Source organism: Dendrobates tinctorius, unplaced genomic scaffold, assembly GCF_039654945.1.
Source record: "Dendrobates tinctorius isolate UK_male_01 unplaced genomic scaffold, ASM3965494v1 ptg000160l, whole genome shotgun sequence".
In the NCBI taxonomy this organism is placed as follows: Eukaryota; Metazoa; Chordata; class Amphibia; order Anura; family Dendrobatidae; genus Dendrobates; species Dendrobates tinctorius.
This window is the reverse complement of record NW_027361827.1, coordinates 29,301,885-29,373,973: the sequence shown is the minus strand read 5'-3', so window position 1 is coordinate 29,373,973 and position 72,089 is coordinate 29,301,885.

Genomic DNA, 72,089 nt, shown 5'->3' with positions numbered 1-72,089 from the left:
CCCGGATAACATGTATGGATAGCATAGTGTACACATTCAAAATATATGTCTATAGATCAGGAGGCAGGCTCAAACGGTGTCAGGCCCAGTATGGATTACACGCGATTGCACAAAGGTGAGAAAGGGTACCGTATCCCCGGATAACATGTATGGATAGCATAGTGTACACATTGAAAATATATGTCTATAGATCAGGAGGGCTCAGACGGTGTCAGGCCCAGTATGGATTTGATGGCCCAGACTACACAGCGGAGGAGCAGGGAGAGGTAAAGATTGCAAATGCTGGGGCCCTGCTCAAGCAAGGGGGGCCCACTCGTGGGCGTCGGTACTGGCACTGGGCCCCTCATAGTACGGCGGTGTGTCTGACGGCAGGTGTGCACCACCACCGTCAGAGACACTTGATTGCACTATGAGGGACCCTGTGCCAGTGCCCGCGCCCAAGAGTCGTCTTACCCACCTGTCCAGGGCAACGGCACTTGCACGGATTCGTGCGCTAGGTGATGACCCTGGCCATGGGGGGGAGGCAGCACAGTTAGGGAGTTTTAGAAAGTGGCATATGTTGATGTTGGACATTCAGCTGATGCAAAAGGCGAAATTGTTCAAGTCCCAGGAAGAGGAGGACCAAAGCAAGCCATTTTTCTGTCACCCTATGTGTCATCAGGGGAAGGTGGGACAAAATCCTTGGAAACCCATGCATGGATCATTTTAATGAAGGTTAGATCATCCACATTTTGGGTTGACAGACGGGTCCATTTTTCTGTCAGGATTGATCCAGCTGCACTGAAGACTCTTTCCGATAGCACACTTGCAGCTGGGCAAGCGAGCTCCTGTAAGGCATATTGTGCCAATTCAGGCCAGGTGTCCAGTTTAGCGGCCCAATAGTCAAAGGGGAATGACCTGTGCGGGAGAACATCGATATGGGAGGAAAAGTAGTTTGTAACCATAGTTGACAACTGCTGTCTCCCGTCACTTTCCATCGATGCAGTATTACCAGTTGTGTGAGCGGTACTTGAAAAATCAGTCCACAACATTGTCATGAAACCCCTGTCTCCAACACCACTTCTGCTGTGTGCACCACGAACACCTCTGCCAAGCTGCCCCCGGCCCGTATGGCTCGTGTGAGAACCATCACCGCTGCTGTGTGCTGGGAATGCCTCAACCAACCGGTTTACCAGAGTTGCTTGTTTATTAGCCAATATTAGGTCAAGGTTCTCGTGTGGCATGATGTTTTGTAATTTGCCTTTATAGCGTGGATCCAGGATACTGGCCAACCAGTAGTCGTCATCGTTCATCATTTTGGCAATGCGGGGGTCCCTTTTTAGGATCTGCAAGGCATAATCTGACATGTGGGCCAATGTTCCCGGTGTCAATGATGCACTGCGAGTGCTGGTTGGAAGAGCACTTTCTGGCAAATCCACATACCTCCAGTCATGCACAAACCCTGTACCAGACCTTGCCACGCCAACATTTTCACTTGCCCCACGAGATGCATCCTCCTCCCCTAAGTAATCATCCCCATCATCATCCTCCTCCTCTTCTTCCTCCACCTCGTCCAGAAGAGGTCCCTGAGCAGACAATGGCTGAATGTCATCAAGGAATCCCTCCTCCTCTTCCTCCTCGTCAACATTGGCTGCAGACGCCTGCTCCTTAAGGTGCGTCAAAGTTTGCATGAGCAGACGCATAAGTGGGATGCTCATGCTTAGGATGGGGTCGTCTGCGCTTACCAGCCGTGTGCATTCCTCAAAACACTGAAGGACTTTACAGAGGTCTTTCAGCTTCGACCACTGCACACCTGTCAACTCCATATCTGCTTTCAAAGTGCCTGGCCGTGTATCCTCCCACAAATGCATTATGGCCTGCCTCTGTTCGCACAGCCGCTCAACCATGTGCAGGGTGGAGTTCCACCTTGTTGCAATGTCCATAATGAGGCGGTGGTTGGGAAGGTGGAGCAATCGCTGCAGCTTCTGCATATGAATGGAGTGTACAGGCGACCGGCGGATGTGCGCGCACATTCTTCGCACCTTCTGGAGCAGGGCTGTTAACTCCGGATAATTGTTGAGGAAGCACTGCACCACTAGATTCAAGGTGTGAGCCAAGCAAGGTATGTGGCTGAGTTTTGAAAGGGCTATGGCTGCCACAAAATTATGGCCGTTATCACTAACTACCTTGCCTGCCTCAAGATTTATACTGCCCAGCCATGACTCAGTTTGTCGCTGAAAGTACTCGGCCAGCACCTCCGCGGTGTGTCTGTCGCCCAAACACATCATCTGCAACACAGCCTGCTGACGCTTTCCACTAGCTGCTCGATAGGGGGACACCTCGTGTGCAACAGTGGCAGCTGCAGATGGAGTGCTCGTACGACTGCGCTCTGTGGACAAGCTTTCACTTCTGGAGGAGGAGGAGGGTCGAACGCCTACAGCCAACTGTTAACTATACCGTGGGCTAGGCAGCACTGTGCCATCACAGCTGTCCCCTGTGGACCCTGCATCCACCACATTGACCCAGTGCGCAGTGATGGACACGTAACGGCCCTGGCCATGCCGACTGGACCATGCATCTGTTGTGAGGTGCACCTTTCCTCTCACTGACTGCTTGAGTGCATGGACAATGCAGTCTTTCACATGATGGTGGAGGGCTGGGATGGCTTTGCGAGAGAAGAAGTGGCGACTGGGTAGGTCATAGCGTGGTACTGCACAGGCCATGAGTTCGCGGAAAGCTGCGCTTTCCACCAACCGATAGGGCATCATCTCTAACGAGATTAGTTTGGCAATGTGGGCGTTCAAACCCAGTGTACGCGGATGAGATACTGAGTACTTTCTTGACCTACTCACAGTGTCTGGGAGGGTGAGCTGGCCTTGAGAGCTGCATATGGTGGAAGTAGCGGTGGACAGGGCGGACTGAGAGAGGGTTGATGATGGTGATGGAGTTGGTGTTCTTTCTGATGGCCTAGATTCAGTCTTTCGTTGATATAACAGTGGGATTCCCTGACTGCTTTGGCCTTGCAATGACACCTCACCATTTGCTGCTGTGATAACCGGTGGGCTCACAGGGGGGGAAACAATGTAGCGTTGCTGACTACCTTCTTTGTGATCAGTTGTACATGTGGTACTTGAGGTTTGGTGTTGTGTCCACGCTTGCAAGTGCATGCTGGTTAAATGTCTAAGCTTGCAACTGGTATTCAAATTTTTCAGATTTTTCCCTCGGCTAAAGGTCTTTGCGCACTTCTTACAGATAACCTTGGCCTGATCATGAGGATTTTGTTCAAAAAAGTGCCACACTGCACTCTTCCTACTTTGGAAGACATTTTGCGGCCTAGCACGCTGTGCTATTTTGACCGTCTGGACAAGCTGTCCAGCAACTCTTTTGATTTTTGGAACCTGTTTTTGGAGTGCTCCGGGCCTGCCAGATAACAGCTGTTGCGATGTCGATGTCGGCTGTGGATGCTCCTCCTCCTCATCTGAGCTATTGGAAGCAGCACCCTCCTCCCCCAATGGATCCCAATCTGGGTCAACAACTGGGTCATCCATCACCTCCTCTTCAATGTCATGTGCACCTTCCTCTGTGTCACCATGTATGGTGGTATAGTATGCGGGAAGGGGCACCTGAGTCTCATCAGGGTCAGAATCTGGCTCATTACACTGCGAGGACAATGTAGTGCTCTGAGTGAATGTACCAGCAGAATCATCTATCAGTGGCTGTGCATCAGTGCACTCCATGTCAGATTCATCTTGGCCTGGGTAATTCACCATTTCACTTGATAACCCAGGCATGGTATGTGAAAACAGCTCCATGGAGTAATCAGTTATATGGCCTGCGTCATCCTTCAAACTTGGTTGGGGTGAAGGACACAAGGAAAGGTGTGGTTCATGAACATGAGCCTCCAATGACGACTCAGTGCTTTTATTTTTTACAACTTCAGAAGAGGAGGCGATCGAGCTGGAGGCTGAGTCAGCAATGTAAGCCAAAACTTTTTCCTGAAGCTCTGGCTTTAAAAGCGGTTTGCCAACTCCTAGAAAACTAAGCCTTCGAGGCCTTGTGGAGCCAGACGATGACGCAGGCTCAACACCTCCTGCATTCGGTCCTATTTTGCTTTTGCCACTACCATCAGATCCACCACCAACGCCATCATTACCAGCTGGCAATCCCAGACCAATTCCATGGCCTCTTCCACCAGCCTTCCTCATTTTTGGTAAAAATGTACACAAAATCACACAAACTATATAGTAATGTAAAACAAGGTACAAGGTATATATAGGAAAGGGAAGACGTAGAATTTCTGAAAACACTTGTGGACACTGTTGGATTGTGAGGCCCAGTGAATATCACACCGCTATGTCACAGGCTCAATGTCGCAGGTGTGAAAAATGTCACTCTAGGACAGGGGAGACGTAGAATTTCTGAACACACTTGTGGACACTGTTGGATTGTGTGAGGCCCAGTGAATATCACACCGCTATGTCACAGGCTCAATGTCGTAGGTGTGAAAAATGTCACTATAGGACAGGGGAGATGTAGAATTTCTGAGCACACTTGTGGACACTGTTGTGTGAGTCCCAGTTAATATCACACCGCTATGTCACAGGCAGAAATTGTCTAGTGTATGACAAACTACAAGGTGTATATAGAATTGGGCAGAATAGGAATCTCCCTAGAGTGTAGGTCTGTAAGAACGGAACATGTCCTCGACTTATTCTTACAGAGTCACACACAGATAGCTTCACTGTGGCCGTGATAACAGCCGTTACACGGTACTGTGTGAGGAGCGTACACCGCTGTATGGTGTGAAAAAATGCATGCTCAGTACCTCACCAGGACAAAAAAAAAAATTTGGATTGCTTTTAAAAAAGCAGTTTGCAGAGCAGTGGGAAAACAGCAATGCAGCTATCAGGAAGCCTTATAAGGCAGCCTAACAACCAACACAGCTGATCCAGCAAAATATAGCCTCCACTTGCACTGCACAAACAGTGACTGGTGTGCTGTACAGGCAAAATTGCTAGCAGCAGAAGCAGTTTTTGGTGTCTTCTTCCCTGCCTAACGCTCTCCCTACAGAATCAGCAGCAGCAGCAGCTCTCCCTATTCTGAGATCAGCATGAGTAACATGGCGGTCGGCGTACACGCCCTTTTATACCCCCTGTGACGCCCCCCAAACCAAGCCAATCACTTGCATGCCCTTCTCAAAGATGGTGGTGACTCCTGCCTATGTCATCACGTTGCCCACAGTGTCCGTGGATCCTGAATGGCTGAAAAAGGGCGGAAAAGAAACTTTTGAAACGCGACTTTGGCGCTAAAGTCGCCGAGCTCGTGGCTGACCTCACCCTAGGATCGGGTTTCGTTTCATGAAACCCAACTTTACCAAAAGTCAGCGACTTTTGAAATTTTTCGACCCGTTTCGCTCATCTCTAGTGCACAGTATGGACAAAGGTTAGCATAGCAGGGGACAGTATGGAGATATAGAGAGTGCAAGGGAAAGCAGTGGACAGGGGGCAACCATGGTATAGGCCGTGGTTCTTAATGATGGACATTGTGGCAGTTATAAAAAACAACAAGATGCCTAGACCTGTGGCAACCTCCAAATATCAAATTATCATATAAGAAAAATCAGGAAGTCATATTGCCATAAAAATATAAATTTTTATTAGGTAGTATTAAAATTATACAATGAACCTACTAAAAAGTTAAAAAAATGGGGACAAACAATGCAAAAAAGAACGGCTATTGGAGGAATGAAAAAGCCGGATGGTATGCACTAATAAGCAAATAATAGGTTGTATGAATTAGTCTCACAATGCGAGTAATACACATATATATACATATCAAGCAGCCAGAGGGCCTGCTAGCAAAGTGCACAGTGCTTAAAAAAACAGTAACCAACTTTATAATGCTCATTATGTAGAGAGGGCACATACTATATACAATAGTAGTGGCGAAAATATATTATCCATATGTGAACCATATTAGGAGCAATCAGCTCTATTGCCTAAAAACCAATTGCTTCAATATCCGAGTGTCCCAAAATAGACTCAAGTGATGCGGTAAGGAAAAAGCACAGAGAGCAGGCTGAGAGATAAGTAAAAATTGGCAGCTGAATGCAATACGTCATACCTCCAATGAGCCATGACATCCCCGACGTGCGTTTCGCGTGATGCTTCTTCCAAGGGAGCGTGCGCACACAAACACAGCAGCACCTCTCTCGCCTGCCTGCCACCCGCTCTTCCTATCCACGCTCTGGCACAGCAGCGGCCGCTGAATGATGACGTCATTCAGCGGCGCTCCTCTGTGTCAGGAAGCGCGGGCAGGAAGCAGGACGGATCCTTGCAGCTCCGCTGCTATTTTCTTTTGAAGGCAGCAGAGTTACTTTGATCGCTCCCTGCCCGCTGCCCTGCAGGGTCCCCCATGGCAGTACCGGATCGCAGCTCTGAATCTCCCCGGTTCGGGGAACCGGCTGCTTTTTTAACAAGCGGTTCCATCGAACCAGGGAGAATCGGCCAAATCCCACCCCTGGGTGTATGTATAGAAAAAAATATTCCGGCACTCTCTTTGCAGGAGAAAAGTTATTTCTTTATTCACAAGATAGGAATCCAGAAAGGTTTATAATAATGTAACGTTTCGGTCTCAATTAGGACCTTCTTCAGACTTAATAAACAGAAAAAAAAAACAAAGTACATAGTCAGTCAATGTGAACTGGTTTACATACACATAATGCATCAAAGACTATAGTACATAGAAGCAGAAAAGATGGCTGCTAAACCCAAAAAGAGAGGTATCTCTATGTCATAAAGAAAAAAGCACGAATATATCACAAGAAAAAATATATAATAAATGATAAGCCTTTCATACATAGTACATATTAAGGAAAAATGATGAATCTGAGATATAGCACTACATAATTTAAATATAAACACTATGTACAATCTGACTTAAAATTTAATAGAGTAATACTAATAGAGGGGTATGGAAAAATTAAATATAGCATCAGCATATATCAGAATCACAAAGATATGTAGTATTGTATGGCTGATGAAAAGAAAAAGAAAAAGTGAGGTGTTTCTAGCCAGAAAAAAATAAATAAAAAAATAAAAATAAAAATGGGGAAAATAAGACAAAAAATTCTAATGCCTCTTACCCTTATAAACCTCCAGAGATGCCCCGTGTGTTCCCTTGTATAATTAGTAGGTGAAATCGCCTATCATGGCACTGATAAGAGGTAATGACATGCTTAATACTAACATAGGCAAAAGGAGCCCAGCATGGTGTGCCCGTTAAAAAACATATTCAGCTTACCACAGAAGTGCAGGAAACGGGGTGTCTGTGATAACGGCGCGTGTCAGAAATGCGGGTGTCCGCTGCAGGTGGAGAGGTCGCTAAAGTGAAAGTGCCAGTGTTCGGACTTATATATCGGTCGTGTGTCAGGGATAGAGTGTGCGCCCAGGCGCACATGTCTCGGCTTCCCAGAAGTGTGTCTGCTTGTAATAGATGCATCCCTGTGGAATGCAGGGTGGAACGCACAACCGGAAGTGCGTCATGGTAAAATGGCCGCGGCCGGAAGTACCGGTGACACGCATAGTGGAACGCAGAGGACGTTGTGATGACATCTGGATTCTCTTTTTTAACCAGGGATTCATCTGTAGAAGGAGTCAATTGTAGAGAATGTTTCAAATAGAGCAAAAGACAATAGGCACAAAAATATAATAAAGGGTATAAAGGTAAAATGAGAGGTGTAGGCCTGTTGCTCTGAGAGCCCTGCCAAATTAAGGCAACACACATGAAAGAGACCCAACTTGGAGTCTAAAGCTTTCCAAATAAATTAGGGGCAGACACCAGGAAAAGTGGCATCAATTGACCCACAGTAAAAATTTGTTAATGGCACAGGAGCAGTCATCGATGGGCCATGCATGAGGTGTCAGGGTCTGGGGCATCATTTAGAGCTTTGAATTTAAGTTTAAACTAATATGAGGTGGGTGAGGGACCGATGTGAGCCTTCTTTTCTGGGAGCCCTGATACATTATGCAACAGCTCAAATTGCTTTTTTCAACCACATTTGGGTGGCACAAATGTCAGCTTTTTAGACCACAAGTGTTAGAAAAATTTAAGGATAGTAATACAGGTAGTTGACTGAAAGTAAGTGCAAGCCTGCCAGTCTGGGAGCCCTACTGCTACATGCAACACACATGAAGGAGACCCAACTTGTAGTGCAAACATTTGAAAAATAAAATATTTCCACACATCAATAAAGTGGCATCAATTTCCCCATAATAGAAATAGGGTAATGGGCCTCTGACACCCCTTCCACTACAAGCAACCCATGAGATGGAAACCCAACTTGGAGTGTCCATATTTAAAAAAAAATTGTCACACACCACTATAGTGTCATGAATTTTCCCTTAGTAGAAATAGTATAAGGGGCTTCTGGCACCCCTTCCACTACAGGCAACCCACCAGATGGAGACCCAACTTGGAATCTCCACATTTCAAAAAATTATTGTTACACATCCCTAAAGTGGCATCAGTTTCCCAGAGTAGAAATATTATAATGGGCCTCTGATGCCCCTTCCACTACAGGCAACCCAACAACCCAATGAAGATCCAACTTGGAGTACCAACATTTAAAAAAATGATTGTCACACACCACTTAAGTTGCATCATATTTCACAGAGTATAAACCGTGTAATGGACCACTGACACAACTTCCACTACAGGCAACCTACCAGATGGAGACCTAACTTGGAGTCTCCACATTTAAAAAAAATAGTGAACACCACTAAAGTGGCATCAATTTCTACAGAGTAGAAATAATATAATGGGCCCTGACACCCTTTACACTACAGGCAACCTAACAGATAGAGACCCAACTTGGAGTCTCCGCAACTTTTTGATATCGGGTGCTCTGGTCCACTGTGTAATACCGTAATTATATGGGTACTTTGGAATCTGATCACGAGGGACAATAAGAGACAGAGACCAAAGTTGATGTAAATAAGTATATTTCACAAGAGTGACAAAACTAAACATAATACTTTCTGCAACAGTAACAGAATCGCAGCACAATATGGAATAATGCAGGTAAAGCAAAACCGGCAGTACACTTTCTGCAATTGTAACGAAAACTCAGCACAATATGGATATGTCCTAAGCGACTGAAGAGCAAGGTAAGACCCCTCTTTATAATCAGTCCAACAGTACTAATACTCAAGTGCGCACAGGGCACATAATGTAGGAGTCCAGCAGCAGATTCCGTATGTAAGGAAGTACAACGTATTAATGAGGCAGTCCCACGATGTAGTAAATCAGCATGCACACAGTACTAGGGTGCATAAGTCCAGCTAACATAAGGGTGAAATGCACACGGTATTCAAACATAGAAGTCCAGCGTGACCCAGGAGAAGCAAAACAGGAGAAGGTCGTTATATGTACCTATAGGGCTGAACGTCCTGCACAAGTCCAGCAACGCAGCCCCAACAGACTCAGACACAAAGGAGATGGCAAAAGTCATGATTCCATAATGGCCACAGCAGCTCCAAGGGTGATCATCTCCACACCAGAATTCCACACAGTAGTTGATTCTTGCAGGGCAGTAGGCAGCAGAATGTAGAGGGGAAGAGCACCGAGTAACGAGCAGCAGCCACAGCAGGGAGTACGCTAGCAGATGGGCAGGAGCCAGGCAGCCACAAAATACTCAGGCACAGGAGAGCACATGACCCGGACTTAAATAATCAGGACAGACAAGAAGTTCCATGACAGGACGAGATCCAAGACTCCATCTTGGATCAGGGCGAACTGGTGCAAGGAAGTCCGGAATCCTTACACACTGGCTCAAGATTGCATGGACCAGGGATCATCCCACTGAACGGCCACTTTTTTTTTTTTTTACCATGGGTATAATACTACTCAGACAACACAGGGTTAGAGTAAAACAGTGTGTCAATACTATATTGAACCACAAACAGATAATAACACATAGAACTGTCCCAACAAAATACCCTAAATGGTCCAAAATTACAGAATTTCACCCTTCTACTGACTCGCCCAGATTAAAGCAGCTGCGACTTCAAGCGCCAACTACCTCTACCCATGGCACGCACAGAGAGAAGGTAACAACAGGTAACAACAAGCTTAGGAAGCTGACAGTCCATTGAGGTACGAAGCCAGGTGACCTGACTTCTCTCAACATCTACATGGAGCCACAATAGTCAATCAGCATATTATCAAACACTGACTGTTCAATGGCACCACACCCTTGTCTTGCAGAAATAACAGAGAATAAGTTACAACAAAAAGTAACTCAAACGTCAACATCCAGGCTCATACGAAAAATAGTCTTTGCTTCTTGACCAACCAAAGGCAAACACATAAATTCAAAAGTCAGCATAAAGATAAAAGTCTATGCATACTTGCTTACTTAAACTTACATCTGACATAATTAAGAAGAAATGCTGTGTTGTCACATTGCTCCCCCATCTTAATTAGCCAGATGTGATAGACTTTCAATCATCCTTCTCTACTTACCGGCGACTATCCATCAGCATGTCTTGAAGCACAGACATGATTACACATATCATGCAGTTTCCTCAGAGCATATTTCATGTTTTACTTTGCGAATAAACTCTGCACGTAATTGATGAGAACCGACTCGTATCCATTTTGTCAACACATGGTGTCCTCCACATCAAGTGGTTTCTGGATTAAATCCGATCAAGTGTCAGTGGCCTGGCATTCTCTTAAAGCTGGCACAGCACCTTTAGTTGCCATTTCTTTTATAGTTGCAGCTTTTTGTTGCAGTTATACATCCACTCAGGTCCTCTTCCCAAGGCAGAGCTGGTGGGGTTTCACATAGTGGCATATGAAACCTGGTGTGCATGCCTCACCTATGGTCTGCTGGGTCTTTTTGTATCTGTATGCCTTCCTGGCTTTGGAGCCCTGGGATGGTGTCTATGAACATCAGTCCCCTGCAGCTCTCCATATCCGTCGGGCTGAGTAGTATCCCGCTGCTACCACCAAAATGTGGAGACATGGGGGGATCAACTGGTGCTGTAGTCCACTGGCCCACGACCGGGATCATCCCACTGAATGCCTGCTCACCTTTTACTCTGAGCATAATATTACTCAGATAACACAGAGTGAGGGTAAAACAGTGCGGTAATACTTAATTGAACCACGAACAGACAGTAACACATAGAACAGGCCCAGCAAAATACCCAAGATGGTCCATAATTACAGAGTCTCAGCCTTCTGTTGACTCGCCGAGATTAAAGCAGCTGCGACTTCCAGGGCTGGCTACCCCCACCTGTTACACACAGAGAGGAGGTAATGACAAGCTTAGGAAGCTGACGGTCTACTGAGGTATGAGGCCAGGTGACCAGAGGGTCACAACCTGTCTTCTCCAAACATCTCCATGGAGACAGGTGACCGTGGACCCCAAACCTGGCTTTCCCAAACGTATCCATCGGGCTCAGGTGACTGGTGGGTCCAAATCCTGGCTTCACTAAATGTATCCATGGGTTCAGTGATGGTCAGAGCACCAGGACTACGTTTGTCAATCATTCATCTGTTACTGATCAATGTTAAAGCCAAAAATGCTGGCCCAAGCCCTGTCCCATGCATTCATGCTGCACAATTATACTATTTGTACTCTGAGTCAATTGATGCCACATTTCCTGGTGTTAACCTCTAGTTTGAGCTGTTTTGAAATATTTTTGGCCTCAATGAAGGCGTTGTCTATGTGTTTGGTTTTGCCTTCTATTGTATTACTTGGGGTTCGGATATATTCGTTGAACCTTACAGCGAACATGTTCGGTGAACATCAGGGTGTTCATTGATCCGAACCTTGAAAAGTTCGCTCATCTTTACCCAGGAGGCATGACCGCTTGAAGATGCTCAAATTAATCCCCAATTATCATCAGAACAGAGGTCCTAATTGTGTGATATAATGGCTCTCTATCTAGACATATTCATCAGAAAGGACTTCCCTGGCCGTTCATCAAGTAAACAAAGGCAACCTCAACCATCAGATAGTCAGTATACCGGGTTTCTTTACAGGTAAAGGCAGATATTCAGTGGGAAACAGAGGAAATATTGAAACTGGGGGTAAGACGAAAGTCCAAAAGTAAGTGGGCCTCCCTAATTGTAATTGTTCCGAAACAGGACCAGACCATATTTTGTGGCTACTACAAAACTTGCGATCATCTGATCACTCGTGCTATGCACAGTATTGCCACAGGATTGCTGTATATAACAAATATCATGGTCCCCTATGAATGGCAGTCACAAACTGGTTTTCACAGGAGTACCATTATGACAGCCACGCGGGTCATCAGCAGACTTCTGGTCATAATGGCAACCTATCAGCGAACCACGATCATTTCACTGCGGCACCAATGGACACACAGAACGGTTAGTCCACCTGCACATTAAATGCTACTGTCACAGATTGACAGCGGCATTTAACAGTTTAACAGCCGCTGACAGAACCCCGATCCTCTCGGCTGTTCGAGGCAGATGATGGTTGAATAACACAAGTAGACAACATTGATTGTAATATGTTTATCAACAATTTATGAATATTAAAGTTCAAATGTCCAACTCCATATCCATTGCTGGGCAGCTCTGAAAAAAACACTTGTAGAGATTCTCCAGGTCTTGGAAACTGCATCTGCTCATGTTCTCAGCGCAGGTCAGTGCAGATATTCACCTTTTTCTTCCGAGATGTGTCATGCCTGTATAGAAGCGATAAGTCGCCTTTCTCATTAACCTGAAAACAAAAGGCATGTTTTAAAAAAACTAGACAATATGCACTGGTTATCAAATGAAACAAACTCAGCAAAGGCAACTTCAGCATTATATTTCTGGTCATCAGCTGAAGTTGAAATCGACATGAAATATTGCATTATATATTGTCTGCAAAAAGGGCCAATCTGGAAATTGAAAAAAGGAAGTTGCCAATATTAGTGTAATGATAGAAAAATGCAATATGAGCCATATGACTGGTGAGAGCACTCACAATAGATCTGTACGGCTTGTAATGTCTGAGGGACTTATCTCGCCCGTCAGATTGTGTGTTGGCGATTCTTCCGCAGCAGTAGGCTGATAACTTTCATTATTTCCTGCTTTTCTCAACCAGAATTAAAAAATTGTACAGCAAGAAAACATAATTATAAGAAATACAGTAATAAAAACTGTATTACATTTATTCTATTATTACACCTTGCTTACACTATCATGTCCTCGCTGTTGCTCTTCTTGAAAACAAGAATGATTGATACTTACAATGATTTAGTATTGACATGAAGAACATATATAAATGGAGGAAAACCACAGAAATATTTACCTGGAAAATACATGGTGGAAGCTTTGTGTCAATCAGAATAGGTGGATTCTGAACATTTGCTGTTAGCTGCTTGTGATGAAGATGTAAACTGATTGTCTCCCTACGTGGGGAAAAAAAGGCAAAGTATATAAAAACATTTAAAGTTTAAATGATAAAACTCAATAAGAGACTAAATTAGAGACTCAAGACTCTCAATATTTTAAAAATCACTTTTTATAGATTGCTGACGATAGTGGAGGCTCCGTTCTTACCTCCATCACAGGTAGATGAGATGACGATATTTAGATAAGTCTCATTATTCAAATAATAAGCCTGAAAATATAAAGAAAAATAATTACATCCAACAAAGCTTAAACTCATAGAAGCTTTTCCAAAGCATTGTAGATAGATGCTGGGAATTGTCAATCATTCCATATCCAGCCAGTTATGGAAAATGTAACCGGGGTTTATCTGGTAACCTATGAGGACGGATTCCGGATATTTACTGCTAATTGCTGGTGATGAACACAGATATTCAATGTCTCACTACTCAGGGAAAATATATAAAAGTGTCTGAACTTTAAATTATAAAGAAACAAAATTAGAGACTGAATATTCTGAAGAATAGTTACATGTTTAGCTGATGGACAGTTGACGTAATCGTCCTCCGCATCGGCGACAGAAACATTTGTTGTCGGCTATTTTTTGAAAACGCCCAATTCTGCAAAGATAAGAGGAATATTGGTTACCGGAGTGGAATGAATGTTCACTTATACCATGGATTTAATTAAAAAGAACAAATTGAAACCAATATATTAAGATCTGGCCCCAGCACAGAAAATATAACATGTAACATCCTAAACCCTACGGCTCCGAGGTCAGTCCACTCTGATAGTAGTAAAGTATAAAAGCATTCTACCAACAGAACCGCACGGACGTCTCCGCAGTGATTGTGTGTCATGAGGAGATAAATCATAAAATCCACTTACTCTTTATCACACAGGTCGCATTTATACTTGTACTTATAGTGGATGGTATAACTGTGATGTTCTGTCACTTTTGGCAGCTCGGGATGGATACGATTTACCCTCCTGGTGAGAGCCTGCCACCACGGGCCGTGGTTGTCTCTTTGTTCACCGATGATTATCCAACAGGCCGCATGGCACAACTCGTGCACAAGTGTGGATCGTACTCGCACTAAAACAAGAGGTTATACAGTTATGAGAAAATCTGAGTACACCCTGATTGAACTGTTTGGTTTTACATATCAGGACAAAATACATCCTGATATGAACAACACGTGACAAGTCAACCGTGCCATTAGTTACCAAAAAATACTTACAAATGCAGTAGCAGAGAGTGAAAAATAAGTACACCCCATGAATCAATAGCTTTTAGAATCATCTTTAGCAGCAATAATTTGAAGTTGCATCAATGGTGTACTTAATTTATCACACATTGCTCTGGAATTTTGACTAAGTTTTTAAAGAAAAAAAAAAACCACTACATCATTATTTATTTATCATGTTGTTTTCTGAGATTGAATTTCCCTACTTTTAGGACTTTCTAAGGACCTGATACTTTTTTTTAATTTTCTCCTGATATGTAAAATATTAGAATTCATAGAGGGTGTACTTAGTTTTTCTTATGACAGTATGTACAGTGATCTTATAAGATGTATTACATCACAAGCAGCAGTTTTTTGCTCTGTATACAGGTTGTCTTATGAAGCCGCAGGATGGATGTGATGTGAAACCTACCGGCAGAATCCAAGACTTTCTCAGAAAGCTCAATATCTGAGACTCGGCGGTTGTTATCCAGCTTGTTCCAGCACTGAGCGGATGTTGATGTCAGCCTCTTGCTCCATGAAATGTCCATTTTCATAGGGAGCTAAAATAGAGGAAACAAATTCCATTACATCATTAAACTCTTTGACCCCAGTCTTACAAAGTCCCCAACTCTCATGTGTGATTTACAGCACTGGTCTACTTGTATGGGGCATGGGGTCTACCGAGAGATCCAAGATGTGAGAACAAAAATAAAAATAAACTTTTTTGAAAATGTCCAAATATCAACTAAATGGTTTTTATATATGTAAAAATCCTGCGAACTTCAAGCCAAAAGTTGCTAATCTTTTTGTCTCTGCGTGGTGGATCATCTAAGGTATCTTCTCATCCCACAGATAAGAAGAAGGTGATGACATTTACCAAACTAAGTGAGATTTACCTGATATATTCCATAACTATATTACAGAAACATGACAAAGGGGTTATGATACCCTTCAGAGAGTTATAGATATTTTTCTTGGAATTTGTTGTTTAATGGGGGAGATAATAGAGAAGTCATGTATCACCCAGAAACCGATGAAAAGATGTGATACCTTATTCCTGAAGACTGTCCTGTTGTACAGATTGTACAGTCGCTCCACCAGCTCATTCTTTGTTTCCTGGAAGTTGGTAACATAGATGGAGGTGGGAGAAATAATCTCTTCCAGGAAACAGCTGGGGATGTTACATAGTGGTGTCCTGGGTAAGATAAGGAATCATATATAAATCCACAGGAAACATCTTGCCTAGTTCATGGCTTTATATAGAGGTAGATGCACCTGGCATAACTTACCTCTCCTCTGTATCAGAGCTCTCCTCGCTGTCAGATGGTGAATTATCTGTACAGAAATATTGAAGCGTGAAAATACTTTTTATAAGGTTCAAATCAGACATGTTAGTATGCAGGTCCGTACCAGAGAGAGGTCTATAGATTATATAGAGTATAGACCACTAATAAGACTATGAATATGGGATCTGACCAAAGCAGAACACGTAGCTGACCAGACCACCAGAAATCCACAGGATCATCCATTGGGATCAGGTTCTGAAATTATAATGGGGTTCAACAACAACAGGGCCTATAAACTCTCAGACGTCTATTCCACCTATTGCTCAGCTAATCGATCCTTATTAATGTTGTATGTGCTCAGTAAAAGATCAGAAGTGAACGTGTCCTCAATGACTGGAGGGTGGACCCTCAAATGGTAAGGGTCTGTTCTCTGGGGCCTTCATGTAAAATAAGACTAGATGTCCTATCACCTTATTTCCTGATTTATGGTAGCCTCCATTGGGTTTAATGGAGATGTGGGATTCCTTGTGCAGGGCTTTCTCTATTGATGTATATTGGATTTATGAAAAGAGGAAAGCAAATGTGTTGCACATCTGTAATAAATTCTATAGGGACAGCAATGGCCATAAGTCAACATGGCGGTTAGTTGTTCTCCCAATATGGAAGTGTATGAGATATAGGACCCACACCAATCAAGCATGTGTAAAATAGGATTACCTCTGTAAGGTATCTTTAATTTAACCCCTTAACACCTATGTACGGCGCTCGTCAGTAGAGAATGAATGAAAACTGACCAGTGACAGTACAAAAAAGTCATTGTTATTTCTACAATAACATAAACCTGGATTGTGTCTAGAAATCATAACTTACTATTGTATGTGAAAGTTCCTCTAGTATTTGATTCGTCATCATCAATACTACTGATGTCATCGGAGCTGTGAAATGAGTGTAACAGAATATGAGCCACCATTAGTCATTAATCCCCATCATGGACTATCTAGTAATGGAGGAGGTGTAAGCCTTACCAGGTGGAACTGTCCGTATCATCTGATGATGGTGAAATCAGATCTGTGGGGGCAACACAACATAAATCCCTTTTTAGACTATTGTAATAGCAACGACTGAGGCTCAATATCAAATAAAAACATTCTAATAAATTATGCAGTGTACCCCTATATGTACATGGGGCGAAAAATCACATTCAGCTACAGTAACTCACACTGTGCATGGCCACCATCAGAAGAAATCCCCAAATCTCATTTCTGGCTGACTTAAGAGCGAATGTATGAATAATGTTCCTGACAACATTGTGAAAATGGTGGTGGTGGACCTACACCAATAAAGCTTGACTAAAATAGGATTACCCCTTTAATGTATCTTTAATTTAAAAATGCACAGACCCTTCTATAATTTACCTTTAATTGTTACATTTGGAAACTGATCTGTGACAATAGAGAAGGTTCAGTGTTCTTTCTATAATAACCCCGGATGTTATCTAGAAATGATAACTTACTATTATACGTGGAAGTTCCTGCCCTATTGGAATCATTGTCATCATCATTAAGAATGATGTCATCGGAACTGTGAAATAAATGTAACAGGTAATGAGCCACCATTAATCATTAATCCCCATCATGTACTTAGTAATGGAGGAGACGTGCGTCTTACCAGGTGGTACTGTCCGGACCATGATCTGATGGTGGTAAACTCAGATCTGTGGGGGCAACACAACATAAACCTCTTATTAGAATATTGTAATAGCAATGACTGAGGCTCAATATCAAAAGAAATAAATCCTAATAAAGTATCCAGTGTACTTCTATATGTACATGGGGCAAAAAATGCATTCAGCTGCAGTAATCTGCCCTGTACATGGCCACCATGAGAAGCATTCCCCAAATCCCACTTCTGTCTGACTTCATAACTCCTGCATGAATATTCCTGACCAAATGCTGAAAAGAAAAGGTTAATATGAGCTCATTTACTGTAGGCTTCCAATAGAAATAAATCCAAGCCCTGACCACAATGTGCACGTGATCTGCACCCAATGCCTACAATATGGCATCGATATGTATCAGAGCCTTTACTCTGGATTAGGGATACAGTACCTGGTAAACTCGGAGTCAGGCCCGAATTGAAGCCAGTGATGTTATCTTGGCCTTGAGACCTAGGAATTGGCTTCTTTCTTGGATGATACTGAAAAAATGGCAAACATGTCAGATAGAATCTATAACCATGAACTTCTCCAATCTATAATATTTCTCCATATTCCACTGATTACAGGTAGACACAGATATGGATGTGGTTTCCATTGGCCTGTGCTTATTTCATATACAGAGTGTAAAGGGTGTACCGGACACTTATGGTTAGCTATGGATAGGGGCGGTGGTGACATTTATGTGTCTTCATATAATATTATTATGTATCCTGTACATGGACATATTGTCACAAATATTACAAGTGAGTGCAGTCTTTACTCTGCAAACATGATCCAAAGTATCACCCCATCTACTTGAAGCTATATTTTTGGTCCCACCATCTTTTTCTGGAACATTTGTCCCAAATATATTTTAGTAATTTAAGAATATAAAATGATACCTGATGGAAGTCGTCATCATCACTGCTGTCCTCGCTGTCAGAGAGAACTATAATTCGCTTAAATCGCTTTTTTCGCATCATATTAGCACAAGTCACTCACAACACTCCTCTCTCCACAAACGCCTACAAAAACCCTCAACGGAATCCTGGATGACGGAGCGTTCTATAGCCTCCAGCCAATTGTGACATCATTAGAATGCTGCAATTGTTTGCTCATTTTTTTGTATTTTACAACATTAATTATACAAAGCATACTGTATAAATACAAAAAAAGGAAATCAGATAAAAACAACAATCTTCCTAATTCCTTCACTCCCGACCTTTTTCCAATTGTTCGTAAATATATAATAATTAAAAAAACACATAAATCAACATAAAAAATAAAGAAACCCCACTAATGTTTAAGCTGTTGATTATCCCTTTCTCCGTGTTTTAATGCTCTCCACTACATCTTTTTCCAATTGTTCTCCCAATTTTCAAAATTCTCTGAGGAGCAAAACCAGACCCTGTCATATTTTGTAACTCTCTTAAGTAATTTCTTCTCTTGTGTAATACTCCATTTTTTCCTTATCCATTTCCAAATGAAATCCACTCTTCCTATATAAAGCCGCCTACTTAAGACTCTTCTTCCTCATTTCATCTCTTCCGCTCCAAAGAGCATTTTACAATTGTTGACTTGATCTCAATGGAGATCTGAGTCCCCAGTTTCCAATCTATATCTTCATACCCTCTGATAAATGTATCAGATCTGCCCATGTTCCTTACACAGTTTACAAGTATTGTCCGCTTTCTTCTGCATTCTGTATAGTGCTTGGTGAAAATAATGGGACCAATGGATCAACTGGGTCAATTTATGAATTTATTGATTGACATCCCACTTATATGTAAATATATGTATATATAATGACTCTAATATTTTCTCCATACATTAATCTAACTCTCAAAGATAAAATTATGCATGTAATCTCCCCAGTTATTAGTGTATAAATGTATTTATTACATTATAGCATATTGTATGTTATATACAAGGTTATTATTATTAGATTTTTTTCGTGTGGCAAATGATCAATAAGTAATCCATTCCTTTGAGTGTTGATGTGAAAATTATTTGATTCCTTCGTACTCTTCACCGCTTGTTGAATCTGACAATATCTAAAATCGTGAACTCTACTTAAAGGGGTTGTCCCACAAACAAAGTTCATTTTAATCAATAGATCTCGGAATAATAATAATTTCCACAATTGGATGTGTTTAAAAGAAATGTTCCTGTGCTGAGATAATCTTATAAATGTGCCCCTGATGTGTACTGTGTAATGGCTGTGTCTGACCGTGCAGGAACATGGTCTGATCATACCACAGCTCCTGGGCAAGGGAGGAAGCCAAGAGAGTATACAGACATTAAGGTACCGTCACACTTAGCGATGCACCAGTGATCCCGACAACGATATGACCCGGTCAGGATCGCTGGTGCATCGTTAAGGCTGGGTTCACACGTGGCTTTTTTTCGCGTTTCCGCGGCTGTTTTATCCGCGCGATTTTGCCGCGAAAACGCGAAAAATAAGCATCCCATGCATTCCTATGGGATTCCGCAATGCTGTGCTAATGCTGCGGTTTTTACCGCGGCGGAATCGCTTTGCGGTAAAAACCGCAGCATGCTCATTAATTTGCGGAATCGCGGCGATCCCGCACCCATAGGAATGCATTGTTCCGCTTACTTCCCGCATGTGGCTGTGCACAACATGCGGAAAGTAAGCAGAACATTTGCGGATGGTACCCATGGTCCGGAGGAGAGGAGACTGTCCTCCGGGCTTTGGATACCATATCCCTGTAAAAAAAAGAATTTAAAAATAAAAAATATTGTTATTCTCACCCTCCGGCGTCCCGCGCAGTCTTCCCACTTCTCTTCACGCTCCCGTTCCCAGTAGTCCTTTGCGAAAATGCCCGCGATGGCGTCCGATCTCGCGGGATCGCGAAGTCTTGCGGTCATTCGCGCGACGTCATCGCGAATTACCGCGAGACGTCGCGATCCCGCGAGAACTGACGTCATCGCGGGCATTTTCGCAAAGGATTACTGGGAACGGATGAGCGGGACGTCGGAGGGTAAGAATAACACCATTTTTTATTTTTTTTTACATTTTATCTTTTACTACTGATGCTGCATAGGCGGCCTCAGTAGTAAAAAGTTGGTCACACTCGTCAAACACTATGTTTGACGAGTGTGACCAACCTGTCAATCAGTTCTCCAGGCGATGCAACAGATCGCTTGGAGAACGCTAGCATTTTGCAAGCTAATTAGGCTTGCAAAATGCTAGTTTTTCCGTGGGAAAATCGCGGGAATTTAAAATGCGATTTTCCCGCGGAATGGAATTCCGGAATTCTCGCGGTAATTTCCGCGAGAGTTCCGGTACGTGTGCATTTAGATTTTTTTTGTGTGGCAAATGATCAATAAGTAATCCATTCCTTTGAGTGTTGATGTGAAAGTTATTTGATTCCTTCGTACTCTTCACCGCTTGTTGAATCTGACAATATCTAAAATCGTGAAGTCTACTTAAAGGGGTTGTCCCACAAACAAAGTTCATTTTAATCAATAGATCTCGGAATATTAATAATTATTCCGGAAGGAAGCCAAGAGAGTATACAGACATTAAGGTACCGTCACACTTAGCGATGCACCAGTGATCCCGACAACGATATGACCCGGTCAGGATCGCTGGTGCATCGTTAAGTGGTCGCTAGTGAGCTGCCAAACAGGCAGATCTCACCAGCGACATAGCAGGGGTTGGGGGTCGCTACTTACCTGTCAGACGAGGCGATGAAGATGTCCTCCCGCTCGCGTCCACGCATCGCTCGTCTCCACAGCAGGAAGCCCAGCAGGAAGCTGACGACAAGAAATGGCTTAGGCCGTTCTCGCGCGATCAGTGATAATCAGCGGGGGAGCCGGTTGGAGGTAAGTATCACACATAGCGATATCGCTGCTGCGTCACAAAACCAGTGACGTTATAGCGATATTGCTAGCGATATCGCTATGTGACGGGGCCTTTACAGTACAGGATTGTAAATTCTTTCTTTGAGGTAAATCTTTTTTAAAAAATAGGCAGGGAAATGCTTTATCTCACAAAAAGAATTAGCGGTGATCCAATGCTGTAATGTCTGTATACTCTCTTTTGCTTCCCCCCCAGCCGAGGAGCTGTGGTATGATCAGACCATGTTCCTGTATGGTCAGACACGGCCATTACACAGTACACAGCAGGGGCATATTTATAAGATTATCTTGGTACAGAAACATTTTTTTTAAAAGACATCCAATTGTAGAACTTATTATTATTCCAAGATCTACTGATCTGGGAATAATAAGTCTGATATTAAGTCTGATAATAATAAGTCTGGTCTAATTGTACTGATTAAAAGAGAGCTTACTGCAGAGACCACAGCAATGGGTGAATGAGAAGGATAAATGAGTTTGTTTTTTTAATCAGAACTTTATGGTGGCCAGAATATGGCCAGAATACTGTAAGGAAAACTATGGGGGTGCATTATACTACATGGACAACTATAGGCAGTGCATTATACTGTATGTAGGACTATGGGGTCCATTTTACTACATGGAGGACTATGAAGCAGTGAATTATAATGTGGATTTGACGACATTATGAGGGTCTGGTTGTGGGCACATTACAAGAGGGGCTGACTGTGGGAACATTACAAGGGGCTGGCTTTGGGGACATTACAAGAGGGGCTCTGGGGGACATCATATTATATGGGAGGCTGTTGGGGGCATTATACTGTATGTTAAGGGCTGTGCTGGTGACAATACTATATAATGGGGGCTGTGGTGCACATCATACTGCATAGGGGGCTGTGGTTGACATCATAGTGTATATTTGGAAGTTGTTGTGTATATACTGTATGGGTAGCTGTGGTGACCATCTTGCTGTGTAGTGGTACAGTTTGGAGAGGACAAAATGGTGAGCAGTATGAGGGCATAGTGTAAAGAGAAGGCACAAAATGGATATGGAAAGGGGACAGCGTGAAATGGTGCACAGTATGGACAAAGGTTAGCATAGCAGGGGACAGTATGGAGATATAGAGAGTGCAAGGGAAAGCAGTGGACAGGGGGCAACCATGGTATAGGCCGTGGTTCTTAATGATGGACATTGTGGCAGTTATAAAAAAACAACAAGATGCCTAGACCTGTGGGAACCTCCAAATATCAAATTATCATATAAGAAAAATCAGAAAGTCATATTGCCATAAAAATATAAATTTTTATTAGGTAGTATTAAAATGATACAATGAACCTACTAAAAAGTTAAAAAAATGGGGACAAACAATGCAAAAAAGAACGGCTATTGGAGGAATGAAAAAGCAAGATGGTATGCACTAATAAGCAAATAATAGGTTGTATGAATTAATCTCACAATGCGAGTAATACACATATATACATATCAAGCAGCCAGAGGGCCTGCTAGCAAAGTGCACAGTGCTTAAAAAAACAGTTACCAACTTTATAATGCTCATTATGTAGAGAGGGCACATACTATATACAATAGTAGTGGCGAAAATATATTATCCATATGTGAACCATATTAGGAGCAATCAGCTCTATTGCCTAAAAAACAATTGCTTCAATATCCGAGTGTCCCAAAATAGACTCAAGTGATGCGGTAAGGAAAAAGCACAGAGAGCAGTCTGAGAGATATGTAAAAATTGGCAGCTGAATGCAATACGTCATACCTCCAATGAGCCATGGCACCCCTGACGCGTGTTTCGCATGATTCTTCTTCCAAGGGAGCGTGTGCACGCCCACACAGCAGCACCTCTCGCCTGCCTGCCGCCCGCCCTTCCTTCCTATCCACGCTCTGGCACAGCAGCAGCCGCTGAATGATGACGTCATTCAGCGGCGCTCCTCTGTGTCAGGAAGCGCGGACGGCGGGCAGGAAGCAGGACGGATCCTTGCAGCTCCGCTGCTATTTTCTTTTGCAGGCAGCAGAGCTACTTTGATCGCTCCCTGCCCACTGCCCTGCAGGGCCCCCCATGGCAGTACCAGATTGCAGCTCTGAATCTCCCCGGTTCGGGGAATCGGCTGCTTTTTTAACAAGCGGTTCCATCGAACCAGGGAGAAATGGCCAAATCCCACCCCTGGGTGTATGTATAGAAAAAATATTCCGGCACTCTCTTTGCAGGAGAAAAGTTATTTCTTAATTCATAAGATAGAAAGGTTTATAATAATGTAACGTTTCGGTCTCAATTAGGACCTTCTTCAGACTTAATAAACAGAAAAAAAAAACAAAGTACATAGTCAGTCAATGTGAACTGGTTTACATACACATAATGCATCAAAGACTATAGTACATAGAAGCAGAAAAGATTGCTGCTAAACCCAAAAAGAGAGGTATCTCTATGTCATAAAGAAAAAAAACAAATATATCACAAGACAAAATATATAATAAATGATAAGCCTTTCCCGCATAGTACATATTAAGGAAAACTGATCAATCTGAGATATAGCACTACATAATTTAAATATAAACACTATGTACAATCTGACTTAAAATTTAATAGAGTAATACTAATAGAGGGGTATGGAAAAATTAAATATAGCATCAGCATATATCAGAATCACAAAGATATGTAGTATTGTATGGCTGATGAAAAGAAAAAGAAAAAGTGAGGCGTTTCTAGCCAGAAAAAAATAAATAAAAAAATGAAAATAAAAATGGGGAAAATAAGACGAAAAAATTCTAATGCCTCTTACCCTTATAAACCTACAGAGATGCCCCGTGTGTTCCCTTGTATAATTAGTAGGTGAAATCGCCTATCATGGCACTGATAAGAGGTAATGACATGCTTAATACTAACATAGGCAAAAGGAGCCCAGCATAGTGTGCCTGTGAAAAAAACATATTCAGCTTACCATATAAGCGCAGGAAACGGGGTGTCTGTGATAACGGCGCCTGTCAGAAATGCGGGTGTCTGCTGCAGGTATAGAGGTCGCTAAAGTGAAAGTGCCAGTGTTCGGACTTATATATCGGTCGTGTGTAAGGGATAGAGTGTGCGCCCAGGGTCACATGTGTCGGCTTCCCAGAAGTGTGTCTGCTTGTAATGGATGCATCCCTGTGGAATGCAGGGTGGAACGCACAACAGGAAGTGCGTCATGGTAAAATGGCCGCGGCCGGAAGTACCGGTGACACGCATAGTGGAACGCAGAGGAAGTTGTTATGACGTCTGGATTCTCTTTTTTAACCAGGGATTCATCTGTAGAAAGAGTCAATTGTAGAGAATGTTTCAAATAGAGCAAAAGACAATAGGCACAAAAATATAATAAAGGATATAAAGGTAAAATGAGAGGTGTAAGCCTGGTGCTCTGAGAGCCCTGCCAAATTAAGGCAACACACATGAAAGAGACCCAACTTGGAGTCTAAACCTTTCCAAATAAATTAGGGGCAGACACCAGGAAAAGTGGCATCAATTGACCCACAGTAAAAATTTGTTAATGGCACAGGAGCAGTCATCGATGGGCCATGCATGAGGTGTCAGGGTCTGGGGCATCATTTAGAGCTTTGAATTTAAGGATAGTAATACAGGCAGTTGACTGAAAGTAAGTGCAGGCCTGCCAGTCTGGGAGCCCTACTGCTACATGCAACACACATGAAGGAGACCCAACTTGTAGTGCAAACATTTAAAATAAAATATTTCCACACATCAATAAAGTGGCATCAATTTCCCCATAATAGAAATAGGGTAATGGGCCTCTGACACCCCTTTCATCACAAGCAAACCACGAGATGGAAACCCAACTTGGAGTGTCCATATTTAAAAAAAAATTGTCACATACCACTATAGTGTCACGAATTTTCCCTTAGTAGAAATAGTATAAGGGGCTTCTGGCACCCCTTCCATTACAGGCAACCCACCAGATGGAGACCCAACTTGGAATCTCCACATTTCAAAAAATTATTGTCACACACCCCTAAAGTGGCATCAGTTTCCCAGAGTAGAAATAGTATAGTGGACCTCTGATGCCCCTTCCACTAGAGGCAACCCAACAACCCAATGAAGATCCAACATGGAGTACCAACATTTAAAAAAATGATTGTCACACACCACTAAAGTTGCATCATGTTTCACAGAGTATAAACCGTATAATGGGCCACTGACACAACTTCCACTACAGGCAACCTACCAGATGGAGACCTAACTTGGAGTCTCCACATTTAAAAAAAATAGTGAACACTAGTTTTTAGCGACTTTTGCTTTTTTAGGGTCGAGTTTCGTTTCATGAAACCCGACTTTTACAAAAGTCGGGTCGAGCAAAATCGGCCGACTATAGGGAAAAGTCGGGGGTCCGACCGAAACACGAAACCCAATGTAAGTCAATGGGGAATTAAAGTCGGCAGTGAGAGGAGGACAGGAAACACACCTACAGTGCCCATTTAAATGCCAAAAGCATCAATTCTTATTACTTAAGCTTGTCAACCTTAATTTACTTCATAATACTAGTTACGCACTGAAAAATGGGGGTTATTTGGCTAAAGTTGTGGGGGGGTAGGGCTGGCTCCAGGTTTTCATGTGCCCTGGGCGAAAGAGCGCCCCTTTAACACATACCACAACTCATGATGCTCCGATACGGCAGAGAAATAGCGGTATAGTACAATGAAAAATACTTCACTTTTCACATCTCATGATGAGGCCCATCTATTTCTCTATACAGAATCATTGGTCCCATATAATGTTTGAAACAGTATATGATGTGCTCCACATAATGCTACAGTATATGTTGGTCCCCATGGATGAAGCTCCACTGTCTTACGGGCCCAAATAATGCTCCAAACATAATGGGCCCCATTTCTAATGCTCTAGTGTATAATGGGCCCTGTATATGCTGCTCCAGTGTCTGATGTCCACCTTTGGAATGTTCCAGTGTATGGTGGGCCCCATCTATCATTCTCCAGAGTATAGTGCTCCCCAAAAATTGCTGTCCCAACATTAAAAACAATGAAATAAGTCTCCTCGCAAGGGAATCCCTGTACTAGTCTGGACTCCTCGTCTTCCCCATCTTCCATCTCACTGCACAGTATTTCAACCTTGCAAGTGCTGTGATCCTGAGCAAGCAGGGGGGCCCACTCATTGGCGACGGCACTGGCACAGGGCCACTGATAGTACGGTAGTGTGTCTGACGGTGGGTGGGCCGAACCTGCACTTTCATCTGCAGCTTCCTCTTTGTCACCGTGTAAGATGGAACTGTATATGGGAAGGGTAACCTGAGTTTCATCAGGGTCAGATTCAGGCCGTGTAGCGTGCAAGGGGAATGTAGTGGTCTGGGTCAATGTACCAGCAGATTCATCGAGCAGTGGCTGGGCATCAGTGCACTTGTGTCGCCCCCAGAAGTACGGTCATCACAGTGGCATTATCTTCCTCCTAGGGAGTGTGATGTCATGCTTGGGAGCAACGAAGGATCTCTCTAGCGGGTTAACTGATTGGGCGGCGTTATTCCCACGAGTCACGACCCTCCAAACAGCGTTCATGAAGGCAAAGTGTTTGTTTTACGTGGGCAGTATGGTTGCAAAGCTGAACCTTAAAGGAATGTCCAGAAGGGCACCACCAGGAGTGGAGCCTACGGCATAATTTGACTCAACACGGGCAACCTCAACCATCCAGCAACAAAAAAGATGCACACATTGCAAGCTTAATTCCGTTAACGAACGAGACTCCGTCATGCCCCGCGGTCCGAGTCCGGCTTACTAGAGGGACACGCGAGGCTCTGGCACGTGAGATTGGCCAATAACTGGTGTGTCATGCCCTTACATGTCCGAGGCTGCATGTGCGCTACACTGAAAAGGCCAGCGTTTGTCGCTTACAGGTGCAGATAACCCGCTGAACAACGTTAGTGATGGGGATCTGGGATTACAATTATTACCCACGAACGATGATTTCCCAGTAAATGCAGGTCAACCGTAGTTCCGGAATTAGGCCTAACCATCATTCCTGAAAAAATGAAAAACTTACGTGTGCAAACCACAGGTGCTGTAGCTTGCTTAACAGCTCGCCAGCCGTTCTCAGGCCCAGTATGGATTACACGTGATTGCACAAAGGTGACAAAGGGTACCGTATCACCGGATAACATGTATGCATAGCATAGTGTACACATTCAAAATATATGTCTATAGATCAGGAGGCAGGCTCAAACGGTGTCAGGCCCAGTATGGATTACACGTGATTGCACAAAGGTGAGAAAGGGTACCGTATCCCCTGATAACATGTATGGATAGCATAGTGTACACATTCAAAATATATGTCTATAGATCAGGAGGCAGGCTCAAACGGTGTCAGGCCCAGTATGGATTACACGTGATTGCACAAAGGTGAGAAAGGGTACCGTATCCCCGGATAACATGTATGGATAGCATAGTTAGTGTACACATTCAAAATATATGTCTATAGATCAGGAGGCAGGCTCAGACGGTGTCAGGCCCAGTATGGATTACACATGATTGCACAAAGGTGAGAAAGGGTACCGTATCACCGGATAACATGTATGGATAGCATAGTGTACACATTCAAAATATATGTCTATAGATCAGGAGGCAGGCTCAGACGGTGTCAGGCCCAGTATGGATTTTACGGCCCAGACTACACAGCGGAGGAGCAGGGAGAGGTAAAGATTGCAAATGCTTGGGCCCTGCTCAAGCAAGGGGGGCCCACTCGTGGGCGTCGGTACTGGCACTGGGCCCCTCATAGTACGGCGGTGTGTCTGACGGCGGGTGTGCACCACCACCGTCCGAGACACTTGATTGCACTATGAGGGACCCTGTGCCAGTGCCCGCGCCCAAGAGTCGGCCTACCCACCTGTCCAGGGCAACGGCACTTGCACGGTTTCGTGTGCTAGGTGGTGACCCTGGCCATGGGGGGGGGGAGGCAGCACAGTTAGGGAGTTTTAGAAAGTGGCATATGTTGATGTTGGACATTCAGCTGATGCAAAAGGCGAAATTGTTCAAGTCCCAGGAAGAGGAGGACCAAAGCAAGCCATTTTTCTGTCACCCTATGTGTCATCAGGGGAAGGTGGGACAAAATCCTTGGAAACCCATGCATGGATCATTTTAATGAAGGTTGATGTTTTGTAATTTGCCTTTATAGCGTGGATCCAGGATGCTGGCCAACCAGTAGTCGTCGTCGTTCATCATTTTGGCAATGCGGGGGTCCCTTTTTAGGATCTGCAAGGCATAATCTGACATGTGGACCAATGTTCCCGGGGTCAATGATGCACTGCGAGTGCTGGTTGGAAGAGCACTTTCTGGCAAAACCACATACCTCCAGTCACGCACAAACCCTGTACCAGACCTTGCCACGCCAACATTTTCACTTGCCCCACGAGATGCATCCTCCTCCCCTAAGTAATCATCCACATAATCATTCGCCTCCTCCTCTTCTTCCTCCACCTCGTCCAGAAGAGGTCCCTGAGCAGACAATGGCTGAATGTCATCAAGGATTCCCTCCTCCTCTTCCTCCTCGTCAACATTGGCTGCAGACTCCTGCTCCTTAAGGTGCGTTAAAGTTTGCATGAGCAGACGCATAAGTGGGATGCTCATGCTTAGGATGGGGTCGTCTGCGCTTACCAGCCGTGTGCATTCCTCAAAACACTGAAGGACTTTACAGAGGTCTTTCAGCTTCGACCACTGCACACCTGTCAACTCCATGTCTGCTCTCAAAGTGCCTGGCCGTGTATCCTCCCACAAATGCATTATGGCCTGCCTCTGTTCGCACAGCCGCTCAACCATGTGCAGGGTGGAGTTCCACCTTGTTGCAATGTCCATAATGTGGCGGTGGTTGGGAAGGTGGAGCAATCACTGCAGCTTCTGCATATGAATGGAGTGTACAGGCGACCGGCGGATGTGCGCGCACAGTCTTTGCACCTTCTGGAGCAGGGCTGTTAACTCCGGATAATTGTTGAGGAAGCACTGCACCACCAGGTTCAAGGTGTGAGCCAAGCAAGGTATGTGGCTGAGTTTTGAAAGGGCTATGGCTGCCACAAAATTACGGCCGTTATCACTAACTACCTTGCCTGCCTCAAGATGTATACTGCCCAGCCATAACTCACTTTGTCGCTGAAAGTACTCGGCCAGCACCTCCACGGTGTGTCTGTCGCCCAAACACATTATCTGCAACACAGCCTGCTGACGCTTTCCATTAGCTGCTCGATAGGGGGACACCTCGTGTGCAATAGTGGCAGCTGCAGATGGAGTGCTCGTACGACTGCGCTCTGTGGACGAGCTTTCGCTTCTGGAGGAGGAGGAGGGTCGAACGCCTACAGCCAACTGTTTCCTATACCGTGGGCTAGGCAGCACTGTGCCATCACAGCTGTCCCCTGTGGACCCTGCATCCACCACATTGACCCAGTGCGCAGTGATGGACACGTAACGGCCCTGGCCATGCCGACTGGACCATGCATCTGTTGTGAGGTGCACCTTTCCACTCACTGACTGCTTGAGTGCATGGACAATGCAGTCTTTCACATGATGGTGGAGGGCTGGGATGGCTTTGCGAGAGAAGAAGTGGCGACTGGGTAGGTCATAGCGTGGTACTGCATAGGCCATGAGTTTGCGGAAAGCTGCGCTTTCCACCAACCGATAGGGCATCATTTCTAACGAGATTAGTTTGGCAATGTGGGCGTTCAAACCCAGTGTACGCGGATGAGAGACTGAGTACTTTCTTGACCTACTCATAGTGTCTGGGAGGGTGAGCTGGACTTGAGAGCTGCATATGGTGGAAGTAGCGGTGGACAGGGTGGACAGAGAGGGTTGATGATGGTGATGGAGTTGGTGTTTTTTCTGATGGCCTAGATTCAGTCTTTCGTTGATATAACAGTGGGATTCCCTGACTGCTTTGGCCTTGCAATGACACCTCAACATTTGCTGCTGTGATAACCGGTGGGCTCACAGTGGGGGAAACAATGTAGCGTTGCTGACTACCTTCTTTGTGATCAGTTGCACATGTGGTACTTGAGGTTTGGTGTTGTGTCCACGCTTGCAAGTGCATGCTGGTTAAATGTCTAAGCTTGCAACTGGTATTCAAATTTTTCAGATTTTTCCCTCGGCTAAAGGTCTTTGCGCACTTCTTACAGATAACCTTGGCCTGATCATGAGGATTTTGTTCAAAAAAGTACCACACTGCTCTCTTCCTGCTTTGGAAGACATTTTGTGGCCTGTGCTATTTTGACCGTTTGGACAAGCTGTGCAGCAACTCTTTTGATTTTTGGAACCTGTTTTTGGAGTGCTCCGGGCCTGCCAGATAACAGCTGTTGCGATGTCGATGTCGGCTGTGGATGCTCCTCCTCCTCATCTGAGCTATTGGAAGCAGCACCCTCTTCCCCCAATGGATGCCAATCTGGGTCAACAACTGGGTCATCCATCACCTCCTCTTCAATGGCATGTGCACCTTCCTCTGTGTCACCGTGTATGGTGGTATAGTATGCGGGAAGGGGCACCTGAGTCTTATCAGGGTCAGAATCTGGCTCATTACACTGCGAGGACAATGTAGTGCTCTGAGTGAATGTACCAGCAGAATCATCTATCAGTGGCTGTGCATCAGTGCACTCCATGTCAGATTCATCTTGGCCTGGGTAATTCACCATTTCACTTGATAACCCAGGCATGGTATGTGAAAACAGCTCCATGGAGTAATCAGTTGTATGGCCTGCGTCATCCTTCAATCTTGGTTGGGGTGAAGGACACAAGGAAAGGTGTGGTTCATGAACATGAGCCTCCAATGACGACTCAGTGCTTTTATTTTTTACAACTTCAGAAGAGGAGGCGATCGAGCTGGAGGCTGAGTCAGCAATGTAAGCCAAAACTTTTTCCTGAAGCTCTGGCTTTAAAAGCGGTTTGCCAACTCCTAGAAAACTAAGCCTTCGAGGCCTTGTGGAGCCAGACGATGACGCAGGCTCAACACCTCCTGCATTCGGTCCTATTTTGCTTTTGCCACTACCATCAGATCCACCACCAATGCCATCATTACCAGCTGGCAACCCCCGCCCAATTCCATGGCCTCTTCCACCAGCCTTCCTCATTTTTGGTAAAAATGTACACAAAATCCCACAAACTATATGGTAATGTAAAACAAGGTACAAGGTGTATATAGTACAGGGGAGACGTAGAATTTCTGAAAACACTTGTGGACACTGTTGGATTGTGAGGCCCAGTGAATATCACACCGCTATGTCACAGGCTCAATGTCGCAGGTGTGAAAAATGTCACTATAGGACAGGGGAGATGTAGAATTTCTGAACACACTTGTGGACACTGTTGGATTGTGTGAGGCCCAGTTAATATCACATCGCTATGTCACAGGCTCAATGTCGTAGGTGTGAAAAATGTCACTCTAGGACAGGGGAGACGTAGAATTTCTGAACACACTTGTGGACACTGTTGGATTGTGTGAGGCCCAGTGAATATCACACGGCTATGTCACAGGCTCAATGTCGCAGGTGTGAAAAATGTCACTATAGGACAGGGGAGATGTAGAATTTCTGAACACACTTGTGGACACTGTTGGATTGTGTGAGGCCCAGTTAATATCACACCGCTATGTTAAAGGCTCAATGTCGTAGGTGTGAAAAATGTCACTATAGGACAGGGGAGATGTAGAATTTCTGAACACACTTGTGGACATTGTTGGATTGTGTGAGGCCCAGTTAATATCACACCGCTATGTCACAGGCTCAATGTCGCAGGTGTGAAAAATGTCACTATAGGACAGGGGAGATGTAGAATTTCTGAACACACTTGTGGACACTGTTGTGTGAGGCCCAGTTAATATCACACCGCTATGTCACAGGCTCAATGTTGCAGGTGTGAAAAATGTCACTATAGAACAGGGGAGATATAGAATTTCTGAACACACTTGTGGACACTGTTGGATTGTGTGAGACCCAGTTAATATCACACCGCTATGTCACAGGCTCAATGTCGCAGGTGTGAAAAATGTCACTCTAGGACAGGGGAGATGTAGAATTTCTGAACACACTTGTGGACACTGTTGGATTGTGTGAGGCCCAGTTAATATCACATCGCTATGTCACAGGCTCAATGTCGTAGGTGTGAAAAATGTCACTCTAGGACAGGGGAGACCTAGAATTTCTGAACACACTTGTGGACACTGTTGGATTGTGTGAGGCCCAGTAAATATCACACGGCTATGTCACAGGCTCAATGTCGCAGGTGTGAAAAATGTCACTATAGGACAGGGGAGATGTAGAATTTCTGAACACACTTGTGGACACTGTTGGATTGTGTGAGGCCCAGTTAATATCACACCGCTATGTTAAAGGCTCAATGTCGTAGGTGTGAAAAATGTCACTGTAGGACAGGGGAGATGTAGAATTTCTGAACACACTTGTGGACATTGTTGGATTGTGTGAGGCCCAGTTAATATCACACCGCTATGTCACAGGCTCAATGTCGCAGGTGTGAAAAATGTCACTATAGGACAGGGGAGATGTAGAATTTCTGAACACACTTGTGAACACTGTTGTGTGAGGCCCAGTTAATATCTCACCGCTATGTCACAGGCTCAATGTTGCAGGTGTGAAAAATGTCACTATAGAACAGGGGAGATATAGAATTTCTGAACACACTTGTGGACACTGTTGGATTGTGTGAGACCCAGTTAATATCACACCGCTATGTCACAGGCTCAATGTCGCAGGTGTGAAAAATGTCACTATTGGACAGGGGAGATGTAGAATTTCTGAGCACACTTGTGGACACTGTTGTGTGAGGCCCAGTTAATATCACACCGCTATGTCACAGGCAGAAATTGGCTAGTGTATGACAAACTACAAGGTGTATATAGAATTGGGCAGAATAGGAATCTCCCTAGAGTGTAGGTCTGTAAGAACGGAACATGTCCTCGACTTATTCTTACAGAGTCACACATAGATAGCTTCACTGTGGCCGTGATAACAGCCGTTACACGGTACTGAGAGAGGAGCGTGCACGTACACCGCTGTCCGATGTCCGTAAAATTATCAATCTCCGTGTTTTTTAAGTATACGGACTGACACACGCTGTCTCTCTATAGTCTTGAATGTGATCAAACAGCAAATACACTTAACTGTTTGAAAATCAGTCAAAACTAGAAGGTGGAGGTCTGTAAGAACGGAACATGTCCTCGACTTATTCTTACAGAGTCACACACAGATAGCTTCACTGTGGCTGTGATAACAGCCGTTACACGGTACTGTGTGAGGAGCGTACACAGCTGTATGGTGTGAAAAAATGCACGCTCAGTACCTCACCAGGACAAAAAAAAAAATTTGGATTGCTTTTAAAATAGCAGTTTGCAGAGCAGTGGGAAAACAGCAATACAAATATCAGGAAGCCTTATAAGGCAGCCTAACAACCAACACAGCTGATCCAGCAAAATATAGCCTCCACTTGCACTGCACAAACAGTGACTGGTGTGTTGTACAGGCAAAATTGCTAGCAGCAGAAGCAGTTTTTGGTGTCTTCTTCCCTGCCTAACGCTCTCCCTACAGAATCATCAGCAGCAGCAGCTCTCCCTATTCTGAGATCAGCATGAGTAACATGGCGGTCGGCGTACACGCCCTTTTATACCCCTTGTGACGCCCCCCAAACCAAGCCAATCACTTGCATGCCCTTCTCAAAGATGGTGGTGACTCCTGCCTATGTCATCACGTTGCCCACAGTGTCCGTGGATCCTGATTGGCTGAAAAAGGGCGGAAAACAACCTTTTGAAATGCGACTTTGGCGCTAAAGTCGCCGAGCTCGTGGCTGACCTCACCCTAGGGTCGGGTTTCGTTTCATGAAACCCAACTTTACCAAAAGTCGGCGACTTTTGAAATTTTTCGACCCGTTTCGCTCATTTCTAGTGCACAGTATGGACAAAGGTTAGCATAGCAGGGGACAGTATGGAGATATAGAGAGTGCAAGGGAAAGCAGTGGACAGGGGGCAACCATGGTATAGGCCGTGGTTCTTAATGATGGACATTGTGGCAGTTATAAAAAACAACAAGATGCCAAGTCCTGTGGCAACCTCCAAATATCAAATTATCATATAAGAAAAATCAGGAAGTCATATTGCCATAAAAATATACATTTTTATTAGGTAGTATTAAAATGATACAATGAACCTACTAAAAAGTTAAAAAAATGGGGACAAACAATGCAAAAAAGAACGGCTATTGGAGGAATGAAAAAGCAAGATGGTATGCACTAATAAGCAAATAATAGGTTGTATGAATTAGTCTCACAATGCGAGTAATACACATATATATACATATCAAGCAGCCAGAGGGCCTGCTAGCAAAGTGCACAGTGCTTAAAAAAACAGTAAACAACTTTATAATGCTCATTATGTAGAGAGGGCACATACTATATACAATAGTAGTGGCGAAAATATATTATCCATATGTGAACCATATTAGGAGCAATCAGCTCTATTGCCTAAAAAACAATTGCTTCAATATCCGAGTGTCCCAAAATAGACTCAAGTGATGCGGTAAGGAAAAAGCACAGAGAGCAGGCTGAGAGATAAGTAAAAATTGGCAGCTGAATGCAATACGTCGTACCTCCAATGAGCCATGACACCCCCGACGCGTGTTTCGCGTGATGCTTTTTCCAAGGGAGCGTGCGCACACAAACACAGCAGCACCTCTCTCGCCTGCCTGCCACCCGCCCTTCCTATCCACGCTCTGGCACAGCAGCGGCCGCTGAATGATGACGTCATTCAGCGGCGCTCCTCTGTGTCAGCAAGCGCGGGCAGCGGGCAGGAAGCAGGACGGATCCTTGCAGCTCCGCTGCTATTTTCTTTTGAAAGCAGCAGAGTTACTTTGATCGCTCCCTGCCCGCTGTCCTGCAGGGTCCCCCATGGCAGTACCGGATCGCAGCTCTGAATCTCCCCGGTTCGGGGAACCGGCTGCTTTTTTAACAAGCGGTTCCATCGAACCAGGGAGAACCGGCCAAATCCCACCCCTGGGTGTATGTATAGAAAAAAATATTCCGGCACTCTCTTTGCAGGAGAAAAGTTATTTCTTTATTCACAAGATAGGAATCCAGAAAGGTTTATAATAATGTAACATTTCGGTCTCAATTAGGACCTTCTTCAGACTTAATAAACAGAAAAAAAAAACAAAGTACATAGTCAGTCAATGTGAACTGGTTTACATACACATAATGCATCAAAGACTATAGTACATAGAAGCAGAAAAGATGGCTGCTAAACCCAAAAAGAGAGGTATCTCTATGTCATAAAGAAAAAAGCACGAATATATCACAAGAAAAAATATATAATAAATGATAAGCCTTTCACACATAGTACATATTAAGGAAAAATGATCAATCTGAGATATAGCACTACATAGTTTAAATATAAACACTATGTACAATCTGACTTAAAACTTAATAGAGTAATACTAATAGAGGGGTATGGAAAAATTAAATATAGCATCAGCATATATCAGAATCACAAAGATATGTAGTATTGTATGGCTGATGAAAAGAAAAAGCGAGGCATTTCTAGCCAGAAAAAAATAAATAAAAAAATGAAAATAAAAATGGGGAAAATAAGACAAAAAATTCTAATGCCTCTTACCCTTATAAACCCCCAGAGATGCCCCGTGTGTTCCCTTGTATAATTAGTAGGTGAAATCGCCTATCATGGCACTGATAAGAGGTAATGACATGCTTAATACTAACATAGGCAAAAGGAGCCCAGCATGGTGTGCCCGTGAAAAAACATATTCAGCTTACCACAGAAGTGCAGGAAACGGGGTGTCTGTGATAACGGCGCCTGTCAGAAATGCGGGTGTCCGCTGCAGGTGGAGAGGTCGATAAAGTGAAAGTGCCAGTGTTCGGACTTATATATCGGTCGTGTGTCAGGGATAGAGTGTGCGCCCAGGCGCACATGTGTCGGCTTCCCAGAAGTGTGTCTGCTGTGGAATGCAGGGTGGAACGCACAACCGGAAGTGCGTCATGGTAAAATGGCCGTGGCCGGAAGTACCGGTGACACGCATAGTGGAACGCAGAGGAAGTTGTGATGACATCTGGATTCTCTTTTTTAACCAGGGATTTATCTGTAGAAGGAGTCAATTGTAGAGAATGTTTCAAATAGAGCAAAAGACAATAGACACAAAAATAAAATAAAGGGTATAAAGGTAAAATGAGAGGTGTAGGCCTGGTGCTCTGAGAGCCCTGCCAAATTACGGCAACACACATGAAAGAGACCCAACTTGGAGTCTAAACCTTTCCAAATAAATTAGGGGCAGACACCAGGAAAAGTGGCATCAATTGACCCACAGTAAAAATTTGTTAATGGCACAGGAGCAGTCATCGATGGGCCATGCATGAGGTGTCAGGGTCTGGGGCATCATTTAGAGCTTTGAATTTAAGTTTAAACTAATATGAGGTGGGTGAGGGACCGATGTGAGCCTTCTTTTCTGGGAGCCCTGATACATCATGCAACAGCTCAAATTGCTTTTTTCAACCACACTTGGGTGGCACAAATGTCAGCTTTTTAGACCACAAGTGTTAGAAAAATTTAAGGATAGTAATACAGGTAGGTGACTGAAAGTAAGTGCAAGCCTGCCAGTCTGGGAGCCCTACTGCTACATGCAACACACATGAAGGAGACCCAACTTGTAGTGCAAACATTTGAAAAATAAAATATTTCCACACATCAATAAAGTGGCATCAATTTCCCCATAATAGAAATAGGGTAATGGGCCTCTGACACCACTTCCACTACAAGCAACCCATGAGATGGAAACCCAACTTGGAGTGTCCATATTTAAAAAAAAATTGTCACACACCACTATAGTGTCATGAATTTTCCCTTAGTAGAAATAGTATAAGGGGCTTCTGGCACCCCTTCCACTACAGGCAACCCACCAGATGGAGACCCAACTTGGAATCTCCACATTTAAAAAAATTATTGTCACACATCCCTAAAGTGGCATCAGTTTCCCAGAGTAGAAATAGTATAATGGGCCTCTGATGCCCCTTCCACTACAGGCAACCCAACAACCCAATGAAGATCCAACTTGGAGTACCAACATTTAAAAAATTGATTGTCACACACCACTTAAGTTGCATTATATTTCACAGAGTATAAACCGTGTAATGGACCACTGACACAACTTCCACTACAGGCAACCTACCAGATGGAGACCTAACTTGGAGTCTCCACATTTAAAAAAAATAGTGAACACCACTAAAGTGGCATCAATTTCTACAGAGTAGAAATAATATAATGGGTCCTGACACCCTTTACACTACAGGCAACCTAACAGATAGAGACCCAACTTGGAGTCTCCGCAACTTTTTGATATCGGGTGCTCTGGTCCACTGTGTAATACCGTAATTATATGGGTACTTTGGAATCTGATCACGAGGGACAATAAGAGACAGAGACCAAAGTTGATGTAAATAAGTATATTTCACAAGAGTGACAAAACTAAACATAATACTTTCTGCAACAGTAACAGAAACGCAGCACAATATGGAATAATGCAGGTAAAGCAAAACCGGCAGTACACTTTCTGCAATTGTAACGAAAACTCAGCACAATATGGATATGTCCTAAGCGACTGAAGAGCAAGGTAAGACCCCTCTTTATAATCAGTCCAACAGTACTAATACTCAAGTGTGCACAGGGCACAGAACGTAGGAGTCCAGCAGCAGATTCCGTATGCAAGGAAGTACAACGTATTAATGAGGCAGTCCCACGATGTAGTAAATCAGCATGCACACAGTTCTAGGGTGCATAAGTCCAGCTAACATAAGGGTGAAATGCACACGGTATTCAAACATAGAAGTCCAGCGTGACCCAGGAGAAGCAAAACAGGAGAAGGTCGCTATATGTACCTATAGGGCTGAACGTCCTGCACAAGTCCAGCAACGCAGCCCCAACAGACTCAGACACAAAGGAGATGGCAAAAGTCATGATTCCATAAATGCCACAGCAGCTCCAAGGGTGATCATCTCCACACCAGAATTCCACACAGTAGTTGATTCTTGCAGGGCAGTAGGCAGCAGAATGTAGAGGGGAAGAGCACCGAGTAACGAGCAGCAGCCACAGCAGGGAGTCCGCTAGCAGATGGGCAGGAGCCAGGCAGCCACAAAATACTCAGGCACAGGAGAGCACATGACCCGGACTTAAATAATCAGGACAGACAAGAAGTTCCATGACAGGACGAGATCCAAGACTCCATCTTGGATCAGGGCAAACAGGTGCAAGGAAGTCCGGAATCCTTACACACTGGCTCAAGATTGCATGGACCAGGGATCATCCCACTGAACGCTCACTTTTTTTTTTTTTTACCATGGGTATAATACTACTCAGACAACACAGGGTTAGAGTAAAACAGTGTGGCAATACTATATTGAACCACAAACAGATAATAACACATAGAACTGTCCCAACAAAATACCCTAAATGGTGCAAAATTACAGAATTTCACCCTTCCACTGACTCGCCCAGATTAAAGCAGCTGCGACTTCAAGGGCCAACTACCTCTACCCATGGCACGCACAGAGAGAAGGTAACAACAGGTAACAACAAGCTTAGGAAGCTGACAGTCCATTGAGGTACGAGGCCAGGTGACCTGACTTCTCTCAACATCTACATGGAGCCACAATAGTCAATCAGCATATTATCAAACACTGACTGTTCAATGGCACCACACCCTTGTCTTGCAGAAATAACAGAGAATAAGTTACAACAAAAAGTAACTCAAACGTCAACATCCAGGCTCATATGAACAATAGTCTTTGCTTCTTGACCAACCAAAGGCAAACACATAAATTCAAAAGTCAGCATAAAGATAAAAGTCTATGCATACTTGCTTACTTAAACTTACATCTGACATAATTAAGAAGAAATGCTGTGTTGTCACATTGCTCCCCCATCTTAATTAGCCAGATGTGATAGACCTTCAATCATCCTTCTCTACTTACCGGCGACTATCCATCAGCATGTCTTGAAGCACAGACATGATTACACATATCATGCAGTTTCCTCAGAGCATATTTCATGTTTTACTTTGCGAATAAACTCTGCACGTAATTGATGAGAACCGACTCGTATCCATTTTGTCAACACATGGTGTCCTCCATATCAAGTGGTTTCTGGATTAAATCCGATCAAGTGTCAGTGGCCTGGTATTCTCTTAAAGATGGCACAGCACCTTTAGTTGCCATTTCTTTTATAGTTGCAGCTTTTTGTTGCAGTTATACATCCACTCTGGTCCTCTTCCCAAGGCAGAGCTGGTGGGGTTTGACATAGTGGCATATGAAACCTGGTGTGCATGCCTCACCTATGGTCTGCTGGGTCTTTTTGTATCTGTATGCCTTCCTGGCTTTGGAGCCCTGGGATGGTGTCTATGAACATCAGTTCCCTGCAGCTCTCCATATCCGTCGGGCTGAGTAGTATCCCGCTGCTACCACCAAAATGTGGAGACATGGGGGGATCAACTGGTGCTGTAGTTCACTGGCCCACGACCGCATGTACCAGGGATCATCCCACTGAATGCCTGCTCACCTTTTACTCTGAGCATAATATTACTCAGATAACACAGAGTGAGGGTAAAACAGTGCGGTAATACTTAATTGAACCACGAACAGACAGTAACACATAGAACAGGCCCAGCAAAATACCAAAGATGGTCCATAATTACAGAGTCTCAGCCTTCTGTTGACTCGCCGAGATTAAGGCAGCTGCGACTTCCAGGGCTGGCTACCCCCACCTGTTACACACAGAGAGGAGGTAATGACAAGCTTAGGAAGCTGACGGTCTACTGAGGTATGAGGCCAGGTGACCAGAGGGTCACAACCTGTCTTCTCCAAAGATCTCCATGGAGACAGGTGACCGGTGGACCCCAAACCTGGCTTTCCCAAGCGTATCCATCGGGCTCAGGTGACTGGTGGGTCCAAATCCTGGCTTCACTAAATGTATCCATGGGTTCAGTGATGGTCAGAGCACCAGGACTACGTTTGTCATTCATTTATCTGTTACTGATCAATGTTAAAGCCAAAAATGCTGGCCCAAGCCCTGTCCCATGCCTTCATGCTGCACAATTATACTATTTGTACTCTGGGTCAATTGATGCCACATTTCCTGGTGTTAACCTCTAGTTTGAGCTGTTTTGAAATATTTTTGGCCTCAATGAAGGCGTTGTCTATGTGTTTGGTTTTGCCTTCTATTGTATTACTTGGGGTTCGGATATATTCGTTGAACCGTACAGCGAACATGTTCGGTGAACATCAGGGTGTTCATTGATCCGAACCTTGAAAAGTTCGCTCATCTTTACCCAGGAGGCATGACCGCTTGAAGATGCTCAAATTAATCCCCAATTATCATCAGAACAGAGGTCCTAATTGTGTGATATAATGGCTCTCTATCTAGACATATTCATCAGGAAGGACTTCCCTGGCCGTTCATCAAGTAAACAAAGGCAACCCCAACCATCAGATAGTCAGTATACCGGGTTTCTTTACAGGTAAAGTCAGATATTCAGTGGGAAACAGAGGAAATATTGAAACTGGGGATAAGACGAAAGTCCAAAAGTAAGTGGGCCTCCCTAGTTGTAATTGTTCCGAAATAGGACCAGACCATATTTTGTGGGTACTACAGAACTTGCGATCATCTGATCACTCGTGCTATGCACAGTATTGCCACAGGATTCCTGTCTATAACAAATATCATGGTCCCCTATGAATGGCAGCCACAAACTGGTTTTCACAGGAGTACCATTATGACAGCCACGCGGGTCATCAGCAGACTTCTGGTCATAATGGCAACCCATCAGCGAACCACGATCACTTCACTGTGGCACCAATGGGCACACAGAACAGTTAGCCCCCCTGCACATTAAATGCTACTGTCACAGACTGACAGCGGCATTTAACAGTTTAACAGCCGCGGACAGAGCTCCGCTCCTCTCGGCTGTTCGAGGCAGATGATGGTTGAATAACACAAGTAGACAACATTGATTGTAATATGTTTATCAACAATTTATGAATATTAAAGTTCAAATGTCCAACGCCATATCCATTGCTGGGCAGCTCTGAAAAAAACACTTGTAGAGATTCTCCAGGTCTTGGAAACTGCATCTGCTCATGTTCTCAGCGCAGGTCAGTGCAGATATTCACCTTTTTCTTCCGAGATGTGTCATGCCTGTATAGAAGCGATAAGTCGCCTTTCTCATTAACCTGAAAACAATTAAAAGGCATGTTTTAAAAAAACTAGACAATATGCACTGGTTATCAAATGAAACAAACTCAGCAAAGGCAACTTCAGCATTATATTTCTGGTCATCAGCTGAAGTTGAAATCGACATGAAATATTGCATTATATATTGTCTGCAAAAAGGGCCAATCTGGAAATTGAAAAAAGGAAGTTGCCAATATTAGTGTAATGATAGAAAAATGCAATATGAGCCATATGACTGGTGAGAGCACTCACAATAGATCTGTACGGCTTGTAATGTCTGAGGGACTTATCTCGCCCGTCAGATTGTGTGTTGGCGATTCTTCCGCAGCAGTAGGCTGATAACTTTCATTATTTCCTGCTTTTCTCAACCAGAATTAAAAAATTGTACAGCAAGAAAACATAATTATAAGAAATACAGTAATAAAAACTGTTTTACATTTCTTCTATTATTACACCTTGCTTACACTATCATGTCCTCGCTGTTGCTCTTCTTGAAAACAAGAATGATTGTTACTTACAATGATTTAGTATTGACATGAAGAACATATATAAATGGAGGAAAACCACAGAAATATTTACCTGGAAAATACATGGTGGAAGCTTTGTGTCAATCAGAATAGGTGGATTCTGAACATTTGCTGTTAGCTGCTTGTGAGAAGATGTAAACTGATTGTCTCCCTACGTGGGGAAAAAAAGGCAAAGTATATAAAAACATTTAAAGTTTAAATGATAAAACTCAATAAGAGACTAAATTAGAGACTCAAGACTCTCAATATTTTAAAAATCACTTATTATAGATTGCTGACGATAGTGGAGGCTCCGTTCTTACCTCCATCACAGGTAGATGAGATGACGATATTTAGATAAGTCTCATTATTCAAATAATAAGCCTGAAAATATAAAGAAAAATAATTACATCCAACAAAGCTTAAACTCATAGAAGCTTTTCCAAAGCATTGTAGATTGATGCTGGGAATTGTCAATCATTCCATATCCAGCCAGTTATGGAAAATGTAACCGGGGTTTATCTGGTAGCCTATGAGGACGGATTCCGGATATTTACTGCTAATTGCTGGTCATGAACGCAGATATTCATTGTCTCACTACTCAGCGAAAATATATAAAAGTGTCTGAACTTTACATTATAAAGAAACAAAATTAGAGACTGAATATTCTGAAGAATAGTTACATGTTTAGCTGATGGACAGTTGACGTAATCGTCCTCCGCATCGGCGACAGAAACATTTGTTGTCGGCTATTTTTTGAAAACGCCCAATTCTGCAAAGATAAGAGGAATATTGGTTACCGGAGTGGAATGAATGTTCACTTATACCATGGATTTTATTAAAAAGAACAAATTGAAACCAATATATTAAGATCTGGCCCCAGCACAGAAAATATAACATGTAACATCCTAAACCCTACGGCTCCGAGGTCAGTCCGCTCTGATAGTAGTAAAGTATAAAAGCATTCTACCAACAGAACCGCACGGACGTCTCCGCAGTGATTGTGTGTCATGAGGAGATAAATCATAAAATCCACTTACTCTTTATCACACAGGTCGCATTTATACTTGTACTTATAGTGGATGGTATAACTGTGATGTTCTGTCACTTTTGGCAGCTCGGGATGGATACGATTTACCCTCCTGGTGAGAGCCTGCCACCACGGGCCGTGGTTGTCTCTTTGTTCACCGATGATTATCCAACAGGCCGCATGGCACAACTCGTGCACAAGTGTGGATCGTACTCGCACTAAAACAAGAGGTTATACAGTTATGAGAAAATCTGAGAACACCCTGATTGAACTGTTTGGTTTTACATATCAGGACAAAATACATCCTGATATGAACAACACGTGACAAGTCAACCGTGCCATTAGTTACAGAAAAATACTTACAAATGCAGTAGCAGAGAGTGAAAAATAAGTACACCCCATGAATCAATAGCTTTTAGAATCATCTTTAGCAGCAATAACTTGAAGTTGCGTCAATGGTGTACTTAATTTATCACACATTGCTCTGGAATTTTGACTAAGTTTTTAAAGAAAAAAAAACCACTACATCATTATTTATTTATCATGTTGTTTTCTGAGATTGAATTTCCCTACTTTTAGGACTTTCTAAGGACCTGATACTTTTTTTTAATTTTCTCCTGATATGTAAAATATTAGAATTCATAGAGGGTGTACTTAGTTTTTCTTATGACAGTATGTACAGTGATCTTATAAGATGTATTACATCACAAGCAGCAGTTTTTTGCTCTGTATACAGGTTGTCTTATGAAGCCGCAGGATGGATGTGATGTGAAACCTACCGGCAGAATCCAAGACTTTCTCAGAAAGCTCAATAACTGAGACTCGGCGGTTGTTATCCAGCTTGTTCCAGCACTGAGCGGATGTTGATGTCAGCCTCTTGCTCCATGAAATGTCCATTTTCATAGGGAGCTAAAATAGAGGAAACAAATTCCATTACATCATTAAACTCTTTGACCCCAGTCTTACAAAGTCCCCAACTCTCATGTGTGATTTACAGCACTGGTCTACTTGTATGGGGCATGGGGTCTACCGAGAGATCCAAGATGTGAGAACAAAAATAAAAATAAACTTTTTTGAAAATGTCCAAATATCAACTAAATGGTTTTTATATATGTAAAAATCCTGCGAACTTCAAGCCAAAAGTTGCTAATCTTTTTGTCTCTGCGCGGTGGATCATCTAAGGTATCTTCTCATCCCACAGATAAGAAGAAGGTGATGACATTTATCAAACTAAGTGAGATTTACCTGATATATTCCATAACTATATTACAGAAACATGACAAAGGGGTTATGATACCCTTCAGAAAGTTATAGATATTTTTCTTGGAATTTGTTGTTTAATGGGGGAGATAATAGAGAAGTCTTGTATCACCCAGAAACCGATGAAAAGATGTGATACCTTATTCCTGAAGACTGTCCTGTTGTACAGATTGTACAGTCGCTCCACCAGCTCATTCTTTGTTTCCTGGAAGTTGGTAACATAGATGGAGGTGGGAGAAATAATCTCTTCCAGGAAACAGCTGGGGATGTTACATAGTGGTGTCCTGGGTAAGATAAGGAATCATATATAAATCCACAGGAAACATCTTGCCTAGTTCATGGCTTTATATAGAGGTAGATGCACCTGGCATAACTTACCTCTCCTCTGTATCAGAGCTCTCCTCGCTGTCAGATGGTGAATTATCTGTACAGAAATATTGAAGCGTGAAAATACTTTTTATAAGGTTCAAATCAGACATGTTAGTATGCAGGTCTGTACCAGAGAGAGGTCTATAGATTATATAGAGTGTAGACCACTAATAAGACTATGAATATGGGATCTGACCAAAGCAGAACACGTAGCTGACCAGACCACCAGAAATCCACAGGATCATCCATTGGGATCAGGTTCTGAAATTATAATGGGGTTCAACAACAACAGGGCCTATAAACTCTCAGACGTCTATTCCACCTATTGCTCAGCTAATCGATCCTTATTAATGTTGTATGTGCTCAGTAAAAGATCAGAAGTGAACGTGTCCTCAATGACTGGAGGGTGGACCCTCAAATGGTAAGGGTCTGTTCTCTGGGGCCTTCATGTAAAATAAGACTAGATGTCCTATCACCTTATTTCCTGATTTATGGTAGCCTCCATTGGGTTTAATGGAGATGTGGGATTCCTTGTGCAGGGCTTTCTCTATTGATGTATATTGGATTTATGAAAAGAGAAAAGCAAATGTATTGCACATCTGTAATAAATTCTATAGGGACAGCAATGGCCATAAGTCAACATGGCGGTGAGTTGTTCTCCCAATATGGAAGTGTCTGAGATATAGGACCCACACCAATCAAGCATGTGTAAAATAGGATTACCTCTGTAAGGTATCTTTAATTTAACCCATTAACACCTATGTACGGCGCTCGTCAGTAGAGAATGAATGGAGAGGTCTCTGGAGTTGAGCCCGCCTCTTTCCCGGCAGATGATGGTTTTGTCATTCAGCCATCATCTGCCTCTGACAGTCGAGAGTAGATTAGAGCTCTGCCTGCTTCTGTTAACCTGTTAAATGCTGCTGTCATTCTCTGACAGTGGCATTTACAGCACATTTCCCAGGTGGCTCACTGTTCCAACTCGTGATCAGTGCCCTTGTAATTGTTAGATTTGGAAACTGACCAGTGACAGTACAAAAAAGTCATTGTTATTTCTACAATAACATAAACCTGGATTGTGTCTAGAAATGATAACTTACTATTGTATGTGAAAGTTCCTCTAGTATTTGATTCGTCATCATCAATACTACTGATGTCATCGGAGCTGTGAAATGAGTGTAACAGAATATGAGCCACCATTAGTCATTAATCCCCATCATGGACTATCTAGTAATGGAGGAGGTGTAAGTCTTACCAGGTGGAACTGTCCGTATCATCTGATGATGGTGAAATCAGATCTGTGGGGGCAACACAACATAAATCCCTTATTAGACTATTGTAATAGCAACGACTGAGGCTCAATATCAAATAAAAACATTCTAATAAATTATGCAGTGTACCCCTATATGTACATGGGGCGAAAAATCACATTCAGCTACAGTAACTCACACTGTGCATGGCCACCATCAGAAGAAATCCCCAAATCTCATTTCTGGCTGACTTAAGAGCGAATGTATGAATAATGTTCCTGACAACATTGTGAAAATGGTGGTGGTGGACCTACACCAATAAAGCTTGACTAAAATAGGATTACCCCTTTAATGTATCTTTAATTTAAAAATGCACAGACCCTTCTATAATTTACCTTTAATTGTTACATTTGGAAACTGATCTGTGACAGTAGAGAAGGTTCAGTGTTCTTTCTACAATAACCCCGGATGTTATCTAGAAATGATAACTTACTATTATACGTGGAAGTTCCTGCCCTATTGGAATCATTGTCATCATCATTAAGAATGATGTCATCGGAACTGTGAAATAAATGTAACAGGTAATGAGCCACCATTAATCCTTAATCCCCATCATGTACTTAGTAATGGAGGAGACGTGTGTCTTACCAGGTGGTACTGTCCGGACCATGATCTGATGGTGGTAAACTCAGATCTGTGGGGGAAAGACAACATAAATCTCTTGTTAGAATATTGTAATAGCAATGACTGAGGCTCAATATCAAAAGAAATAAATCCTAATAAAGTATCCAGTGTACTTCTATATGTACATGGGGCAAAAAATGCATTCAGCTGCAGTAATCTGCCCTGTACATGGCCACCATGAGAAGCATTCCCCAAATCCCACTTCTGTCTGACTTCATAACTCCTGCATGAATATTCCTGACCAAATGCTGAAAAGAAATGGTTAATATGAGCTCATTTACTGTAGGCTTCCAATAGAAATAAATCCAAGCCCTGACCACAATGTGCACGTGATCTGCACCCAATGACTACAATATGGCATCGATATGTATCAGAGCCTTTACCCTGGATTAGGGATACAGTACCTGGTAAACTCGGAGTCAGGCCCGAATTGAAGCCAGTGATGTTATCTTGGCCTTGAGACCTAGGAATTGGCTTCTTTCTTGGATGATACTGAAAAAATGGCAAACATGTCAGATAGAATCTATAACCATGAACTTCTCCAATCTATAATATTTCTCCATATTCCACTGATTACAGGTAGACACAGATATGGATTTGGTTTCCATTGGCCTGTGCTTAGTTCATATACAGAGTGTAAAGGGTGTACCGGACACTTATGGTTAGCTATGGATAGGGGCGGTGGTGACATTTATGTGTCTTCATATAATATTATTATGTATCCTGTACATGGACATATTGTCACAAATATTACAAGTGAGTGCAGTCTTTACTCTGCAAACATGATCCAAAGTATCACCCCATCTACTTGAAGCTATATTTTTGGTCCCACCATCTTTTTCTGGAACATTTGTCCCAAATATATTTTAGTAATTTAAGAATATAAAATGATACCTGATGGAAGTCGTCATCATCACTGCTGTCCTCGCTGTCAGAGAGAACTATAATTCGCTTAAATCGCTTTTTTCGCATCATATTAGCACAAGTCACTCACAACACTCCTCTCTCCACAAACGCCTACAAAAACCCTCAACGGAATCCTGGATGACGGAGCGTTCTATAGCCTCCAGCCAATTGTGACATCATTAGAATGCTGCAATTGTTTGCTCATTTTTTTGTATTTTACAACATTAATTGTACAAAGCATACTGTACAAATACAAAAAAAGGAAATCAGATAAAAACAACAATCTTCCTAATTCCTTCACTCCCGACCTTTTTCCAATTGTTCAGAAATATATAATAATTAAAAACACATAAATCAACATAAAAAATAAAGAAACTCCACTAATGTTTAAGCTGTTGATTATCCCTTTCTTCGTGTTTTAATGCTCTCCACTACATCTTTTTCCAATTGTTCTCCCAATTTTCAAAACTCTCTGAGGAGCAAAACCAGACCCTGTCATATTTTGTAACTCTCTTAAGTAATTTCTTCTCTTGTGTAATACTCCATTTTTTCCTTATCCATTTCCAAATGAAATTCACTCTTCTTATATAAAGCCGCCTACTTAAGACTCTTCTTCCTCATTTCATCTCTTCCGCTCCAAAGAGCATTTTACAATTGTTGACTTGATCTCAATGGAGATCTGAGTCCCCAGTTTCCAATCTATATCTTCATACCCTCTGATAAATGTATCAGATCTGCCCATGTTCCTTACACAGTTTACAAGTATTGTCCGCTTTCTTCTGCATTCTGTATAGTGCTTGGTGAAAATAATGGGACCAATGGATCAACTGGGTCAATTTATGAATTTATTGATTGACATCCCACTTATATGTAAATATATGTATATATAATGACTCTAATATTTTCTCCATACATTAATCTAACTCTCAAAGATAAAATTATGCATGTAATCTCCCCAGTTATTAGTGTATAAATGTATTTATTACATTATAGCATATTGTATGTTATATACAAGGTTATTATTATTAGATTTTTTTTGTGTGGCAAATGATCAATAAGTAATCCATTCCTTTGAGTGTTGATGTGAAAGTTATTTGATTCCTTCATACTCTTCACCTCTTGTTGAATCTGATAATATCTAAAATCGTGAACTCTACTTAAAGGGGTTGTCCCACAAACAAAGTTCATTTTAATCAATAGATCTTGGAATATTAATAATTTCCACAATTGGATGTGTTTAAATGAAATGTTCCTGTGCTGAGATAATCTTATAAATGTGCCCCTGATGTGTACTGTGTAATGGCTGTGTCTGACCATGCAGGAACATGGTCTGATCATACCACAGCTCCTGGGCAAGGGAGGAAGCCAAGAGAGTATACAGACATTAAGGTACCGTCACACTTAGCGATGCACCAGTGATCCCGACAACGATATGACCCGGTCAGGATCGCTGGTGCATCGTTAAGTGGTCGCTAGTGAGCTGCCAAACAGGCAGATCTCACCAGCGACATAGCAGGGGTCGGGGGTCGCTACTTACCTGTCAGACGAGGCGATGAAGACGTCCTCCCGCCCGCGTCCACGCATCGCTCGTCTCCACAGCAGGAAGCCCAGCAGGAAGCTGACGACAAGAAATGGCTTAGGCCATTCTCGCGCGATCAGCGATAATCAGCGGGGGAGCCGGTTGGAGGTAAGTATCACACATAACGATATCGCTGCTGCGTCACAAAACCAGTGACGTTATAGCGATATTGCTAGCGATATCGCTATGTGTGACGGGGCCTTTACAGTACAGGATCGTAAATTCTTTCTTTGAGGTAAATCTTTTTTAAAAAATAGGCAGGGAAATGCTTTATCTCACAAAAAGAATTAGCGGTGATCCAATGCTGTAATGTCTGTATACTCTCTTTTGCTTCCCCCCCAGCCGAGGAGCTATGGTATGATCAGACCATGTTCCTGTATGGTCAGACACGGCCATTACACAGTACACAGCAGGGGCACATTTATAAGATTATCTTGGTACAGAAACATTTTTTTTAAAAGACATCCAATTGTAGAACTTATTATTATTCCAAGATCTACTGATCTGGGAATAATAAGTCTGATATTAAGTCTGATAATAATAAGTCTGGTCTAATTGTACTGATTAAAAGAGAGCTTACTGCAGAGACCACAGCAATGGGTGAATGAGAAGGATAAATGCGTTTGTTTTTTTAATCATAACTTTATGGTGGCCAGAATACTGTATGGAGAACTATGGGGGTGCATTATACTACATGGACAACTATAGGCAGTGCATTATACTGTATGTAGGACTATGGGGTCCATTTTACTACATGGAGGACTATGAAGCAGTGAATTATAATGTGGATTTGGCGACATTATGAGGGTCTGGTTGTGGGCACATTACAAGAGGGGCTGACTGTGGGAACATTACAAGGGGCTGGCTTTGGGGACATTACAAGAGGGGCTCTGGGGGACATCATATTATATGGTAGGCTGTTGGGGGCATTATTCTGTATGTTAAGGGCTGTGCTGGTGACCATACTATATAATGGGGGCTGTGGTGGACATCATACTGCATAGGGGGCTGTGGTTGACATCATAGTGTATATTTGGAAGTTGTTGTGTATATACTGTATGGGTAGCTGTGGTGACCATCTTGCTGTGTAGTGGTACAGTTTGGAGAGGACAAAATGGTGAGCAGTATGAGGGCATAGTGTAAAGAGAAGGCACAAAATGGATATGGAAAGGGGACAGCGTGAAATGGTGCACAGTATGGACAAAGGTTAGCATAGCAGGGGACAGTATGGAGATATAGAGAGTGCAAGGGAAAGCAGTGGACAGGGGGCAACCATGGTATAGGCCGTGGTTCTTAATGATGGACATTGTGGCAGTTATAAAAAACAACAAGATGCCAAGTCCTGTGGCAACCTCCAAATATCAAATTATCATATAAGAAAAATCAGGAAGTCATATTGCCATAAAAATATACATTTTTATTAGGTAGTATTAAAATGATACAATGAACCTAATAAAAAGTTAAAAAAATGGGGACAAACAATGCAAAAAAGAACGGCTATTGGAGGAATGAAAAAGCCAGATGGTATGCACTAATAAGCAAATAATAGGTTGTATGAATTAATCTCACAATGCGAGTAATACACATATATATACATATCAAGCAGCCAGAGGGCCTGCTAGCAAAGTGCACAGTGCTTAAAAAAACAGTAACCAACTTTATAATGCTTATTATGTAGAGAGGGCACATACTATATACAATAGTAGTGGCGAAAATATATTATCCATATGTGAACCATATTAGGAGCAATCAGCTCTATTGCCTAAAAAACAATTGCTTCAATATCCGAGTGTCCCAAAATAGACTCAAGTGATGCGGTAAGGAAAAAGCACAGAGAGCAGTCTGAGAGATAAGTAAAAATTGGCAGCTGAATGCAATACGTCATACCTCCAATGAGCCATGGCACCCCTGACGCGTGTTTCGCATGATTCTTCTTCCAAGGGAGCGTGCGCACGCCCACACAGAAGCACCTCTCGCCTGCCTGCCGCCCGCCCTTCCTATCCACGCTCTGGCACAGCAGCAGCCGCTTGAATGATGATGTAATTCAGTGGCGCTCCTCTGTGTCAGGAAGCGCGGGCGGCGGGCAGGAAGCAGGACGGATCCTTGCAGCTCCGCTGCTATTTTCTTTTGCAGGCAGCAGAGCTACTTTGATCGCTCCCTGCCCACTGCCCTGCAGGGCCCCCCATGGCAGTACCAGATCGCAGCTCTGAATCTCCCCAGTTCGGGGAATCGGCTGCTTTTTTTACAAGCGGTTCCATCAAACCAGGGAGAACCGGCCAAATCCCACCCCTGGGTGTATGTATAGAAAAAATATTCCGGCACTCTCTTTGCAGGAGAAAAGTTATTTCTTAATTCATAAGATAGAAAGGTTTATAATAATGTAACGTTTCGGTCTCAATTAGGACCTTCTTCAGACTTAATAAACAGAAAAAAAAACCAAAGTACATAGTCAGTCAATGTGAACTGGTTTACATACAAATAATGCATCAAAGACTATAGTACATAGAAGCAGAAAAGATGGCTGCTAAACCCAAAAAGAGAGGTATCTCTATGTCATAAAGAAAAAAAACAAATATATCACAAGACAAAATATATAATAAATGATAAGCCTTTCACGCATAGTACATATTAAGGAAAAATGATCAATCTGAGATATAGCACTACATAATCTATAATAATAAATGCCCTAACCAGCTTCCGGTTGTAACAACTCCCGTCCAGTTGTAACCGGTGACGTCACCACACACACACGCACGTTAACCCTCAACACACCACACCGCCTCAACACACACTCCTCTCACCTTTCACCTCCACTCATGTCCACTCACTCTTTCACTCCACATACGTTCCTTTCTCTCACTCCGTTTCTCATACTCACACCGTCATCGTCGCTGATAAGCCTTTCACACATAGTACATATTAAGGAAAACTGATCAATCTGAGATATAGCACTACATAATTTAAATATAAACACTATGTACAATCTGACTTAAAATTTAATAGAGTAATACTAATAGAGGGGTATGGAAAAATTAAATATAGCATCAGCATATATCAGAATCACAAAGATATGTAGTATTGTATGGCTGATGAAAAGAAAAAGAAAAAGTGAGGTGTTTCTAGCCAGAAAAAAAAAAATAAAAAAATAAAAATAAAAATGGGGAAAATAAGACGAAAAAATTCTAATGCCTCTTACCCTTATAAACCTACAGAGATGCCCCGTGTGTTCCCTTGTATAATTAGTAGGTGAAATCGCCTATCATGGCACTGATAAGAGGTAATGACATGCTTAATACTAACATAGGCAAAAGGAGCCCAGCATAGTGTGCCTGTGAAAAAAACATATTCAGCTTACCATATAAGCGCAGGAAACGGGGTGTCTGTGATAACTGCGCCTGTCAGAAATGCGGGTGTCTGCTGCAGGTATAGAGGTCGCTAAAGTAAAAATGCCAGTGTTCGGACTTATATATCGGTCGTGTGTAAGGGATAGAGTGTGCGCCCAGGGTCACATGTGTTGGCTTCCCAGAAGTGTGTCTGCTTGTAATGGATGCATCCCTGTGGAATGCAGGGTGGAACGCACAACCGGAAGTGCGTCATGGTAAAATGGCCACGGCTGGAAGTACCGGTGACACGCATAGTGGAACGCAGAGGAAGTTGTGATGACGTCTGGATTCTCTTTTTTAACCAGGGATTCATCTGTAGAAGGAGTCAATTGTAGAGAATGTTTCAAATAGAGCAAAAGACAATAGGCACAAAAATATAATAAAGGATATAAAGGTAAAATGAGAGGTGTAAGCCTGGTGCTCTGAGAGCCCTGCCAAATTAAGGCAACACACATGAAAGAGACCCAACTTGGAGTCTAAACCTTTCCAAATAAATTAGGGGCAGACACCAGGAAAAGTGGCATCAATTGACCCACAGTAAAAATTTGTTAATGGCACAGGAGCAGTCAGCGATGGGCCATGCATGAGGTGTCAGGGTCTGGGGCATCATTTAGAGCTTTGAATTTAAGGATAGTAATACAGGTAGTTGACTGAAAGTAAGTGCAGGCCTGCCAGTCTGGGAGCCCTACTGCTACATGCAACACACATGAAGGAGACCCAACTTGTAGTGCAAACATTTAAAATAAAATATTTCCACACATCAATAAAGTGGCATCAATTTCCCCATAATAGAAATAGGGTAATGGGCCTCTGACACCCCTTCCATCACAAGCAAACCACGAGATGGAAACCCAACTTGGAGTGTCCATATTTAAAAAAAAATTGTCACACACCACTATAGTGTCACGAATTTTCCCTTAGTAGAAATAGTATAAGGGGCTTCTGGCACCCCTTCCATTACAGGCAACCCACCAGATGGAGACCCAACTTGGAATCTCCACATTTCAAAAAATTATTGTCACACACCCCTAAAGTGGCATCAGTTTCCCAGAGTAGAAATAGTATAATGGACCTCTGATGCCCCTTCCACTAGAGGCAACCCAACAACCCAATGAAGATCCAACATGGAGTACCAACATTTAAAAAAATGATTGTCACACACCACTAAAATTGCATCATGTTTCACATAGTATAAACCGTATAATGGGCCACTGACACAACTTCCACTACAGGCAACCTACCAGATGGAGACCTAACTTGGAGTCTCCACATTTAAAAAAAATAGTGAACACTAGTTTTGAGTGACTTTTGCTTTTTTAGGGTCGAGTTTCGTTTCATGAAACCCGACTTTTCCAAAAGTCGGGTCGAGCAAAATCGGCCGACTATAGGGAAAAGTCGGGGGTCCGACCGAAACACGAAACCCAATGTAAGTCAATGGGGAATTAAAGTCGGCAGTGAGAGGAGGACAGGAAACACACCTACAGTGCCCATTTAAATGCCAAAAGCATCAATTCTTATTACTTAAGCTTGTCAACCTTAATTTACTTCATAATACTAGTTACGCACTGAAAAATGTGGGTTATTTGGCTAAAGTTGTAGGGGGGTAGGGCTGGCTCCAGGTTTTCATGTGCCCTGGGCGAAAGAGCGCCCCTTTAACACATACCACAACTCATGATGCTCCGATACGGCAGAGAAATAGCGGTATAGTACAATGAAAAATACTTCACTTTTTACATCTCATGACGAGGCCCATACATTTCTCTATACAGAATCATTGGTCCAATATAATGCTACAGTATATGTTGGTCCCCATGGATGAAGCTCCACTGTCTTATGGGCCCAAATAATGCTCCAAACATAATGGGCCCCATTTCTAATGTTCTAGTGTATAATGGGCCTGCATATGCTGCTCCAGTGTCTGATGTCCACCTTTGGAATGTTCCAGTGTATGGTGGGCCCCATCTATCATTCTCCAGAGTATAGTGCTGCCCAAAAATTGCTGTCCCAACATTGAAAACAATGAAATAAGTCTCCTCGCTAGGGAATCCCTGTACTAGTCTGGACTCCTCATCTTCCCCATCTTCCATCTCACTGCACAGTATTTCAACCTTGCAAGTGCTGTGATCCTGAGCAAGCGGGGGGGCCCACTCATTGGCGACGGCACTGGCACAGGGCCCCTGATAGTACGGTAGTGTGTCTGACGGCGGGTGGGCCGAACCTGCACTTTCATCTGCAGCTTCCTCTTTGTCACCGTGTAAGATGGAACTGTATATGGGAAGGGTAACCTGAGTTTCATCAGGGTCAGATTCAGGCCGTGTAGCGTGCAAGGGGAATGTAGTGGTCTGGGTCAATGTACCAGCAGATTCATCGAGCAGTGGCTGGGCATCAGTGCACTTGTGTTGCCCCCAGAAGTACGGCCACCACAGTGGCATTATCTTCCTCCTAGGGAGTGTGATGTCATGCTTGGGAGCAACGAAGGATCTCTCTAGCAGGTTAACTGATTGGGCGGCGTTATTCCCACGAGTCACGACCCTCCAAACAGCGTTCATGAAGGCAAAGTGTTTGTTTTACGTGGGCAGTATGGTTGCAAAGCTGAACCTTAAAGGAATGTCCAGAAGGGCACCACCAGGAGTGGAGCCTACGGCATAATTTGACTCAACACGGGCAACCTCAACCATCCAGCAACAAAAAAGATGCACACATTGCAAGCTTAATTCCGTTAACGAACGAGACTCCGTCATGCCCCGCGGTCCGAGTCCGGCTTACTAGAGGGACACGCGAGGCTCTGGCACGTGAGATTGGCCAATAACTGGTGTGTCATGCCCTTACATGTCCGTGGCTGCATGTGCGCTACACTGAAAAGGCCAGCGTTTGTCGCTTACAGGTGCAGATAACCCGCTGAACAACGTTAGTGATGGGGATCTGGGATTACAATTATTACCCGCGAACGATGATTTCCCAGTAAGTGCAGGTCAACCACAGTTCCCGAATTAGGCCTAACCGTCATTCCTGAAAAAATGAAAAACTTACGTGTGCAAACCACAGGTGCTGTAGCTTGCTTAACAGCTCGCCAGCCGTTCTCAGGCCCAGTATGGATTACACGTGATTGCACAAAGGTGACAAAGGGTACCGCATCACCGGATAACATGTATGCATAGCATAGTGTACACATTCAAAATATATGTCTATAGATCAGGAGGCAGGCTCAAACGGTGTCAGGCCCAGTATGGATTACACGTGATTGCACAAAAGTGAGAAAGGGTACCGTATCCCCTGATAACATGTATGGATAGCATAGTGTACACATTCAAAATATATGTCTATAGATCAGGAGGCAGGCTCAAACGGTGTCAGGCCCAGTATGGATTACACGTGATTGCACAAAGGTGAGAAAGGGTACCGTATCCCCGGATAACATGTATGGATAGCATAATGTACACATTCAAAATATATGTGTATAGATCAGGAGGCAGGCTCAAACGGTGTCAGGCCCAGTATGGATTACATGTGATTGCACAAAGGTGAGAAAGGGTACCGTATCCCCGGATAACATGTATGGATAGCATAGTGTACACATTCAAAATATATGTCTATAGATCAGGAGGCAGGCTCAGACGGTGTCAGGCCCAGTATGGATTTGACGGCCCAGACTACACAGCGGAGGAGCAGGGAGAGGTAAAGATTGCAAATGCTGGGGCCCTGCTCAAGCAAGGGGGGCCCACTCGTGGGCGTCGGTACTGGCACTGGGCCCCTCGTAGTACGGCGGTGTGTCTGACGGCGGGTGTGCACCACCACCGTCAGAGACACTTGATTGCACTATGAGGGACCTTGTGCCAGTGCCCGCGCCCAAGAGTCGGCCTACCCACCTGTCCAGGGCAACGGCACTTGCACGGTTTCGTGCGCTAGGTGGTGACCCTGGCCATGGGGGGGATGCAGCACAGTTAGGGAGTTTTAGAAAGTGGCATATGTTGATGTTGGACATTTAGCTGATGCAAAAGGCGAAATTGTTCAAGTCCCAGGAAGAGGAGGACCAAAGCAAGCCATTTTTCTGTCACCCTATGTGTCATCAGGGGAAGGTGGGACAAAATCCTTGGAAACCCATGCATGATCATTTTAATGAAGGTTAGATCATCCACATTTTGGGTTGACAGACGGGTCCTTTTTTCTGTCAGGATTGATCCAGCTGCACTGAAGACTCTTTCCGATAGCACACTTGCAGCTGGGCAAGCGAGCTCCTGTAAGGCATATTGTGCCAATTCAGGCCAGGTGTCCAGTTTAGCGGCCCAATAGTCAAAGGGGAATGACCTGTGCGGGAGAACATCGATATGGGAGGAAAAGTAGTTTGTAACCATAGTTGAAAACTGCTGTCTCCCGTCACTTTCCATCGATGCAGTATTACCAGTTGTGTGAGCGGTACTTGAAAAATCAGTCCACAACATTGTCATGAAACCCCTGTCTCCAACACCACTTCTGCTGTGTGCACCACGAACACCTCTGCCAAGCTGCCCCCGGCCTGTATGGCTCGTGTGAGAACCATCACCGCTGCTGTGTGCTGGGAATGCCTCAACCAACCGGTTTACCAGAGTTGCTTGTTTATTAGCCAATATTAGGTCAAGGTTCTCCTGTGGCATGATGTTTTGTAATTTGCCTTTATAGCGTGGATCCAGGATGCTGGCCAACCAGTAGTCATCATCCTTCATCATTTTGGCAATGCAGGGGTCCCTTTTTAGGATCTGCAAGGCATAATCTGACATGTGGGCCAATGTTCCCGGTGTCAATGATGCACTGCGAGTGCTGGTTGGAAGAGCACTTTCTGGCAAATCCACATCCCTCCAGTCACGCACAAACCCTGTACCAGACCTTGCCACGCCAACATTTTCACTTGCCCCACGAGATGCATCCTCCTCCCCTAAGTAATCATCCCCATCATCATCCTCGTCCTCCTCTTCTTCCTCCACCTCGTCCAGAAGAGGTCCCTGAGCAGACAATGGCTGAATGTCATCAAGGATTCCCTCCTCCTCTTCCTCCTCGTCAACATTGGCTGCAGACTCCTGCTCCTTAAGGTGCGTCAAAGTTTGCATGAGCAGACGCATAAGTGGGATGCTCATGCTTAGGATGGGGTCGTCTGCGCTTACCAGCCGTGTGCATTCCTCAAAACACTGAAGGACTTTACAGAGGTCTTTCAGCTTCGACCACTGCACACCTGTCAACTCCATGTCTGCTCTCAAAGTGCCTGGCCGTGTATCCTCCCACAAATGCATTATGGCCTGCCTCTGTTCGCACAGCCGCTCAACCATGTGCAGGGTGGAGTTCCACCTTGTTGCAATGTCCATAATGAGGCGGTGGTTGGGAAGGTGGAGCAATGGCTGCAGCTTCTGCATATGAATGGAGTGTACAGGCGACCGGCGGATGTGCGCGCACAGTCTTCGCACCTTCTGGAGCAGGGCTGTTAACTCCGGATAATTGTTGAGGAAGCACTGCACCACCAGGTTCAAGGTGTGAGCCAAGCAAGGTATGTGGCTGAGTTTTGAAAGGGCTATGGCTGCCACAAAATTACGGCCGTTATCACTAACTACCTTGCCTGCCTCAAGATGTATACTGCCCAGCCATGACTCAGTTTGTCGCTGAAAGTACTCGGCCAGCACCTCCGCGGTGTGTCTGTCGCCCAAACACATTATCTGCAACACAGCCTGCTGACGCTTTCCACTAGCTGCTCGATAGGGGGACACCTCGTGTGCAACAGTGGCAGCTGCAGATGGAGTGCTCGTACGACTGCGCTCTGTGGACGAGCTTTCGCTTCTGGAGGAGGAGGAGGAGGAGGGTCGAACGCCTACAGCCAACTGTTTCCTATACCGTGGGCTAGGCAGCACTGTGCCATCACAGCTGTCCCCTGGGGACCCTGCATCCACCACATTGACCCAGTGCGCAGTGATGGACACGTAACGGCCCTGGCCATGCCGACTGGACCATGCATCTGTTGTGAGTTGCACCTTTCCACTCACTGACTGCTTGAGTGCATGGACAATGCAGTCTTTCACATGATGGTGGAGGGCTGGGATGGCTTTGCGAGAGAAGAAGTGGCGACTGGGTAGGTCATAGCGTGGTACTGCATAGGCCATGAGTTTGCGGAAAGCTGCGCTTTCCACCAACTGATAGGGCATCATCTCTAACGAGATTAGTTTGGCAATGTGGGCGTTCAAACCCAGTGTACGCGGATGAGAGACTGAGTACATTCTTGACCTACTCATAGTGTCTGGGAGGGTGAGCTGGACTTGAGAGCTGCATATGGTGGAAGTAGCGGTGGACAGGGCGGACTGAGAGAGGGTTTATGATGGTGATGGAGTTGGTGTTCTTTCTGATGGCCTAGATTCAGTCTTTCGTTGATATAACAGTGGGATTCCCTGACTGCTTTGGCCTTGCAATGACACCTCAACATTTGCTGCTGTGATAACCGGTGGGCTCACAGTGGGGGAAACCATGTAGCGTTGCTGACTACCTTCTTTGTGATCAGTTGCACATGTGGTACTTGAGGTTTGGTGTTGTGTCCATGCTTGCAAGTGCATGCTGGTTAAATGTCTAAGCTTGCAACTGGTATTCAAATTTTTCAGATTTTTCCCTCGGCTAAAGGTCTTTGCGCACTTCTTACAGATAACCTTGGCCTGATCATGAGGATTTTGTTCAAAAAAGTGCCACACTGCACTCTTCCTACTTTGGAAGACATTTTGCGGCCTAGCACGCTGTGCTATTTTGACCGTTTGGACAAGCTGTCCAGCAACTCTTTTGATTTTTGGAACCTGTTTTTGGAGTGCTCCGGGCCTGCCAGATAACAGCTGTTGCGATGTCGATGTCGGCTGTGGATGCTCCTCCTCCTCATCTGAGCTATTGGAAGCAGCACCCTCTTCCCTCAATGGATGCCAATCTGGGTCAACAACTGGGTCATCCATCACCTCCTCTTCAATGGCATGTGCACCTTCCTCTGTGTCACCGTGTATGGTGGTATAGTATGCGGGAAGGGGCACCTGAGTCTTATCAGGGTCAGAATCTGTCTCATTACACTGCGAGGACAATGTAGTGCTCTGAGTGAATGTACCAGCAGAATCATCTATCAGTGGCTGTGCATCAGTGCACTCCATGTCAGATTCATCTTGGCCTGGGTAATTCACCATTTCACTTGATAACCCAGGCATGGTATGTGAAAACCGCTCCATGGAGTAATCAGTTGTATGGCCTGCGTCATCCTTCAAACTTGGTTGGGGTGAAGGACACAAGGAAAGGTGTGGTTCATGAACATGAGCCTCCAATGACGACTCAGTGCTTTTATTTTTTACAACTTCAGAAGAGGAGGCAATAGAGCTGGAGACTGAGTCAGCAATGTAAGCCAAAACTTTTTCCTGAAGCTCTGGCTTTAAAAGCGGTTTGCCAACTCCTAGAAAACTAAGCCTTCGAGGCCTTGTGAAGCCAGACGATGACGCAGGCTCAACACCTCCTGCATTCGGTCCTATTTTGCTTTTGCCACTACCATCAGATCCACCACTAACGCCATCATTACCAGCTGGCAACCCCAGCCCAATTCCATGGCCTATTCCACGAGCCTTCCTCATTTTTGGTAAAAATATACACAAAATCCCACAAACTATATAGTAATGTAAAACAAGGTACAAGGTGTATATAGGACAGGGGAGACGTAGAATTTCTGAAAACACTTGTGGACACTGTTGGATTGTGAGGCCCAGTGAATATCACACCGCTATGTCACAGGCTCAATGTCGCAGGTGTGAAAAATGTCACTATAGGACAGGGGAGATGTAGAATTTCTGAACACACTTGTGGACACTGTTGGATTGTGTGAGGCCCAGTTAATATCACACCACTATGTCACAGGCTCAATGTCGTAGGTGTGAAAAATGTCACTCTAGGACAGGGGAGACGTAGAATTTCTGAACACACTTGTGGACACTGTTGGATTGTGTGAGGCCCAGTGAATATCACACCTCTATGTCACAGGCTCAATGTCGCAGGTGTGAAAAATGTCACTATAGGACAGGGGAGATGTAGAATTTCTGAACACACTTGTGGACACTGTTGGATTGTGTGAGGCCCAGTTAATATCACACCGCTATGTTACAGGCTCAATGTCATAGGTGTGAAAAATGTCACTATAGGACAGGGGAGATGTAGAATTTCTGAACACACTTGTGGACATTGTTGGATTGTGTGAGGCCAATTAATATCACACCGCTATGTCACAGGCTCAATGTCGCAGGTGTGAAAAATGTCACTATAGGACAGGGGAGATGTAGAATTTCTGAACACACTTGTTTACACTGTTGTGTGAGGCCCATTTAATATCACACCGCTATGTCACAGGCTCAATGTTGCAGGTGTGAAAAATGTCACTATAGGACAGGGGAGATGTAGAATTTCTGAACACACTTGTGGACACTGTTGTGTGAGGCCCAGTTAATATCACACCGCTATGTCACAGGCTCAATGTCGTAGGTGTGAAAAATGTCACTATAGGACAGGGGAGATGTAGAATTTTTGAACACACTTGTGGACACTGTTGGATTGTGTGAGACCCAGTTAATATCACACCGCTATGTCACAGGCTCAATGTCGCAGGTGTGAAAAATGTCACTATAGGACAGGGGAGATGTAGAATTTCTGAGCACACTTGTGGACACTGTTGTGTGAGGCCCAGTTAATATCACACCGCTATGTCACAGGCAGAAATTGGCTAGTGTATGACAAACTACAAGGTGTACATAGAATTGGGCAGAATAGGAATCTCCCTAGAGTCTAGGTCTGTAAGAACGGAACATGTCCTCGACTTATTCTTACAGAGTCACACACAGATAGCTTCACTGTGGCCGTGATAACAGCCGTTACACGGTACTGTGTGAGGAGCGTACACCGCTGTATGGTGTGAAAAAATGCACGCTCAGTACCTCACCAGGACAAAAAAAAAATTTGGATTGCTTTTAAAAAAGTAGTTTGCAGAGCAGTAGGAAACCAGCAATGCAGCTATCAGGAAGCCTTATAAGGCAGCCTAACAACCAACACAGCTGATCCAGCAAAATATAGCCTCCACTTGCACTGCACAAACAGTGACTGGTGTGTTGTACAGGCAAAATTGCTAGCAGCAGAAGCAGTTTTTGGTGTCTTCTTCCCTGCCTAACGCTCTCCCTACAGAATCATCAGCAGCAGCAGCTCTCCCTATTCTGAGATCAGCATTAGTAACATGGCGGTCGGCGTACACGCCTTTTTATACCCCCTGTGACGCCCCCCAAACCAAGCCAATCACTTGCATGCCCTTCTCAAAGATGGTGGTAACTCCTGCCTATGTCATCACGTTGCCCACAGTGTCCGTGGATCCTGATTGGCTGAAAAAGGGCGGAAAACAAACTTTTGAAACGCGACTTTGGCGCTAAAGTCGCCGAGCTCGTGGCTGACCTCACCCTAGGGTCGGGTTTCGTTTCATGAAACCCAACTTTACCAAAAGTCGGCGACTTTTGAAATTTTTCGACCCGTTTCGCTCATCTCTAGTGCACAGTATGGACAAAGGTTAGCATAGCAGGGGACAGTATGGAGATATAGAGAGTGCAAGGGAAAGCAGTGGACAGGGGGCAACCATGGTATAGGCCTTGGTTCTTAATGATGGACATTGTGGCAGTTATAAAAAACAACAAGATGCCTAGACCTGTGGCAACCTCCAAATATCAAATTATCATATAAGAAAAATCAGGAAGTCATATTGCCATAAAAATATAAATTTTTATTAGGTAGTATTAAAATGATACAATGAACCTACTAAAAAGTTAAAAAAATGGGGACAAACAATGCAAAAAAGAACGGCTATTGGAGGAATGAAAAAGCCGGATGGTATGCACTAATAAGCAAATAATAGGTTGTATGAATTAGTCTCACAATGCGAGTAATACACATATATATACATATCAAGCAGCCAGAGGGCCTGCTAGCAAAGTGCACAGTGCTTAAAAAAACAGTAACCAACTTTATAATGCTCATTATGTAGAGAGGGCACATACTATATACAATAGTAGTGGCGAAAATATATTATCCATATGTGAACCATATTAGGAGCAATCAGCTCTATTGCCTAAAAAACAATTGCTTCAATATCCGAGTGTCCCAAAATAGACTCAAGTGATGCGGTAAGGAAAAAGCACAGAGAGCAGGCTGAGAGATAAGTAAAAATTGGCAGCTGAATGCAATACGTCGTACCTTCAATGAGCCATGACACCCCCCACCGCGTGTTTCGCGTGATGCTTCTTCCAAGGGAGCATGCGCACACAAACACAGCAGCACCTCTCTCGCCTGCCTGCCACCCGCCCTTCCTATCCACGCTCTGGCACAGCAGCGGCCGCTGAATGATGACGTCATTCAGCGGCGCTCCTCTGTGTCAGGAAGCGCGGGCAGGAAGCAGGACGGATCCTTGCAGATCCGCTGCTATTTTCTTTTGAAGGCAGCAGAGTTACTTTGATCGCTCCCTGCCCGCTGCCCTGCAGGGTCCCCCATGGCAGTACCGGATCGCAGCTCTGAATCTCCCCGGTTCGGGGAACCGGCTGCTTTTTTAACAAGCGGTTCCATCGAACCAGGGAGAACTGGCCAAATCCCACCCCTGGGTGTATGTATAGAAAAAAATATTCCGGCACTCTCTTTGCAGGAGAAAAGTTATTTCTTTATTCACAAGATAGGAATCCAGAAAGGTTTATAATAATGTAACGTTTCGGTCTCAATTAGGACCTTCTTCAGACTTAATAAACAGAAAAAAAAAACAAAGTACATAGTCAGTCAATGTGAACTGGTTTACATACACATAATGCATCAAAGACTATAGTACATAGAAGCAGAAAAGATGGCTGCTAGACCCAAAAAGAGAGGTATCTCTATGTCATAAAGAAAAAAGCACGAATATATCACAAGAAAAAATATATAATAAATGATAAGCCTTTCATACATAGTACATATTAAGGAAAAATGATCAATCTGAGATATAGCACTACATAGTTTAAATATAAACACTATGTACAATCTGACTTAAAATTTAATAGAGTAATACTAATAGAGGGGTATGGAAAAATTAAATATAGCATCAGCATATATCAGAATCACAAAGATATGTAGTATTGTATGGCTGATGAAAAGAAAAAGAAAAAGCGAGGCATTTCTAGCCAGAAAAAAATAAATAAAAAAATGAAAATAAAAATGGGGAAAATAAGACAAAAAATTCTAATGCCTCTTACCCTTATAAACCTCCAGTGATGCCCCGTGTGTTCCCTTGTATAATTAGTAGGTGAAATCGCCTATCATGGCACTGATAAGAGGTAATGACATGCTTAATACTAACATAGGCAAAAGGAGCCCAGCATAGTGTGCCCGTGAAAAAACATATTCAGCTTACCACAGAAGTGCAGGAAACGGGGTGTCTGTGATAACGGCGCCTGTCAGAAATGCGGGTGTCCGCTGCAGGTGGAGAGGTCGCTAAAGTGAAAGTGCCAGTGTTCGGACTTATATATCGGTCGTGTGTCAGGGATAGAGTGTGCTCATCTGGATTCTCTTTTTTAACCAGGGATTTATCTGTAGAAGGAGTCAATTGTAGAGAATGTTTCAAATTGAGCAAAAGACAATAGGCACAAAAATATAATAAAGGGTATAAAGGTAAAATGAGAGGTGTAGGCCTGGTGCTCTGAGAGCCCTGCCAAATTAAGGCAACACACATGAAAGAGACCCAACTTGGAGTCTAAACCTTTCCAAATAAATTAGGGGCAGACACCAGGAAAAGTGGCATCAATTGACCCACAGTAAAAATTTGTTAATGGCACAGGAGCAGTCATCGATGGGCCATGCATGAGGTGTCAGGGTCTGGGGCATCATTTAGAGCTTTGAATTTAAGTTTAAACTAATATGAGGTGGGTGAGGGACCGATGTGAGCCTTCTTTTCTGGGAGCCCTGATACATCATGCAACAGCTCAAATTGCTTTTTTTAACCACACTTGGGTGGCACAAATGTCAGCTTTTTAGACCACAAGTGTTAGAAAAATTTAAGGATAGTAATACAGGTAGTTGACTGAAAGTAAGTGCAAGCCTGCCAGTCAGGGAGCCCTACTGCTACATGCAACACACATGAAGGAGACCCAACTTGTAGTGCAAACATTTGAAAAATAAAATATTTCCACACATCAATAAAGTGGCATCAATTTCCCCATAATAGAAATAGGGTAATGGGCCTCTGACACCCCTTACACTACAAGCAACCCATGAGATGGAAACCCAACTTGGAGTGTCCATATTTAAAAAAAAATTGTCACACACCACTATAGTGTCATGAATTTTCCCTTAGTAGAAATAGTATAAGGGGCTTCTGGCACCCCTTCCACTACAGGCAACCCACCAGATGGAGACCCAACTTGGAATCTCCACATTTCAAAAAATTATTGTCACACATCCCTAAAGTGGCATCAGTTTCCCAGAGTAGAAATAGTATAATGGGCCTCTGATGCCCCTTTCACTACAGGCAACCCAACAACCCAATGAAGATCCAACTTGGAGTACCAACATTTAAAAAAATGATTGTCACACACTACTTAAGTTGCATCATATTTCACAGAGTATAAACCGTGTAATGGACCACTGACACAACTTCCACTACAGGCAACCTACCAGATGGAGACCTAACTTGGAGTCTCCACATTTAAAAAAAATAGTGAACACCACTAAAGTGGCATATGTATGTAAGGAAGTACAACGTATTAATGAGGCAGTCCCACGATGTAGTAAATCAGCATGCACACAGTACTAGGGTGCATAAGTCCATCTAACATAAGGGTGAAATGCACACGGTATTCAAACATAGAAGCCCAGCGTGACCCAGGAGAAGCAAAACAGGAGAAGGTCGCTATATGTACCTATAGGGCTGAAAGTCCTGCACAAGTCCAGCAACGCAGCCCCAACAGACTCAGACACAAAGGAGATGGCAAAAGTCATGATTCCATAATGGCCACAGCAGCTCCAAGGGTGATCATCTCCACACCAGAATTCCACACAGTAGTTGATTCTTGCAGGCAATGGCGGATCTTAATAGGGGCGGATGGGGCGGTCGCCCCGGGCCCAAGGTTTTTTGGGGGCCCAGGGGCAGGGGCGGGCTGGGCCGGGTGGCAGAGAGGCAAATGCCCCCCGGACCGCTCCCCCAGCACCTGTACAGGGCCGGCCGTGCCCTGTGCTGTGATGCCGCCGGCAGCAGACAGCCGCCTGCGTCACATTCTATGAGGGGCCGGGAGCTGTGCACGGCCGTCACCTTGACGGCTACTCAGCTCCGGCTCCCTCCGGCTGTACTTCCGGGTCAGATGTCGGGCGTGCGCGATGACGTCATCGTGCACGCGCCGACATGTCCCAGAGGATGCTGAAAGCAGAGGCGCTGCTGGGGAGCGAGCCGGCTGTGAGGTAAGTATGGGGAACTGTTTTTATTTTTTTTATTTATAAAATGAATTAAATGGGGGAGGGGGGAGTGGGGGCTGTACACAATGAAGGGGGGGTGACTGGGGATGTACATGATGAAGGGGGGGTGACTGGGGCCTGTATATGATGAAGGGGGGGTGACTGGGGGCTGTACACAATGAAGGGGGGTGACTGGAGCCTGTATATGATGAAGGGGGGTGACTGGGGCCTGTATATGATGAAGGGGGGTGACTGGGGCTGTACATGATGAAGGGGGGTGACTGGGGCCTGTATATGATGACGGGGTGACTGGGGGCTGTATATGATGAAGGGGGGTGACTGGGGGCTGTATATGATGAAGGGGGGTGAGTGGGGTCTTCACATGATGAAGGGGGGTGAGTGGGGCTACACAGGATGAAGGGGGTGAGTCGGGGCTACACTTGATGAAGGGGGTTGAGTGGGGCTAGACATGATGAAGGGGGTGAGTGGGGTTGTACAGGATGAAGGGGGTGAGTGGGGGCTTCACATGATGAAGGGGGTGAGTGGGGGCTTCACATGATGAAGGGGGTGAGTGGGGCTGTACAGGATGAAGGGGGGTGACTGGGGTTGTACAGGATGAATGGGGTGAGTGGGGGCTTCACAGGATGAAGGGGGATGAGTGGGGGCTTCACATGATGAAGGGGGGTGAGTGGGGCTACACAGGATGAAGGGGGTGAGTCGGGGCTACACATGATGAAGGGGGTTGAGTGGGGCTAGACATGATGAAGGGGGTGAGTGGGGTTGTACAGGATGAAGGGGGTGAGTGGGGGCTTCACATGATGAAGGGGGTGAGTGGGGGCTTCACATGATGAAGGGGGTGAGTGGGGCTGTACAGGATGAAGGGGGGTGACTGGGGTTGTACAGGATGAAGGGGGTGAGTGGGGGCTTCACAGGATGAAGGGGGGTGAGTGGGGCTGCACATGATGAAGGGGGGGTGAGTGGGGCTGCATATGATGAAGGGGGGTGAGTGGGGCTGAACATGATGAAGTGGGGGATAAGTGGGGCTGCACATGATGAATTAAGGGGTAAGTGGGACTGCACATGATGAATTAAGGGGTAAGTGGGACTGCACATGATGAATTGGGGGTAAGGGGAACTGCACATGATGAATTAAGGGGTAAGTGGGACTGAACATGATGAATTTGGGGTAAGAGGGACTGCACATGATGAATTGGGGGTAAGGGGGACTGCACATGATGAAGTGGGGGTAAGGGGCACTGCACATGAAGTGGGGGTAAGGGGGACTGCACATTATGTGGGGTAAAATTAACTGCACATGATGATGGGGGAGTGGGGCTGCACATGAAGTTGGGGGGGAAGGGGACTGCACATGATGAAATGGAAGGGGGGATAAGGGGCTGCAAATGATGAAGCGGCACTGCAGATGAAGTGAGTGGGTGATAGGGGACTGCAATGGATGAAGTAAGGGGACTTCAAATTAAAGTGGGGACATTAAAGTGGATCCCCTATGGCCAGGATCACGTTGGGCGATTTTGTGCGTATTGGCCGTAGGACTACAGCTTATGTGCAATGTCTTTTTAGGCCATGTCTACACGTGGTGGAATGGTGGCGGGTTTTCCGTATGGACCCGCAGCAAACCAAGTGCTGCGGTCCGTACGGCTGTCAATTCCCGCACGGGGACCGCAGCGCTCAGGTGGGAAGGGGGGTACAGGGGCCCAGGTTTTATGAACAGCCCCGGGCCCATAGTCCACTTAATCCGCCACTGCTTGCAGGGCAGTAGGCAGCAGAATGTAGAGGGGAAGAGCACCGAGTAACGAGCAGCAGCCACAGCAGGGAGTCCGCTAGCAGATGGGCAGGAGCCAGGCAGCCACAAAATACTCAGGACAGGAGAGCACATGACCCGGACTTAAATAATCAGGACAGACAAGAAGTTCCATGACAGGACGAGATCCAAGACTCCATCTTGGATCAGGGCGAACAGGTGCAAGGAAGTCCGGAATCCTTACACACTGGCTCAAGATTGCATGGACCAGGGATCATCCCACTGAACGCCCACTTTTTTTTTTTTACCATGGGTATAATACTACTCAGACAACACAGGGTTAGAGTAAAACAGTGTGGCAATACTATATTGAACCACAAGCAGATAATAACACATAGAACTGTCCCAACAAAATACCCTAAATGGTCCAAATTTACAGAATTTCACCCTTCCACTGACTCGCCCAGATTAAAGCAGCTGCGACTTCAAGCGCCAACTACCTCTACCCATGGCACGCACAGAGAGAAGGTAACAACAGGTAACAACAAGCTTAGGAAGCTGACAGTCCATTGAGGTATGAGGCCAGGTGACCTGACTTCTCTCAACATCTACATGGAGCCACAATAGTCAATCAGCATATTATCAAACACTGTTCAATGGCACCACACCCTTGTCTTGCAGAAATAACAGAGAATAAGTTACAACAAAAAGTAACTCAAACGTCAACATCCAGGCTCATACGAACAATAGTCTTTGCTTCTTGACCAACCAAAGGCAAACACATAAATTCAAAAGTCAGCATAAAGATAAAAGTCTATGCATACTTGCTTACTTAAACTTACATCTGACATAATTAAGAAGAAATGCTGTGTTGTCACATTGCTCCCCCATCTTAATTAGCCAGATGTGATAGACCTTCAATCATCCTTCTCTACTTACCGGCGACTATCCATCAGCATGTCTTGAAGCACAGACATGTTTACACATATCATGCAGTTTCCTCAGAGCATATTTCATGTTTTACTTTGCGAATAAACTCTGCACGTAATTGATGAGAACCGACTCGTATCCATTGTGTCAACACATGGTGTCCTCCACATCAAGTGGTTTCTGGATTAAATCCGATCAAGTGTCAGTGGCCTGGTATTCTCTTAAAGATGGCACAGCACCTTTAGTTGCCATTTCTTTTATAGTTGCAGCTTTTTGTTGCAGTTATACATCCACTCTGGTCCTCTTCCCAAGGCAGAGCTGGTGGGGTTTGACATAGTGGCATATGAAACCTGGTGTGCATGCCTCACCTATGGTCTGCTGGGTCTTTTTGTATCTGTATGCCTTCCTGGCTTTGGAGCCCTGGGATGGTGTCTATGAACATCAGTCCCCTGCAGCTCTCCATATCCGTCGGGCTGAGTAGTATCCCGCTGCTACCACCAAAATGTGGAGACATGGGGGGGATCAACTGGTGCTGTAGTCCACTGGCCCACGACCGCATGTACCAGGGATCATCCCACTGAATGCCTGCTCACCTTTTACTCTGAGCATAATATTACTCAGATAACACAGAGTGAGGGTAAAACAGTGCAGTAATACTTAATTGAACCACGAACAGACAGTAACACATAGAACAGGCCCAGCAAAATACCCAAGATGGTCCATAATTACAGAGTCTCAGCCTTCTGTTGACTCGCCGAGATTAAACACAGAGAGATTAAACACACACAGAGAGGAGGTAATGACAAGCTTAGGAAGCTGACGGTCTACTGAGGTATGAGGCCAGGTGACCAGAGGGTCACAACCTGTCTTCTCCAAAGATCTCCATGGAGACAGGTGACCGGTGGACCCCAAACCTGGCTTTCCCAAACGTATCCATCGGGCTCAGGTGACTGGTGGGTCCAAATCCTGGCTTCACTAAATGTATCCATGGGTTCAGTGATGGTCAGAGCACCAGGACTACGTTTGTCATTCATTCATCTGTTACTGATCAATGTTAAAGCCAAAAATGCTGGCCCAAGCCCTGTCCCATGCATTCATGCTGCACAATTATACTATTTGTACTCTGGGTCAATTGATGCCACATTTCCTGGTGTTAACCTCTAGTTTGAGCTATTTTGAAATATTTTTGGCCTCAATGAAGGCGTTGTCTATGTGTTTGGTTTTGCCTTCTATTGTATTACTTGGGGTTCGGATATATTCGTTGAACCGTACAGCGAACATGTTCGGTGAACATCAGGGTGTTCATTGATCCGAACCTTGAAAAGTTCGCTCATCTTTACCCAGGAGGCATGACCGCTTGAAGATGCTCAAATTAATCCCCAATTATCATCAGAACAGAGGTCCTAATTGTGTGATATAATGGCTCTCTATCTAGACATATTCATCAGGAAGGACTTCCCTGGCCGTTCATCAAGTAACCAAAGGCAACCCCAACCATCAGATAGTCAGTATACCGGGTTTCTTTACAGGTAAAGGCAGATATTCAGTGGGAAACAGAGGAAATATTGAAACTGGGGGTAAGACGAAAGTCCAAAAGTAAGTGGGCCTCCCTAATTGTAATTGTTCCGAAACAGGACCAGACCATATTTTGTGGCTACTACAAAACTTGCGATCATCTGATCACTCGTGCTATGCACAGTATTGCCACAGGATTGCTGTATATAACAAATATCATGGTCCCCTATGAATGGCAGTCACAAACTGGTTTTCACAGGAGTACCATTATGACAGCCACGCGGGTCATCAGCAGACTTCTGGTCATAATGGCAACCTATCAGCGAACCACGATCATTTCACTGCGGCACCAATGGACACACAGAACGGTTAGTCCACCTGCACATTAAATGCTACTGTCACAGATTGACAGCGGCATTTAACAGTTTAACAGCCGCTGACAGAACCACGCTCCTCTCGGCTGTTCGAGGCAGATGATGGTTGAATAACACAAGTAGACAACATTGATTGTAATATGTTTATCAACAATTTATGAATATTAAAGTTCAAATGTCCAACGCCATATCCATTGCTGGGCAGCTCTGAAAAAAACACTTGTAGAGATTCTCCAGGTCTTGGAAACTGCATCTGCTCATGTTCTCAGCGCAGGTCAGTGCAGATATTCACCTTTTTCTTCCGAGATGTGTCATGCCTGTATAGAAGCGATAAGTCGCCTTTCTCATTAACCTGAAAACAATTAAAAGGCATGTTTTAAAAAAACTAGACAATATGCACTGGTTATCAAATGAAACAAACTCAGCAAAGGCAACTTCAGCATTATATTTCTGGTCATCAGCTGAAGTTGAAATCGACATGAAATATTGCATTATATATTGTCTGCAAAAAGGGCCAATCTGGAAATTGAAAAAAGGAAGTTGCCAATATTAGTGTAATGATAGAAAAATGCAATATGAGCCATATGACTGGTGAGAGCACTCACAATAGATCTGTACGGCTTGTAATGTCTGAGGGACTTATCTCGCCCATCAGATTGTGTGTTGGCGATTCTTCCGCAGCAGTAGGCTGATAACTTTCATTATTTCCTGCTTTTCTCAACCAGAATTAAAAAATTGTACAGCAAGAAAACATAATTATAAGAAATACAGTAATAAAAACTGTATTACATTTCTTCTATTATTACACCTTGCTTACACTATCATGTCCTCGCTGTTGCTCTTCTTGAAAACAAGAATGATTGTTACTTACAATGATTTAGTATTGACATGAAGAACATATATAAATGGAGGAAAACCACAGAAATATTTACCTGGAAAATACATGGTGGAAGCTTTGTGTCAATCAGAATAGGTGGATTCTGAACATTTGCTGTTAGCTGCTTGTGAGAAGATGTAAACTGATTGTCTCCCTACGTGGGGAAAAAAAGGCAAAGTATATAAAAACATTTAAATTTTAAATGACAAAACTCAATAAGAGACTAAATTAGAGACTCAAGACTCTCAATATTTTAAAAATCACTTATAATAGATTGCTGACGATAGTGGAGGCTCCGTTCTTACCTCCATCACAGGTAGATGAGATGACGATATTTAGATAAGTCTCATTATTCAAATAATAAGCCTGAAAATATAAAGAAAAATAATTACATCCAACAAAGCTTAAACTCATAGAAGCTTTTCCAAAGCATTGTAGATAGATGCTGGGAATTGTCAATCATTCCATATCC